This window comes from Sceloporus occidentalis, unplaced genomic scaffold, assembly GCF_023333645.1.
Source record: "Sceloporus occidentalis isolate IW3139 unplaced genomic scaffold, rSceOcc1.0.p SCAF_76, whole genome shotgun sequence".
NCBI lineage: Eukaryota > Metazoa > Chordata > Lepidosauria > Squamata > Phrynosomatidae > Sceloporus > Sceloporus occidentalis.
Window position 1 is genome coordinate 1,180,161 of NW_028317056.1, and position 70,450 is coordinate 1,250,610.

Consider the following 70,450-nt stretch of genomic DNA (forward strand, 5'->3'; position numbering starts at 1 on the left):
TGGTGATTGCCTGGGGGGGATTTTTGGTGATTGCCCCGGGGGGTGGGGGGGTAGGTTTAGTTACCTGCATCGAGTGAAAGGTTCCGCTGTTTCCGTTGATTGGCTGGATCTTCAGATTTAACTCGCTTTTAGCTAAAAAACATATAATTGCGGTAGAACGTTAGCCGGTGATTGACGCGTTCAGACCGCGTGCGTCCCGTGATCGTTTCCCCGGGTAACGAGCAGCGCTCCGACCGCCACGTTCTCACGCCGGCCGCTAATACTCGTCACATACAGCATTAAAGCATGGGGGATTTTTTTTCTGTGGAATATTCTAGATCTCCACCGCCATCGGTTACTGCATTATGCTGACTACGCGCACGGCGGGCAAAATTGCTTCGGACAAAATTTTTATTTCGTTTTTTTTGCGCATTCGTTTTAAGGCAAGTAATTTTGGAGGCCTTTTTTGATGCAGAATGACATTCGGGGGCCGTTCCTAATGGGGAAGATCCCAGACACTTTCTGGACTCACTTTTTATTATAGAATTTTTTAAAAAAAGGTTCCCACAGAGTAAGGACAGTAAAAGAGGTGCAGCAGGAGTAGTAGTAGTAGCAGGGCACTGGGCCTGGGCAGGCAGACACTGGCAGACGTTAGGCACATGCAAAACCGCTTGTATCGTTGCCTTGTAATGGCCGTGGCTACAAGTGGACGAATCATCTTAAGGGCAACCAGATGGTGGCCTCTCATAAACCGCCTTCACACCTAAACCCCAGTATGGAGGCGTTACGGTTACCACGGTGATCCATGTGACGACTCACCTTTGGTCAGGTGTCTCAAAGACAGGTGCTTTACTGATGATCCATCTGTGAAGAGGATACAGAATTAGAAGGGAGGAACGTCCGGTGACATTGGATTCTTTCATATTATTCAGAATACTAAAGGGGACGGAGGATCGTTCCGTAACGAGCTTCATTCCGGTAATTAGAGGGACCGGAGAGGCCGAGGCCTGAGCGTAAATACATTTCTCGTACCTGTAGGAAGCGGCGGTTGACCCAGAAACGTTTCTCTCTCATTTGGTGGATCTTCCCTGACATCATCGGAAGTCACAGGGTGTTATAACACGACGGGGGCTTCCGTCTCATACATCCCATTATTATACCTAACGTTATGGATTTTACCCCACCTGCCCTCTTTGGGGGCATCTCCCACCCTCTGGGACTCCAAATACTTCAATGTGAGGAAGAGCTTCAGCCGGCCTCGCTTTAAACAAATTTGAACATCGCTGTGGCCAGGGCCGGCCCAAGGCAAAATGCCGCCTGGGGCGAATTTTAAAATGCTGCCCCCCCTCCTTATCTACCCTTCCTCTCCCTCCGTCCCTGCCGCCCCCCCCCCTTGTACTTACCTTTCAGCAGTCCTGCGGCGAGTCTCCCTGTTCGGTCTCGGTGCCGGCTATGAGGAAATCTTCTCTCGGCATTACAAGCCGGCACCGAGACCGAACAGGGAGACTCGCCGCAGAGGAGAGAGAGAGGGGCGCCGAGCGGTACTGACAGCGGCGCCCCTTTCTCTTTAAAAAAAAAAAAGGGCTTGGGGCGGCAAAGTGCCCCCCTTCAAAAGTGCCGCCACTCGGCTCCATTGTCGGGCCGGCCCTGGCTGTGGCTTATAACAGATTCACGGCCGGCACCAAAAAAATCTAAAAGTATTCAAAACGCCCATTTACCTCGCCCTGTAAATAATTATTTGTGAGAAAGATACCCTGATTATTCGCTTCTGTATCCGAGGGGAGGTTTTTTTCACCTAAAAACACAAAAATTCCGGATTCAGCAGTTTTTATACGCTTAATATTAACGTTAATTCAGTCCTTGGCCTCTGCGGAGGCCTCGCTGCGTCTCTGTACACCTACAGCTTGGATTCAGGAGCCGCATGTCTATCCCATGCATGTTTAATACCCCTCACTGTATTACCCTCTACCACCTCTGCTGGGAGGCTGCTCCACTTATCTACCACCACCAAGTAAAGTAAAACTTCCTTACATCTAGAAGGAGTATTTATTTTCAACTTTTGTTTTATTCAAATTTGTAAATCTCACAAAAATAAATTAGCCCAACCTTTCTAAAAAAAAAAAAAAAAAAAAGCATTCAAAATGCGTGTAAATAGATTTCTCGTACCTGTAGGAGGCTGAGGTTGATCGTCTTCCAGTAAACGTTTTTTCACAGGTAATAGATCTTCCTCACGGTCATCGGGAGTCTCTGCCGACCACACACAGGGTATTAGAACACATAAAACGCGTCGGGTCCTCCATCTCGTACATCCCGTTATCAGACCTGGGAACGTTACGGATTTTGCCCCGGAGGCTCTGAGTAAGGCAGTCGATTGTCAGACCTCAGGGCAGTTTTTCCCACAATTGTAATAACTGCCCCATTTTCTTTATTCGGATATTTATATTATAATAAATAATCTAATAATGACTTACGCTGCATTTCCTTAAAATAGGCGATTTCTGGGAACTTTAATATTCTGCAGAGATCTAAGTAGTCTCAAAAGCTTGCAATCTAAACCAAATTCTCTACCACAAGACCTCAGTGCAGCCGAATGCGGCTAAGTCTCCCGCTGGAGAGGCGGACGGGGTAACTGTGGAGCATTGTTGCCCACCAGACCTCTGGGCATCCACCCCGCGTGCCAGATGGCCAGTCTGGACCTGCTATATACAATAAAAACAGGAACTGTGATAAATATACCTTGATCTGAGTTCCGCAGTGGGTGGCTATTCTGATTCTGTCCGTTTTGGTCACAATCTAAAAAAAGTAAGGTTTTTTTGGGGGGAAAAACGCGCTTTACAAAGATTAACCCGCATGGTCAGGGTAAGTGTGTGTAGATGCATACCAGGTTCCTGCGTGTCGGTGTCAGGCCTTCCGACTTTTTTTTTTTTTATTTTTACACCAGAACCGTCGGCACGGACCTTTGTTTTATTCAAATTGGTAAATCTCACAAAAATTTTGTATCCCAACCTACAAAAAAGTATAAATATTTTGTTATTTAACTCACGCGCACAGCAGAGGATCAAGGCGCCCACGCCAACCAACGCGAGTAACAGCAAGACGACCAACGGGACCAGTAAGTAAACGTGGCTGAGGGCCAACAACGCTTCAGGAACAAAGAGAATGAATTAAAAGCACAGAATCTTATTAAAGTGTAATTAACGAGACGAATCTACAGCACGGAGCCGAAATTTATACAATGAAACAATACAGAGACGCCTAGAACCTTCCGGCAGACGGAGTGACTAATAATACGCGGCCCTTCCTGCAAAACATGAGGTTAGGGCCCCCATGGTCCTCCTGTACGCATAATAAGATATTTCGAAACACACTAAGATACTTATAGACACTCCATTGTACAGCGCTGTGGAATATGATGGCGCTATATAAAACAATATATAATACCAACACACACTCCCCGTGGCCTTTCCTTATAATACGCAGCGAGACCCCCGGCCTCTCCTTATAATACGCAGCGGGACCCCCGGCCTTTCCTTATAATACGCAGCGAGACCCCCGGCCTTTCCTTATAATACGTATCGAGACCCCCCGGCCTTTCCTTATAATCCGTAGCGGGACCCCCGGACTTTCCTTATAATACGTAGCGAGACCCCCGGCCTTTCCTTATAATACGTAGCGAGACCCCCGGCCTTTCCTTATAATACGTATCGAGACCCCCGGCCTTTCCTTATAATACGTAGCGAGACCCCCGGCCTTTCCTTATAATACGTATCGAGACCCCCGGCCTTTCCTTATAATACATAGCGAGACCCCCGGCCTTTCCTTATAATACGTATCGAGACCCCCCCGGCCTCTCCTTATATTACGTATCGAGACCCCCGGACTTTCCTTATAATACGTAGCGAGACCCCCGGACTTTCCTTATAATACGTAGCGAGACCCCCGGACTTTCCTTATAATACGTAGCGAGACCCCCGGCCTTCCGTATGTTCTGTACACGACATGGGGGAAACCTACCTGGAAATTCCAGCTGAAAGTCCACTTCGAGAGGTTCTGCGAGAGACGCGTGGCGGACCCGGCAGGTGAAGGTGTAGTTTGCGTGTTTCTCCGTGGGTATTATGATCAATGTGCTGATCACGCTGTATGTGCCATCCGTGTTTTTTGTAGGCTCGTGTGTTACAGAATTTTCATCCATGACCTTTGACTCCATGAGCCATGTGATGGAGATGTCTGCCGGGTAAAAGCCAACGGCTGAACAGCGCAGGGTAGCCTCTTCGTCCTTCATAACATATTTCCTACTAACCGAAACCGCGGGGGAAGCTGAACAACAGAACGATAACAAGGATGAGACATCTCTGTAACTTGGAGACTTCATTTACTTGGGAGATGTCCTCTCACAGAGCTCCCCCTAATGTTACCCCCTTTACAGATCCTTCACAGATCGCTCCCTACTATAATACCCTCTAAGATCTCTGCCAGAGCTTCCCTACCATTTTACTATTTACAGATGCCCAATAGGGCTTCCCCTACACCTTCACAGATACCCCACAGAGCTCCCCCCTGGAGTTATACCCTCACAGATACCCCACAGAGCTCCCCCATCTGTGACCCCCGCCCCCCCCCCGTGTTACACGTTATCTGGCCTTACAATCTGTGCATAGTGTGCATGTCGGATGTCACTTACCTTGCACGTCTAGCGTGATCTCCTTTTGGTACCTGTTTGGGCTGTAGATGACTAAACCCCTGTAGACTCCTCTATCGGTCAGAGAAGCATCTCCTCTACTCATCGCTTCCAGATCTAAGGACAGTCCAGCTCGGGAAACGTTATACGTGTTATCGTAGCGTAAAACCTCGTTTCCCTGGAAATACCAATAAACGGCCAAGAAATAGGGGTCCGCGGGCGGTTTGTCCACGTGAAACGTGTGAGGGAGGAGGACGTCAGAGTCCTTCATGGCGAGAACATCTCGGGACGTTCCTCCTGTAGAAGGTCACAAATTCCGGTTATCTCGGATATAAAGTCTCATCACATACTAAAAGCGTTCTACGCCCTTGGAACATAATAAAAAACTATAGAAGGGATCTATGTGGCGTCACACCAAGAGGTCCTAGACCTGGAAGCCATGGATGACTCCTCAGCTGGAGAAACAGAGAAGACATCGGCTTAGATTCTATTACATGAGAAACAGTGTATCTAGAGGAGTCCATCTTAAATTCCCAACAGCAGTAAATGTTACTTAGTTACTGGATTTCTCATCGCTACCAGAATCCAATCCAAGACGTCTTCAGACAAAGACCTCAAGAGGGGCCGGAGATCTAAACCCAAGAAGTTTCTCTCGTAAGCGTGCAATAATAAGTTAATATTCCGCCAGGAGGAGGATAAACCAAAGACGCGGCTGAACTCCCCGGGTTTACGGATATCAGGGGTTAACTCACTTGTTTTGTGCCAGCAGAGGATGAGGAGCAGGAGATGGTGGATCAGAGCTGCAGAGGTCATAGATGACGCTGATCTTCCGCAGAAGTCCCACCGCTCCATTAGTTTGCTTTCGCTCTTTGATTTATATACGCAGAAGTTACATTATTACATAACAAGGGATAACGAGTCATTTGCATATTTTTCAAGGTACAAACAAGTCTCTGAGAATATTAATGAGGTGTCTTCAGCGGTTGAGTCATCTAAAAAATCAAACTGGTTTATCAGAGAATGGAGCCTCCTCCCCGTCAAAAAAATGCAACAAAGGTCATTCTCAGCTGTTGGTGACCTCAAGCCAAGTTGCGGTTTGGCAAACGTCATCATCCATTCCCCAGTGATGTCACAGGATTTATCCTCTGCATATGAACATCAGGCTGTTGCGCGTTAGGGGCCGATGGACCTGGGCACATAACGGCCGCCCCAGGGAGAATTTCATACAAAGACTGGTAATGGGGGAAATTGGTTCCTCCCCATAAAACCATGGAATCAATATATTTATGTACCGAGTGAAATATATATTTTCTGTAAACCATGGAAATGTTATAATTAAAGAGAAGTGTCATGGAAACTGTATACAGTAATATAACCCCCCCAGCACTGTATACAGTAATATAACCCCCCAGTGCTGTATACAGTAATATAACCCCCAGCGCTGTATACAGTAATATAACCCCCCCAGCGCTGTATACAGTAATATAACCCCCAGCGCTGTATACAGTAATATAACCCCCAGCGCTGTATACAGTAATATAACCCCCAGCGCTGTATACAGTAATATAACCCCCAGTGCTGTATACAGTAATATAACCCCCCAGCGCTGTATACAGTAATATAAACCCCCAGCACACACACACACTTCCATGTTCCTTTTATGTTGTCGGCGGCTCTACCCGCGTCGCGCACGCACGTCGCACACTACCGAGTATTTCATTCCCACTCTGAACACTCAGCTCGATACTTTATTACCGTCCTACAGACCACACGCGTTTCACGGCATTAATCAATGTCTGGCCACCAAAAATCACAGCACGGAGTCCACATAACATACGTGTAACCGAACACGTGCTTTAATTCAACATAATTCAATATAACCGGACTATATATTTTTTGGCTGGGCTACGGCTAGATAGCACGCGCTGCTCCAGGGGCCAGCCACGTGACCCACAGAGGGGCCGGTGGTGGATACTCTATAACCGCATGGGGCGCAGAAGACGGGGTAAATCATCGGGGCAAATGCTAGGAAGAGACTGATGATTATTTCCAATATGAAGGCCTGTGAAGCTGACCATATAGGGGGTAAAAGGGCAACTATAAGCGCCGCCAGGTGTGCAGCGGGTGGGGGTGGCTATTGTTCCGTTCAGGTGGGTTTGTTTTGGGGTTCAGCATGGTCGGCAGCGTACTCGGGGGCTCTCGCTTTAACCCTCGGCGTCTTAACGTCCGACGCGTTCGTTCTCCCGTCTCTGAGTCTTGTATTCTCTCCATTTCCGGTACACCAGGTAATGCAGAACCACCAGGGCGGCGGTAATAACACCGAGGAGGCAGTAGGGGATCAGCTTATCATACACCGTGGCTGGGGGGGAGAAGGGAAGGGGTTAATGGCTGAATAATTACATCCAAAAAGTCCAACAAAACCCCTTAAAATCCTACAAACCCTGTCTCCTTCTTCCCGGCCGTGGATGATGGGAATTGATGTCTTAAATCTGATCTCTGCTTACATGTTATATTATTTCAGCGTTCTAAATATGAACAGCCAATGGGAAGCAAGCAGGGCCAAGATTCCCTCTCCCATTGGCTCCCTCGCTGGTCGGGGGGGGTTATTCCCAATGAAATACCCTCTTCCCCCGAGGAGCGAGCCGGTCGCTGGCATTTCAGGGATTTCAGGGAGTTTTGGCTGCTTTGCATAGAACCCGGTCTGGTCTTACTGGTTTGTCCTGGTTTGGGATATTCACTAATTCATCAGCGCCGGGGGGGCAAACAGGCAATTGTCGTCTAATTGGTGGTCTCCCAATTTTGCGATGGGGCCAGACAAGAGCGTTAAGGGTAAAGGGGGTCTCCCTCTCCTCATATCTGCCCTATCGTGCCTCTCAGTATATTGTTCCACGATTGCAGTTATATTATGGAGCTGATGACCCCCAGGGGCCAGTTTTTCATATAAATCAGCCAGTCACGTGATACGGGGCCCCCAGGAGCCGAGCTGCCTTCTTCTTTCCAGATCTCCTCAACCGGCCCATTTACACGATGGAGGCTGAGCCGAGCCAGAAAAGCACCATTAATACACGGGGTATGACATCACAACCCACTGCCCCGTAGTGAAGATGGCGGCGGAGGATGGTGGGGGCTGGGGGCCATAACTCAGGCCATGTTGGAGAACTAAGCAGCTGCCAAATATTTAAATGTAACGTTCCAGGTACGTGACTCACCTGGGCAGGGGCAACCAAAGCTAAAATCAAAATCGGGGTGTGTAGGGGCGTACATCACTCCCTTTATTCTCATCACAGTGAGAGGTTTGGAAGCACAGGACAGTTGGTAGCTATAGATTTGCTAAAATTGACTTTTTGGGTGTTGCCAAAACTCTGCATAAGCCGAGGGAAGCCGATTAGCCGCATGGTTTAGAAATCTAGAGTCCCCTAGTGATGTCATCTAGTGATGTCATAACGACCAAGCTGTTCTCTTACAGGTACCGCCTCGGAAACCGAACGCAGCTATGGGTGCCCCGGACCAATAAAACTGATGTCCACATAACCCCCCCAAAATAAAATAATATTTATAAATTGCCCTCGTGTGGTGGGGTTGGTCGGAGACCACCGTGGACCTCTGATTACAGAGCTCCAGAAGCTCAGGGCCACACGTAGGGCAGTCGCCACGTTGAACACCATGAGATACTGTATCCGTGAGACGTTCCTCGGGTCCGTGGGGCCGTTACCTGTGACAGTGAGACGGGTTCCCGGCCCCCTGTATTCCGTGGACACTCCGTTCTCCATGAGGGTGATGCAGCAGACGTAGACCCCCGAGTCTTGAACCCTCAGATTCATCAGCGAGATCCCCGCATCTCCCTGGCTTTTGAAGACGTCAGAGTCCACGTAGACCTGGACCTGCCCCAGGGACATATTCTTGGGGTAAATTATTGCTTCCCTGCCGTTCTGCTCTTGTTTCACCCAAGTGAGGAAGGGTTTCAGGTGGCGCAGTCTCGCCGAAAAGGTACAATTCAATTTAACGGAGTCTCTGCGTCTCACGGTGACTTCGGAGGTTTGCCAAACCAACATGTTGGCCGAGAGAGATCCTTGGGGGGAGAGAAGAGAGAGAGAGAGGACGCCAACGACTGAGAGCGGACATTTCCGGATGACCGGTGGAGGAACTCAAGAAAAATGTCTTAAAACTTTAAAGATGGCGGAGATCCATATAAGATCTGGCAAAAAGAGACCATAAATCTAACACTAGAGGATCGGCGGCTGAGATGGAAGGAAGTTTTATTTTCAAGAGAGGGTGGTAGATAAGTGCAACAGCCTCCCAGTAGAAGTGGTAGAGGGTAATACAGTGAGGGGATTAAACATGCATGAGATAGACATACGGCTCCTGAATCTAAGACGAGACCAACGACTGATTAAGGTTTGAGTCGTTACAGCAGGAGAAACGGCGACTAGACGGGGGCCGGATGGGGGCCGATCTGCCGGCAGGTTCTGGGTTTCTGAATCAATTTGCAGTCAAGGGCAAAACACGCACACGGCCGAGGTCTAAAAGCTCTCGATGGGTATGTTCAATCCATGGGGGGGCACCGGGGGTCTATCTTACCTGTTAGCAGGTGTACCAACAGGGCAAGTAGAGCGACAGCGGCGGCTTTAGCCATCTTGATAATCCGGCAGTCTTCTCCGGGACGTAAAAGGTTCTTAAAACAAAGACCAACCGGAGAAATCTCACTTCTGCCTCGGTCACCTCAGAAGGAACCGAAAGCCCCCGATCTGCGTGAGCTCCGAGCTCATCCTATTAATCACCCAAAAAAAGGTTCCTTCTACCCCCCGACTGCACAAAACACCGGAAATAACACCATTTCTGGTCAAACATGAGCTCGAAACAACATTTTATTTACTTTCTTTTATTTGGCATTTATTTCCCCTGCTCTATTGGAAATAATTCTTTCATCGCGTAAAATCTGGTTTTACCATTATTTTTTGCTGCTGTTGTTATGGGATTAAACCTCCATAGGAAAGAATAAAATGGCAGATCTGCCGAGGTAGTAGAGGGGGCAATTAATGTTTTGTCCAAGTGGAACTGCCCCTTAATTGTCATGTGACACGAAACCCAAGCCCCGATACGCTGTTGCCATAGCCACTGAAAAATTTCCCCCCAAAATGACGGATCCCAGAGGGAGGACTTTTATCTCTAGAAACCCTGCATACGTCACGGCTAACGATGCAAGACGAGCCTCTCCTACAACAGGCCGTTTAGTAAATACGCCCATCCGGCCCGGAACCCACCGGAAGGTGGACTCCCAGCACAGCAGGTGCGGCCCATTAGTAGCCCCTGATCCTTGAGGGTTTATAAGGGCTGCTTGATTGAGGGTAAAAAGGGCAGATGAGAGGGGAAGATGACGAAGAGAAGGCGGAAGGTGAGTGCCGAGTGAGTGCCGAGTGAGTGCCGAGTGAGTGCCGAGTGAGTGCCGAGTGAGTGCCGAGTGAGTGCCGAGTGAGTGCTTCAGGTGGGACATTTAATGAAAGTTAAGATTTTAAGTCGATTCTGTCATATAAATCCAGCATGCGTTTATTTGGCTACTGAATTCCCAGGATGGCAAGTCATTTATCTGCTGAAATAAGAAATCAACTGAGAGACTGCTAGAGGCCCGACTTCAATGGGGAGGCTGAGCCTGATGGGAATTGTAGTCCTGGCTGTGAAATACCAGGACTCTGCTCTTGGGCTCCTGTAGTTGGCTATAATAATATATAATCGTTGGGTAGTTTAACTCCGAAATGTAATGGAAGGAAGTTTTACTTTATTGAGAGGGTAGGAGATAAGTGGAGCAGCCTCCCAGCAGAAGTGGTAGAGGCTACAAAGGAGGAGTGAGTGCTAGGGGTTTGTTCAATAAGTTTCCTATTTAAATGCCCCGAGATCCTCTTGCACGATAGCACTTTACATTAACAATGTGTTTGCCCCCCTTGCAGATAACCAGGAGACAGCCCCCTCCTGGCACAGAGGCGGTGAAGAAGTCTGACCAAGCGGAAGACGTCATCGTTGATGATGTAACGCGTCCTTCTACATCACAGGCCGGACCTCAAGAGGCCAATGGAGTGAGTGAGACGCCTGCGAGGTGCAGACCCAAGTCCCTGAGCCCCATAGAAGACGTCGAGCTCCTGGCCGAGTCCGGCACCGGTACAGAGGTTCTGTCCAGCAACCCACACAGGTACGAGGCGGTAGGTAAACCTGTCCTGAAAACGTATTGAGCACCTCCTGTGGGGTAAGCGGCGACGAAAATCGGGCTGATTGTAAAACCTCGAGATGCTGTTTCTTTACTGGGTCCTCATGTGACGTCGTTTAACGTATTTCCGCTTTCATAATCGTCACGGGAACCGCAGAGCAACCAGCCTTCTACAGGAGACTCGCGGTCCCAGCATGTGAGGCCAAGGTGGGCTTCCATATAGCACACGAGTCTCTCGCTGGACAATCCTGACCAACCGCAGTCTGTCCCTCAAAGGCTTAATCCCTCTGGAGGCTAAAGCTCTGTTTTCAGTGCACTTACTGTCTTATTTCATAAAGGGGACTCTATTTTTTTTTTTATTATTTCTAGTATCAGATTTAAAAACAAAAAAAGCCAAATATTTCAGTTTCCTTTCCCCCCAGTTGTAGTTTTTGCCCCATTATATGTTTTCGGGCAGCTGCATATCAGCCATTTGTTCTTGCGCTGTTATCTGAACTCTTTACGTATGGTAGACAATGCCTGTGGGAGACAATAGAATGACTGTGTCTTAATCACCCAGATGGACTCTCTGACTAATGGAAGTCTATGGAGGAACGGACTTCATTAGCATTGCTGTAAAGCTACTGAATGTTTATGTGAATATAAAATGTAAAGACACTAATGGGGTTCATTTAATACCCAAGTCCCAAGCTGCCTGGGGCAGTAACTGGCCCCACACTGACAGACCCCCTACAGGCAGAATTGCAGGGCTCCCGGTACATGCTGCTTCCTGTCCCGAGAACTACATTTCCCAACAGCCCCCGCGACACTCTGCTTAGGGGAGGCCGGTAACGGCAAGAACAAGAAAGGGGCGGGGTCTTTGTGAGGGACATGGCGGAAAGAGGAAATGAGGTTAGTGAGGGTATATTAAGCGGAGTGGTACCCGCGCCAGGGGCTTTAGGCTTATAATTGCCCCTCACACTCCGGTTCTGCCTCTGACCAGCTCTGTTTAACTCCTGGTTTGCCGTTTGCCCTTTCCTCTTCTTTACCACCTGTCTTGAAACTTAACCCATTCCTATCTAACTTCTCCTGCTGGCGTATCAAATCTGCCCCCTGCCCTGATAACTGCCCAGTCTGATTCCTAAATGTGTGGTTTTTACCACCCAGCTTTTGCCCCCTCAGGTCTTGCTGTGGCTTCAACTGTCATTTCTCTGTATTTAGTGACACCACAATGAATTTTTTTTTGGGGACAAATGGTGACTTTAAAATTTATTTATTTATTTTTTTAAATGTATCTTTGTGGCTCGGGGGGGGGGGGGGTTAGCCTCATGAAATGTAAGGAGAGCCGGCACTTATCAGTGATGCATTGGCACCTGACTGCATCTGCGCGTGTGATTGGCTGTCTGACGTGTAACATATACGATCAGTGACGCGGTACCGGACCACTTCACGCCTGGCACGCTATTGGCTGGAATAACCCCCATCGTCTCTGGTAGAAGCCAAAGTTATTTTTCCTCTGGTGTCGTAGTCCAGAAGCCAGGGGACTGTCTATCGAGATCATGTAGCATTCAGACGGGCTCCGGGGGGGGGGCAAATAGAGTATCTGCTGAGGCTGGGAATAAACAAAGCCATGTCCGCTCCGGGCTGAGGGTCTCTTGCTGTCTCACAGAATGGTAGAGCGGGGGGTCTCGCCAATATCTGCACTACTAATGTAGGTAAAAATGATGTGGACTCCGGCTTTAGCGAATAAGCACCCTGGTCTTTTGCCCGCGCCGGTCGTTCTGAGGATCTTCTGTTTCCATCCTTTAACCCGTTCTGTACTCGCAGAGTCCTGAGAGCAGCGACAGCGATGTAGCACTGGTGCGACCGCGGCACGTGAAACGCCGGCGGATACTGCCCGGCAACTTATCAGCTGCTGTGCCCGTCTACTCCAACAAGGTACCGTCGCTAACGTTACAAAAATGGGGGGGGGGGGGGGATCCTAAAAGTGCTTCAGGGGATTTTCTGTGTGCCGCGCGTTTTGGCTTAATGGTGACCTGTCGGCCGGGGGAACCGGACTAAATCCCTGGGGCTGTGTAGGGCCGGTGGGTTTGGCGGTCTGTGCTGTCGGATATGGGAGCTGATCGTCTCTCTCGCCGCAGGTGATCAGCTGTCTGAAGCTGCTTCCCAATGACACCAGCGCATTGACCCACATGGAGAAAGAGCTGCAGAGGATACAGGGCTCTGAAGGTGAGGATAACCAAACAATATGGCGCAGGGTCGCGGCGGCTCATGGAGAAACTGGTCTCCAACTTCATGGAGCGATCATAATCACACTTTCCCTTTCTCTTCTCTCTGTGCGCTGTTAAATGTCTTCCCCCAATGATCTATCTTGGGTATCTTCAGATCTGGAGAGCGAGGTAGTACCCGAGCCCCAACTCACTGCCCAAAAGTCTCCCGTCTACAGTTTTAGCGACTCTGAAGACGAAGCCAAGACTAACACAGAGCGATCCGGGTTGGAATGTCAAAGGTAATACTCTTTACGAGTGTTCTGGCTGCAGTAAAAAAAAAAAAAACCTAAAAAAACCCAGTTTCCTTATGTTTGTTTCGTAGAATTCGTGATGCGTCTCCCTCGCCGCCCCCCACACCAGAAGTCGCGGCTCACAGACGAGGTCGTGCGTATCATAAGATAAGGTACGGCCGCGACGTCTGCATCCTGTGCCGTTCTCATTAAAACGCAACAAACCCCAGCCGCGGAGGCTTGTAGGGGGGTGTTTGTGGTTCTGGTGGCACTGCTACTTTAAACTGAGATGTAGGGGTATTGCTTATTGACCCTTTATTCACAGCAGCCCTGCAAACTAACCCCGAGGGGAGTGAAATGGGGCATCTAGGAGTAGGGGGTGGCCATGAGATCCACTATGAAAATAAAGGAGGGTAAGAAGCATTAAGGTATAGGTGGGAGTCTCTCTGCTTCCTAACATTCTCTAATAAGATGATACAGGACATGCCTACAGGTCGTCGCACTTATATCCAATGTTATATATTATATAAGTATTGAGTGTTTTTAGATGTAGGCTCTTCTGTCTGTAGCCTTCAAATAATTACAGCTTCTAGTAATACTTTAGCTGGAAGGTCGGCTTGTAATAGAAGAACCCGATATCTATGCAGAGTTCCTTTACAAGCTGTGGTCCAGGTGACCATCGGAACCGATCCATCTCATGGAACCTCCATTAGGCTTCCAAGGAGACTTGGGGTACAATTGGCCAACTCCTACAATAGAAAGGTGGTGATTTTCATAGCTGTCTTTACCGAGAGCTACTAACCCGGTTGTCATGGTAACCAGCCACTCATCTGGCTGAGGAGGAATAATGAGATTGCTCAATGGGCGTTTGTTCTTTTATTTTGACTTGGTGGCTGTCGAGTGAACGATGTGAATGTTTGGTGGTCGCGCAGACTCTACTCGAGTGCGAACTCTCGCGGTAACTTTAATGGCTGCCTCTCAGGCCTGTGATGCGGAGATCATGGTTTATTTTCTTCAGGGAGGTCGATGCCCAGCTGAAGGACTTGGGAACCGTCCTGTCTCCGTCACGCAAGTCTCTGGCTGAAGAGACGGACGTGATCCTGGTAGACAGCAGCCCCGCTCCAGAGATCACCCTGAAAGTGCGCAGGAGAGGAGAAGTCTTCAGGATTAACATGCGAACGGTGAGCTGGTGGGCCGGTTCGGCTTAGAATGGTCATAAAGTAATCTATGGGAGCCGAGATTTTACCTCTTATTTCTTGTACTTGATAAACGCAGCTTAGACGGTGTGGGTGAGTTAGTGGGATTTTTATTTAATTTCCCCCTTTAACCCCTTGATGACAATTGCCGGTCCGGGCACATCACGGAAAAACATGTCGTTAACGACAAATGACGTGCCAGGACAGTCATTTGTTAAAACGGGTAAAAGGTTCTGCCTCGAGGCATTCAGCAACGCCATGATCGGAATCGGGGGGCCATGTCTGGCCCCTCCCCGGGGCGTCAACATCCGCCATACAATGTATGGCGGCGGACGCCTGTTTTAAAAGCGTTTAGGAGGCGATCAACAATCACCTCCTAAACTCAAATGGTGTCGCTGGAATGCCTCGATCAGGAGGCATCCAGCGACACCAAACACTTACCTCTTGATGGACGCGGCCGCAGCTGCCGGTGATCTTCGCCATCAGCAAGATGGCGGCGGCCCGGGGGAAAAAAATAATAAAGACGAAAAAGTTCGCTAGACTGTCTCCTGACCCTCTAGAGAACTCTGGCTCCACTTGCAGGTTGAATACAGGTACTGCATTCAACCATGCAAGTCAATGGAGCCCAGCTTTCTAATCACAGTGTGATTAGGAAAAAAAAAATTAAAAATAAAATAAAATTAATAATCATTAGAAAAAAAAATAGTAAAAAACCAGTTAAATGTAAAAATAATTTCCCTCTGATGTCACTATCAGGGGAACCTTCAAGTTGAAAAAAAATGTTTGTTTTAAAAAAGACAAAAAAAAAAATAAAATATATATATATATATATATATATATATATATATATATAAAATATATTTTTGTGAGCAAGTCCTAAAATTGGCACATTAGCTTAAAACAATTCTCGCATGGAAAGAGTTAAAATACTGGCATATTAAATGCCCATGGGGGTGTCTACTTTTAAAAAATTTATGATTTGATGGGGTAAATTGAATTGGCCGGGTTGAACAATGTCCCAATTAACACGGGGGGGGGGGGGGGGGGGGGGGAAGGATGGCCACACATCTAATTTCCAATTAGAAAAATGCACACGTACCAAATGTGGCCTTTTAGTTCCCCCCCCACAAAAAATGACAAACCCATGCATGTGGGATATCACTGTACTCAGGAGATGTTGCTGAACACATATTGGGGTGTCGTGTGACAGCGGCATATACCAGGAGCTGTAAATTCATACATAACATAGGTGTGTGTGTGGGGAAAAATACACACACAAAAATACTACTGCAAACTTTGAAAAAATGCTGGTGGTAAAATGTGTGCATGCAAAGAGTTAAAATACCCTGGGGTGTCTAGTTTTCAAAAATATATGGTTTTATTGGGCACACTGAAATGGTCTGGCTCAAAGATGTACCAAATAGGGCATGGGCAGTGGATCCCCAAATGCCAAAGTTCAACATTGAAAATGTGCATGCCCCAAATGTGGCCCTTTTGCCCCCAAACAGCCAGGCAAAATCATTCATGTGAGGTATCGCTGTACTCAGGAGATGTTGCTGAACACATATTCGGGTGTTTTATGATAGTGACATATACCAGAACCTGTTTATTCATACCTAAAGTAAAGTGTGTGAAAAAACAAATGCAAAAAAAAATGACTACCATAAAGTTTGACAAAGGCTGATGGTAGAATTAGTGCTTGGAAAGGGTTAAAATACTAGCATTTGGAATACCCTGGGCTGTCTAGTTTTCAAAAATATATGACTTGATGGGGTAAATTGCATTGGCCGGCTTCAAAGATACCTGAAATGGCACATGGGGGAAGAATTACCAGATTTGGAAAAAATGGCTTTGAAATAGCAAAACGCTACCTGTACTTATTGCCCCATAATGTGTAGAAAAAAGCAAAAAAACATTGGGTATTTCTAAACTCAGGACAAATAGTAGAATCTATTTAGCAGGTTTTTTTTATTACCTTTTATAGATGAGTAAAAGATTTTTCAACTAAAAGTTAGAAACAGTCATTTTTTCACCATATTTTATACTTTTTTTACTAGTAAATAATATGATACAATCAAAACAATGTCATCTAAAGAAAGCCCTTCTTGTCCTGAAAAAAACAATATCTAATGTGTGTGGGTTCAGTAAACGGGAAAGAAGAAAATTACAGCTAAACACGAGCAGCGCAGAAATGTTAAAACGGCCATTGTCACGAAGGGTACAAAAAGTAAAACCAGCCTTTGTCACGAAGGGTACAAAAAGTAAAATCAGCCTTTGTCACGAAGGGGTTAAAGAATTGTATATTGAGGGTCTTATGTTGCCCGCAGAATCTGTATTTTGGCATGAAGGCTTATGCATTAAATTCATTATTTAAGAGAGAGCCGCTGCAGAGGCTCGTGGAGGCGATGGCCTCTCAGCTGAAGGTCGAGCCATCTCAGATCCTCCTCCTGCTGAGAGATGAGGAACTTGATACGACCGAGACCCCTCAATCGCTCCACCTGACGGTGGCCGACATCATTGGTAAGAGAATGACGGCCGTTCCCTAAACATTCCACATCTCTGGATTGTTAGATTTAAGAAGTTTGGATGAAAGATAATGCTTTTGACCTTTTGTGTCTCCAGACTGCATGGTGCTCTCTGCTTCTGATGGGCAAGATCCTGATCAGGAGGGCAAGATCTGCCTCAAGGTTCAGGGCAAGGAGAAGGAGTCCCACCTTAGTGTCTTTGTTCAGAAGGTGAGATACTTAAACAAAGACGATTCGTGGTGGATTGAGGGATGCTTGAAGAAAAAATGTTCTACAGGGAAGTGAACTCATGAGCTTTGCCTACTTGGACCCTTAGCAATACTTTTACCCAAAGTGGGGACAGAAAATGTTTGATTCATGTAGAGTTAAAACCTTATTGGAACCATTATGGCTTTAACCAAGCTATGCAGCCGACGCTCGTAAAGCCCCTAACGCTGCACAGCAAGATTCCAGCCTTTTCTGGCCAGCAAAGTTCCCAAACCAGGGACAATGTATAGGCTAGGTAGCCTCCTTGATCTAGTAACTTTAGGCTTGCTCTAGTCTGGTTTGGTGGTCTGCGGAGCCCAGCGAGTATCTCCCGGTATTGTGCGGATTGATGGCTGTATTGTCAGGAATGTTACTGGGTGATTTTATCCTTTTGTTATTTTTTTTGTAGACTGAACCCCTGCAGTCCTTAATGGATCAGTACATGGCTGCCATGGGTCTCCCTAAGAAAACCAAGATCTCCTTCATCTTTGAAGGCCAGAAGCTGAAAGGGAAGAGCACAGCCGAGGAGCTCGAGCTAGAGACTGATGACATCATAGAGGTTTGGTTATGAGAGCATACATTGTTTCCAAAGACTCTCTTGCTGGTGGCCAGCTGGTCTGAGGACCGAGTTGGCCCCGGGCACCACCTCAGTCTCTACACGGAGCAAACGCAAAGCTGTGTGAGGAGACTTCTTCCACCGCTACGGGCCTCTTCCGCGCTTCAGAAAATCCTCAGGGCTGAACACGCTAGCCTTCTGCGCCTTCTGTTTTTGAGCTGGTGGCAGATAACGCCTCGCGTAATAACGCTCTATTTATTGACCGGTCTGGCATGGACTCTGCAGCGCTGCCGTTTTACCCACTTTCTATAAATTTATATTTTTGTTATCTGCTTTATACGTGCTGCTGTCTATAAGAGTCTAACAAACCCCCCCCCCCCCCCCACACAGACTTATTCCATAATCTGTATAATTGTGTATTAATAATAAAAAGGCTGCTAATGAGCTGTTCCAGCTCCCGTCTGGTTGCGTTTGTATGTTTGGGGGGGGGGTTTGCGGTAGCGTGCGTTCTTTTTGGTAGGTGGTAAAAGTCTGTCCTTTAGTTGAGGCTAAAAGATTACCGTCATGGCTGACGCCAAGGCCTGAGTAAGAAGCGGGGTCAGGTGTCTAATATTTTTAAAAGGCTATCGCCCCCCCCCCCCCATTGTAACTTCCCATTTCTTTATCTAAAAGGTAGCCGAGTGTCAGCCGCTGCTCCTGTGTTACTGATATGGGTATTTTTATTTGGATGTTACCCTCCCCCCCTACAGTATTTTAATATCACCCCGGACCAGTTCCCCTATTGCTAGATTCCCTCATATGTACCATGTAGACGTGTTCAGAGATAGGAGAGAATTTTTTCTTTTCTTTTCTATAAGTGCCTTTTTATTCATTGTAAAACCCCCCAAAACATATTTAGGCGGAGAGCGGCGGCGGCAGAATGTCGTCATCCTTTGGTACCAGCTTTCCGCTCAGGACGACTCCGAACGCGTCTCTGAGAACGGCGGGGATCTCCTCGTCCGTCAGCTCCCGGGTGGTCTTGACGGCGCTTCCGTCGGGTTGGATCTGGGTGGTGATGAGCCTGCGGCCCAGGTACGTCACCCTCCCGCGGGGCAGCTGCAAAGAGCAGAGGGACTTGCAGAAGAACAGGGAGCTGGGTGAGGTCTGGTGATACTCGCACATCCCCTGGAACTCCTCGAAGCGACGCTCCTGGAGGGTGAACTTATAAAGGCTTCTCCAACCATCGCCTTCCTTCGTCTCCAAGAACCACTGGTCCTGCTCCACCCGGAGCCGAAGCCGACAGCCGTCCTGCTCCTCTTCCCACCCCGACTCTAACGGGAACGGCGTCCTGATGCCCTCGCCAAACCCGACGTCGCAAAGCCACCGCCGGCCCTCCAGCTCCACCGTCAGGATCATGTGGTCGTAGGGTGGGCCGTACGCTCCGGTGGTCTTGTTTCGGACCCTGGCGGAGAGGATCCGTGGTTTGTACCCCAATACTTGAAGCACCCAGAGGAAGAGGCCGTTGTTCTCGCAGCAGAAGCCCCCGCGCCGCCGCGCCACGATCTTTTCATAGAGGAGAGCCGGGTCCAGGACGATTTTCTCCCCGCTGTGGATGCTGAGGCTCTCGAACGGGACGGAGAGGACGTGCTGGCGATGTAGTTGGCGCAAGGCGGCGACAGACGGCGCGGGGCTGGTGGCCGCAACCCCGATCCGCTCAAGATAGGCGTTTATATCCATTCCTGCAAAATAAAACTCTTAAGAATTTCCTGCTTTTGGCATAATTTTAATTTATTTTTTTCTGTAAAATTGGGTGATAAGAAAACATGGATCCAGCCAGATTAACCCACGAGAAAAATGATGGAGTCTTTGCAGACCTCAGATGTCTCTTTCTTGTTATTTGTTGGCCGCAAGAATGGCGAGTAAAAATTCTCAATAAAAAGACTTGAGTGGTAGATTTGGTGTCGTTAATGGACAGATGATTGGTGTTCAAATATTTTTATTATCGCTATTAAAGGTATGCGGTGCCCAAAATAGCTTTAGTCTTCCCTCACTGTATTACCCTCTACCACTTCTGCTGGGAGGCTGTTCCATTTATCTACCACCCTCTCAGTAAATCCTTCCGTTCCATCTCAGTCTCTGACTCTCTTGTTGTAATTTTTCTCCACCTTTGAAATAAATTCCCTCCTGTACTTTATTAGATCCCTTGATTTTTAAATGTCTCTCCCTCATCATGTCTGTCTTCTCTCCCCTTAACTCTCCCCCATCCCTTCTCTCCTTGTCTCTCTCTCCCATCCCTTCTCACTCTTCTCTCCCCGACGCTCTCTCCTATCATGCCTCTCCCTGTCTCTCTCCACCATCCTTTCTCTCCTCTCCCAGGCATATACCCTTTATGTACCACTGTGTCAGTTTTGATATTATTGGACATTTTCTCTCCCCCCACGATTGTAACAGCGCTACGGACTCTGCCGGCGATATATAAATCACCGGAATGAAATGAATTCTTCCTGGAGGATAGTTTGCAGTTAAAGGGCTTTCGGAAGTTTAATAAATAACCGCAGTCGGCCCAACAATCGCTGAAAGGGTTAAAAAGGTGCAATTAACGGGGAGGTGTATTGCTTCTGCCCTGGCGTTAAAGGGTTAACAGAGCGGCCGGCCGGCGGTTCGGGTTCACATATAATCCGCCGACAGACAGCTTTGGCCACCTACCTTCCAGCCTGAACCAGGAAGCCAGCGAGGAGCCACGTGACCCGGCTGGACTCTGTAACATGAGACGCAGGAAGGCGGGGAGAGGAACATACATACCATATACATTATTATTACATACTGTGTTATATAGCGCCACCATACGCCACAGCGCTGTATTCAATAGTTACAGCAGGAGAATCACTAGAGAGTCAGAGGCTGCGATGGAATGGTGGTAGATAAGTGGAACAGCCTCCCAGCAGAAGTGGTAGAGGGTAATACAGTGAGGGTATTAAACATGCATGGGATAGACGTACGGCTCCCGAATTTAATACGGAGAAACAATTAGATGGGGGCCCAATATGTGGAGACCCCCACCACCACCTTACCTTCTAGGAAGCTGATCCCTGCGCACACAACTATGGATTTTATCCCTTTGTGCAAAGTTCATATAATTTATCACTGAGGAGCGCGTCTGGATACAAAACCGTTCAAACTTTATTACACAGATCACGGGGAACGTTCTGAACAACAGATAAGAATAAGCAAGAAGGGTCTAGATATATGAGATAAGTGGAGCAGCCTCCCAGCAGAAGTGGTAGAGGGTAATACAGTGAGGGCATTAAACATGCATGGGATAGACATACGGCTCCTGAATCTAAGACGAGACCGACGACTGATTAAGGTTTGAGTCTTTACAGCAGGAGAAACGGGCGACTAGATGGGGGCCGGATGGGGGCCGATAGAGCCGGGAATCTCAGCCTCTTCCTGATGCGAAGAATGAGCCTGAAAAATATACTCAATGTTATATTTCTGTCCCTAAAATGTTTTAGAGGTTTTAAAAAAAAGCATTAATTACTCACCTTATATCTCAGCCGTTCGGTTGAATTTGGCGCCAACTAAAAGTGAGCTCTGTGCTGCGCGGCTGCAGAGACGGAAGCAACCATTCAAATAACAGAACAGGAGAACCCCCAGCGCTGTATACAGTAATATAACCCCCAGCGCTGTATACAGTAATATAACCCCCAGCGCTGTATACAGTAATATAACCCCCAGCGCTGTATACAGTAATATAACCCCCAGCACTGTATACAGTAATATAACCCCCCAGCGCTGTATACAGTAATATAACCCCCAGCACTGTATACAGTAATATAACCCCCAGCGCTGTATACAGTAATATAACCCCCAGCGCTGTATACAGTAATATAACCCCCCAGCGCTGTATACAGTAATATAACCCCCAGCACTGTATACAGTAATATAACCCCCAGCGCTGTATACAGTAATATAACCCCCCCAGCACTGTATACAGTAATATAACCCCCCAGCGCTGTATACAGTAATATAACCCCCAGCACTGTATACAGTAATATAACCCCCAGCGCTGTATACAGTAATAACCCCCAGCGCTGTATACAGTAATATAACCCCCAGCGCTGTATACAGTAATATAACCCCCCAGTGCTGTATACAGTAATATAACCCCCAGCGCTGTATACAGTAATATAACCCCCAGCGCTGTATACAGTAATAACCCCCAGCGCTGTATACAGTAATATAACCCCCAGCGCTGTATACAGTAATATAACCCCCCAGTGCTGTATACAGTAATATAACCCCCAGCGCTGTATACAGTAATATAACCCCCAGCACTGTATACAGTAATATAACTCCCAGCACTGTATACAGTAATATAACCCCCCAGCGCTGTATACAGTAATATAACCCCCAGCCCTGTATACAGTAATATAACCCCCCAGCACTGTATACAGTAATATAACCCCCCCAGCGCTGTATACAGTAATATAACCCCCAGCACTGTATACAGTAATATAACCCCCAGCGCTGTATACAGTAATATAACCCCCCCAGCGCTGGTTCGTTTGCTTCTCAGGTGGACTGAACTCAGCAGAGCCCAACTCACCTGAACCAATGGGCGGCCATTTCTGCATCCCTACGAACGCCAACCCCTGCATCGAAAGAGAAGACAGAGGCTCCTGTTGGCACAATGTGTGAGTTCTAGGCTATCTCGGATAGATAATGTATCGTATAATGTCGCTTCTCTATACTGGCTTTATTATATAGGATATATATGTTATCTGTTGCATGGAATGAAAGAAGTTACTCTGTATATAGAAGGCATTCCCGGCTCGGTCACAGAGCTTCCTGAAGGCCACCCCTACTGTTTGGGGTACATTTAGGTAACATACGTCCCGATGATAGCATCTATCCGTGTCCTTTATATATATACAATAATGACATGCAGGGGTCTCGCACCTCTCAGGTATCTCTGCCCCACCAGCCGCTGGGCGCCCGGATACCCCAGGTGGGCGTAGAAGTGGGCGACGCGGAAGTGGAAATTCTCGTAATAAATCCATATGTAGAAAATCAGGAAGACGGAGCAGCAAAGAGCCAGGAGCTGGGGGGAGGGCAGAATCAGAACGGGGCAAGCTAACCTGATACCCCTTAATAAAGGGCCTATGCCATAGCTCCCAAGCCTCCCTATTTAGTTTAGCCAGTCCCTTTCTGTGCCTCTTTCCCCCCCTGTGCCCCCTTTCTTCCCTCGATGCCCCTCTTCCTTTCCCTAGTACACGTCTTTCTTCCCCTGGTACCCCTATTTCCTCCCCTGTACCCCCTTTCTTCCCCTGTACTCCCTTTCTTCAACTGTACTCCTCTTTCCTCCCCTGTGCCCCCTTTCTTCCCCTGTACTCCTCTTTCCTCCCCTGTGCCCCTTTTCTTCCCCTGTGCTTCTCTTTCCTCCCCTGTGCCCTCCTTTCTTCCCCTGGTACCGCTCTTTCCTCCCCTGGTACCCCTCACACACTTACCTCCCACCTGTCCCATCCCAGACGTCCGTTCTTGGCCCCCGTCTCCGCTCTCCCCTTCCGATTGCGCATCCCGTCTTAATGTTTTTAACTCCCCACCAGCCCTCAGCATTTATAGAGCAGCCTCCATACCTCCAGCCCACCGCCGGCCCTCCTGGACCATTGTCCTGAGATAACAGCTGTGTCTGTGTGATAAGCCGTATCTTGCAGCGACACGCGTGGCCCTCTTTGTATTAGCGTCCTCATTGAGAGAGAGACTTATGTGACCGCCATTCACTCGCATGCGATGCGATACATCATTGTTAGATCAGATAGGATTATTACGCCGCCGGCTGCCGGGGGCAACAAGCGCAAAACACGGCTTGCAGAGAAAAAAAAGTCATAATAGTGATTTTTATTATCATATTATTATTACTATTATTGTTATATTTTATGTATATTATTATTGTTACTATTAATACTATTATTATATATTTTATGTATTATATTTTATTATCATTATTATTATTGTATTAATATTATTATTATACTTATATTATTATTATTTATTATTATTATTCATACAAACCCCGCAGAATGTATAAACCATACAATTTATACACCCTATCTATCCTCATAGGGATCAGTCTGGATCAGAGTTGTGGGGATGGGAATCCTCCGCCACCCAGCTGCTGCCTGGCAGCTGCCGTTATAGGGCCAGGGGGAGGGGCTGTGTACGTGACGTAATGGTGGGCAGGTCAGGGAGTCACGTGGAGGTCACATGACCTAATCAAGTCAAGATGGCAACGGAGAAACAGGAAGTGAGAGACGCAGAGACAATAAGGAGAGCCGGGTGATCGCTGAGAGACAGCTGGACAGCAGGTAGAGAGGCAGACGGGGAGAGACAAGCTGCGTCCCAGAGAGACTGCCTCACAGACTGCATTTTAGAGACAGACAATGTCGGTAAGTGACATAGAAGTGACATAGAGACAGTTTGCACCAGGCAGAGAGTCAACACCAGGGCAAAGCAAACCGCATCACGCCAAGAGACGGCTCCGCATCACGCCAAGAGACGGCTCCGCATCACGCCAAGAGACGGCTCCGCATCACGCCAAGAGACGGCTCCGCATCACGCCAAGAGACGGCTCCGCATCACGCCAAGAGACGGCTCCGCATCACGCCAAGAGACGGCTCCGCATCACGCCAAGAGACGGCTCCGCATCACGCCAAGAGACGGCTCCGCATCACGCCAAGAGACGGCTCCGCATCACGCCAAGAGACGGCTCCGCATCACGCCAAGAGACGGCTCCGCATCACGCCAAGAGACGGCTCTGATTAATAACAACCTTTCTGTGCTCCGCAGAACTACCCGTAATGAGAGAGCGTCAGAGAGGATCCTCGTCTACTTCGCAGAGATCTCATCTCAGAGACCCCACAGCTGGCAGGGAGACAGGCGTGTAAACACGCAGGAGAGCGCTGCACGCAGTCTGTCGGTGAGCTTCATATTATTATTATTATTATTATTTAGAGTGTTTTATCAGGAAAAATACTGCGAGATTTCCCAATCCAGAGATGGCTTTACATGCAGGGTGTATAGCGAACATGAATCCACCTGGACAGTGTATATATATATATATATATATGTATGTGTATAATATACCGGTATATATGTGTACACTGTATGTTTGTTTGTATGTATATATACACACACTGTGAAGGCGTCTGGGAGGGTGAGGAGCTCTGAAAGAGACTGCTCCTCCACGTGAGGGTCGGCCGGTACGGGGCCCGGTGCTGAGACTGCTGGACGCGCGGGGTGGGTGAGTGAGTGAGTGAGTGAGTGAGTGAGTGAGTGAGTGAGTGAGTGAGTGTGCAGCTCGGGTAGCGGGGGAGGGGGTTTTAGCGCCCCGGCTGTCCTGAGCGGCAGCATTTTGGTGGAAGTGGTCGGCAGAGAAGGTAGTGAGACTGAGAGTAAACTCGGAGCTTTTTGCTTCGGGGGCCGCTGTCCTCATTTTCGGGCTTTGTACGAATTGCTGAATTTGTCAAAATTTTGGTACTTTTACAATTCGTACGAATCGTGACGCGCAAGTCCGGCCCCCGCAGACCGCTGTTAACGTCTGCCGCACGACGCGCTTCCTTAGAGGGGGATCCCAGGATACAGCTCTGACGGAAGCCTGTTACCATGGAGACCAAAACGCAAGCTGGGATCCAGCGCCGCTTCTCCGGGTCACTGTGGGAAAGTAGGGGTCGCGGCACCGCCCCTCGACGCCAGTCAAATAATGGTATTGAGGGTAGATTGTCGGGGGGGGGGCCGAGGATTCATGTTTTAGGCCCCCCACACGTAATCGGCAACGAATCGGAAGAAGCCTCGACGCATATCGATCGCATAGGACAGAGAGAAAGCAGCCGAGCGATCGCTCACATATACCGGAGCGCTGTATAAAAGGCAAAGTCTGTCTATTGGATATTCTGCAGCGCTGTACAATTATTTAACACCATCCTTACTTGGATACCGTACTCCCTGCCTAACACACGCGTGTCCTGATTACATGCAACGTTACCATAGAAACACTGAGCCTTCCGGCAGATTGGCCCCATCCGGCCCCCGTCTAGTCGTTGGTCTTGTCTTAGATTCAGGAGCCGTATGTCTATCCCATGCATGTTTAATACCCTCACTGTATTACCCTCTACCACCTCTGCTGGGAGGCTGCTCCACTTATCTCCCGCCCTGACATTACATCTAAACCGTAAAGCTCATTCCTGCGCGATGTCCGGGAGGAAACGTTTCCGTGTTTATATTCCTGAGTGTCCTCAGAGTGTTTGCACGTCTTATCCGCAGATCTTAAGAAGTTGCCAAACGCGTTAGGATTTGGCTGGAAATAAATTCCATTCTCAGCGTCTTCACCCAATAGGAAGCCGCGGTTCGGGGTCATGTGACAAGATACCAGCCGGGATTTGTTTTTTTTCCAGTGATGACCTGATCCGATCGTTTAGTGTTCCTCGGTTCTTGTGACTCCGTGCGGTTAGGGAGTGTCTGTGTCTCGTGATCGCGTGATACGGCGTCGGGGCTGATTCTAATTTAGTCGAAATCAAATAAAAACTACATTTTTCCCGGGTTCCTTGGAGATGAAGGAGCGGCCATAATCGTCATCTCCCGGTTTGGGGCGTTTTTGGCTTTTTTTGCTGAGTTATGGAACTTTTGTTTTCCTTTCTATAGAGGAACGGAGGTTTAGATGGAATGACAGAAGGGTGGTAGATAAGTGGAACAGCCTCCCAGTAGAAGCGGTAGAGGCTGATACAGCGACCACGTTCTAATCGTGTTCTGTTTCTCCCCAGAGACGGCCGTTTCGATTAAGAAGGCGTCATGGCGGCGAGACACGCTCCGGATGCGGCCCCCTTCCTCACCCAAGCGGACAATACGGAGGACGAGTCTGTGAAGGAGAGTGAGAGGCGCGAGTCGAGCGAGGAGGACGAGGATGAGGGGGGAGGGGGGGAGACGCACCTGGTGACGGGGATCACGTACCGGCACTCTGTCCTCATCGTCTGCGTCCTCGTCTACATCAACCTCCTCAATTACATGGACCGATTCACCGTGGCAGGTAACGGCCCCCGCTCCCCGAGACGCGAGAAGCTGCAGCTGGGGTCTGAATCTTACAAATGTCCTTCGTGGCGGCGCATGCTCAGCAGCTGCCCGGGGGAGGGGAGTAAGGAAGCCGGGGGGCTCACAGCGTATCGTTCTTCTTGTTCTCAGGTGTACTCCCTGATATCGCCAGCGACTTCGGCATCCGGGACAGCGACTCGGGATTAGTCCAGACAGGTACCGGCCCCTCGCATCCCGGCAGATGAATAATAAATAATACATAGAAAATGACCTCTCTGGGGGGCTTCGCCTGGGTTTTTTATCCCCCAATCATCATTTTGACCGTGTCTCCCCCCAGTGTTTATCTGCAGTTACATGGTGTTGGCGCCGGTGTTCGGTTACCTGGGCGATCGGCACAACAGGAAATACATCATGTGCGTCGGCATCTCCTTCTGGTCGGTCGTCACCTTGAGCAGCTCCTTCGTCCCAAAAGAGGTAAATTCCCCGCTTTGAGCGATTTTCACCAAATTACAGGAAATGAGATTAGCCTTTTTTGTCTCCCGGCCCTGAACATGCGCGCTCTCCGCTCGCTTTGCGCGGTAAGAATGTCCGTGGAATATATTCCTATTTTTCCTCCTCTCTCCAGCACTTCTGGCTGTTCCTTCTGACCCGGGGGCTGGTGGGAGTCGGGGAGGCCAGTTACTCCACCATCGCCCCCACGCTCATCGCTGACCTCTTTGTCGCCGACCAGCGCAGCCGCATGCTCTCCTTCTTCTATTTAGCGACGCCTGTCGGCTGGTGAGTATCCTCGCTCCGCGGAGTATGCGTTTGATTATTACATCTGCCGGTGAGTAGCGCTCCAGAGTGATCTGTTTACGCACCAGTCACAACACAGGCTGTATGTTGAGCCAGACCACGACATCCGACGGGGCGGACTGTGCGTTTATTGACTCGGAGCTCATAAAATAAGTGCCGGCGCGTCGTTTCCGTGTCTCTCCTCTGTAGATTTTATGACCAATGATTGGCTGTCCTGTAGATGAACCATTTTGGGGTAATTCAGGTTTTTTGGGGGGTTTACGGGGTCTCTTACCCTTTTTCTTTTCCAGCGGCCTCGGGTACATCGCTGGATCCAAGGTGGCCGTTGCTGCTAACGATAATTGGCACTGGGCGTTGCGGGTAAGTGCGCCGGGGGCCGGCAGGAGCCGCTGGGTGCAGCCGACTCGTCTCCCTCATTAAATGAAACCGGCTTTGCCGTTTTTAGAGAGATTTTTGTAATAAAAAAAATTGTAAATACAAGAAAAGTGACAAATTAGAATATTTCAAGCCAAAAATGCGTCTTACCCCCCCCAGTGAAACGAGAGGGGGGGGGGGGCAAAACCCCGTCTATTGGGAGTGTAAGTAGTGTTAAAGATGCCGTTCCACTGACTCGGCTGCTCGTGGGTTGCAGGTAACTCCAGCAATGGGGCTCCTCGCTGTCATTCTGCTGCTGCTGGTCGTTAAAGAGCCTCCCAGGGGGGCCGTGGAGAGGAAGACGGACAGCCCGCTCCCGTACACCTCCTGGTGGGCCGATATCAAGGCTCTGCTCGGCAAGTGAGTGGTCTCGGGTCGTGACGTTGCCGTCCGTCTGTCCGTCCGCGCCGTGTAACCCCTTCTGATTATCGCCTCTCGCTCCCCAGCCGCAGCTTTGTCCTTTCCACCTTCGGCTTCACGACCGTAGCGTTCGTCACGGGGTCCCTGGCCCTCTGGGCGCCGACGTTCTTGATTCGCTCGCGGAGGGTCTTGTACAGCCACGAGCCGTGTCAGACCGCCATGTGTGACTCCGATGACAGGTACGTCCCCCGGCCCCTGCGGCCCTCGCTTCCCAGCCCCACGGCACGTATTTACAGCGTAATAATACTATGTTCCAAGTTCACCGTTCTGTGTGTCTTTTTTCCCCGCCCCCTTCCAGTATGATTTTTGGGGTGATCACCTGTGTGACCGGTCTCTTGGGGGTCGGAGCCGGCGTGGAGATCAGCAGGCGTTACCGGAAAGTGAATCCTCGAGCCGACCCGTTAGTCTGCGCCGCCGGCCTCCTCTGCTCGTCGCCCTTCCTGTTCCTGTCCGTTGTCTTTGCCGACAAAAGCCTCATTGCCACCTACGTGAGTGGGGTGTGAAGGGGGGTCCTCGTGAGGTCACGGTGGGGCTAAACCCGAGATCTATGCCGATATCATCACTTTTGGGTTCGGTTCCGTATAACCTTCGGGAAATGTTTACAGAATATGTCCCGTGGCTACAGGATCCAGTCTCGGTGTAACTGCTGCACGTGTTGAAGGGTTTTGGGGGATTTTTGCTGTTTAAACAACCTCTGCCCCCCCCCCCCCCAGTCTGCGCCGGGGGTGGGGGGCTGTTGTTGCTTTAATGCGTCTGTTTATCTCTCCCCAGGTTTTTATCTTCATCGGTGAGACTCTGCTGTCCTTGAACTGGGCGATAGTGGCCGACATATTGCTGGTAATGCATCTGGTGGGATTAGTGGGCTGCGGAGCTGGCGCTTTATCATCCTCTTACGTTATCAGTCGTTTAGTTGATTGCATATGAGTGATGGGGGGAGTATGTGGTCTGTGCCCCCCCCGAAGTGGTTAGCCCACAGAGCTTATAACCTGAATCATAGCAGGAATAGAAAAAGTTGTCACGTAAGCTTTCAGGACCTTGGAAGGCTCTTGTTCGTGGGATTTCACCTTGTTGGTAGCTTCCCGGTCCCGTCGGTTGTAAATTTGCGTGAGCGCGGCCGCCGTGTCCTCACCGATCTGCCATCTTCTTCTTCAGTACGTGGTCATCCCTACGAGGCGTTCCACGGCCGAGGCGCTGCAGATCGTGATGTCGCATCTACTGGGCGATGCCGGAAGTCCGTACCTCATCGGGGTGGTAAGCGCCCGCTATACGTTTATCGGTCGGGGGGGGGGGGGTGTAGGGGTTATATACTAATTCATCCTAAATTATTTCATATGAGTCGCAGCTTTCTGTGAAATCATTGGCTTTACCTCTTTATATCGCAGTTCTGTCCCTTTTTTGTCTCCCGCCGCGTTTCTCTCGCCCGTAGATCTCTGACCAGGTCCGCAAAGGGAAGCCGGATTCCTTCCTGCTGCAGTTCCGCAGTTTGGGGTACGCGTTGATGCTCTGCGCGTTTGTCGGGGTGATCGGCGGCGGCTTCTTCCTGGCGACGGCCCTCTTCATAGAGAAAGATCGCAGGAAGGCTCAGCTTTACTCTCAAGGTGAGCCCCCCAGTCCGGCGCTCGTATAACCGGGACCCCCCTGGGGTCTGGACACTACTTAACTTGGGTTTTCTATGGATTAAAATACTTCGGCCCCTGCTGCTTGTTTGTTTAACCAGCGCTTGCTTTCGCTCAGGTGTGCTGGCGGTGGAGAGCAGCGATGAAGATCGGATCGTTGTCCCCAAGCGCGGACGGTCGACTAAGGTCCCGGTCTCCAGCGTCCTGATCTAAGCGGCTGCAGAAAGGGTCACCGAGGGGGCCGCGCGGCGGTGAAAGGATTGTTTTAGGCACGGAGTGGCCCCCGGCGGACAGGTCCTTGCCGCTGTGCGATCACAAACTGATTTTAAGCATGTCGCCTCCTGGTGCTGAAGAGACTTTAAACTCGTTGAAGTGTAAATATTTTGTGATTTGAAGACCGTCTCTCCCCCCCGAAGTATCTCCCCGGGACTGAGTCCCGTAATACGATAACCCGGCCCCCGCTGGGACGGTTTTGTTTTTATGATGTGCCCTGCGGTCAGTTCTGGCCAAAGCCCCCCCAACGCCGGAAAGACGCCCTCCCCCCACGATGTATCTCTCTGGCAGCCTAATACCATTCAGTATGACTTGGTTCTCGGTGTTAAACTCTCAGCCCCCCGGCGCTGTTACCGCTGTGTTATTAAAGCCGCGCGTAACATTTTAAGTCATGGCAGCGGTTCAAGCAAACTTGAGTCCGGACCCCGTCTGGGAGTCGTTATAACAGCCCCTCCCCCCTCCCTCCCTTAAATCGTCCGCTCTCATTAGTCTTTGCTTTATCTCGGCGGCGGATCCGACCCGGACAAGCAATACAAATCCGGAGTTTATTCTGATAAATCCCCGCGCCTGTGTCCCGTCCCGCAATGATACGCGCCCCCCCCCCCCCCCGAGGATGGCCGGCAGAAGGGGGGGGGGGGGTTATAAACTATAAGGGTTACAGGAAATACAAAAATTGAGGTTTTTTTGCACCATACACTACACCTGCTTTATGTTTATTAAAAAGGGAACTGCTCACGACTCCTCGGCACATTGAGGGTTAAAGCTGCCTCTCCGCTGCGTAGGTTACATAGAGGTTGTGTTAATGTACGGCTTAGTAATAAAATAACCCCCCCCTCTTTTTTTTTTATTATTAATGTAAACGTGCGATTTAATGTTAAACGCGGCAGCCCGGCGGAGTGGAATGCGCGGCGCGTCCCGCTCCTGATCTCCGTAACGCGCCGTCGGCGGCCGCTCAGAAGTATTATTATTATTATTATTATTATTATTTTGATGTAAAGTTCCTAGACTCGGATGGTATTGAATTCTTCTATTTCTACTTAATTTGTGGATTCTCTTAATATATTGGATGAGAGGCTTCTTGTGTGAGCCGTTCTTGCGGATCGGAGACTCAGACGGCTTTCTCATTAACTATTAAAGCGGCGGCCATGTTTCTTTATTATTTTATTAAAGGGTGTCCCTGGTCCCCTTTCTAGAGAAGAACGCATATTAAAGTACTCTGTGAGTACAATGTGATGGGGCATTTACTACATATAACATCAATGTAAGGAATATTTACTGTACGGAGTGGGTGGTTGATAGGTGGAACAGCCTCCCAGCAGATGTGGTAGGCTAATAACAGTGAGGGAATTCATACATGGGCCCCATTACTGTGCAGGTGTAGACATGCATTTAGCGTGTTTATCTTACAGATGCTACATTCCCGTATATATATATATTTATATGTATATTATCAGTGTGAGGATACTTGCGTCGGGGGAAGGGCTTTACCGTGGCCTTGTATGTGATCAGCAAACAGTAAAGGGCTCACGGACCAGCATCGGACAGATTATACACCCCGTGGTGCTGTCACAGGCAGCTGATGGGGTTAACAACCTAAAAAAACACCCTCTGATGTCATCCCTTACGACAAAAAGAGTTCCTTTTAGTTTCGTTTTCCCCGTTGCTGCTTTTCGTTTCCCCGCCATGGAGTCCGCCGGTCTGAGAGACGAGCTGAACTGCCCCATCTGCCTGGACGTGTACATCGATCCCGTAATGCTGACCTGCGGACATAACTTCTGCCGGGGCTGTATCAGGACTGTGCTGGATTCCCAGGAGAGATGTGGGCTTTATAGCTGCCCCGAGTCAGGACGGAGTACCCGGAGCGGCCGGCTCTGCAGAGGAACCGAACGCTTGGTAACATCGCGGAACGTTTCCTCTTCGCACGACCGGGTCAGGAAGAGGCGACGGTCTTCTGTACTTACTGCGTTCTCGCTTCTGTGCCTGCCTCCAAAACCTGCCTGCAGTGCGAGACCTCTCTCTGCGACATCCGCCTCGACATACACAATAAGTCTGTGGAACACGTCTTGGTGGAACCCACCGCTTCCTTGAAGGACATGAAATGTTCTGTCCACAAAGAGGTTCTGAAATATTATTGTGCTGAAGATTCTACCCCCATTTGTGCGTCTTGTAGTCTGGCCAAAGAGCACAGGGGGCACGTGGTGGAACCCCTGAACGAGACCGTTTCAAAGAGGAAGGATAAACTGAGACTTGTCCTGGAGAAGCTGACCTCCAAGAGAGAGAAGACCGAGAACGAATGTCAGAGTCTGCAGGGACGTCAGAAAAAAACTCCAACAAAAGTCAACTCGTCTAACTCAACGGGTCTCCGACCTGTTCGAAGACCTCAGAAAGCAACTTAAAGACCTTGCGAGGAAGGTCCATGGTGAGATCTCCATGCGGGAAAAGGAGGGTTCACTCCAAATCTTTGACTTATTACAGAATCTAGAGGCAAACAAGGAGGAGCTGGTCAAGAAGATCCAGCACATCGAGGAGCTTTGCAGATCTTCCGACCCATTTACTGTCTTACAAGGATGGAAACTCTACAGCGCCGACTACCTCAAGGCTGAAGAAGAAGATAATGAAGATCAGGAGAGCGTCCATCAAAACATATGTGCTGCCGGTGACCTGGATGAAGGTCTTCTCTCTGCGACCATACACACCACTTTAGTTGATATCGTCACCAAGACGAAGAGAGGGCCTTGTGTGGCCGAGGTCTCAGACGTATCGGGCAAAGTGGCAGGAGGTGACAAACTTATCTCTGTTTCATCAGGACAACAATACTGGGAGGTGGAGGCCAGCGAGACCGGAATTTGGAGAATTGGGTTGACCTATCCCAATCTAGATAATGAGGATGACCAGTCCAACCTCGGTGATGACAAGAAGTCCTGGTGTTTGTACATGTTTGATAAGGATTACTCGGTGATACACAATTCAAAGCAAAAACCTTTGCACCCCGACTCTCCTGTAACGAGATTGGGGATGTACCTGGATTACGAGGCCGGCCGGCTCTCCTTCTATCAAATCTATGACCCTATCAGACACTTACACACCTTCATGGCCACGTTCACCAAGCCGCTTCATGCTGCCTTCCGGGTCCAGGTGGGTGGATGGTTAAGAATTAGGAGCCAGATGACTCTGATTTAGAATGGTGTAGGAGTTTATGATTTTTTTTTCACCTTTATTCAAGCAGGGATTCCAGCTGAGATATCATTAAATAAAAGAACAGGAAAATTCGTACATTGCTACATGATGGAGAGCTGTGGGCAGGCACTGGTACCAAATGGAGAGCTGTAGGCAGGCGCTGCTACACGATGGAGAGCTACATGGTTATCCTAAAGGAAGCGCAATCCTTTAAGCCACTGTCCCCAAAGAGTTTCCCCTCCTCAGGTGTTTTTCTCTCCTGAGTGCTGAAGAATGACACTTCGGTAGCTGTCACCATGTCCAGCTCTGAGGCCCATTGGACTATCCAGCTTTTCTGATATAATTAATATCAAATAAATTGCATTCTAATTGAATGGTTATTTGTCTCTGTTGTACTTTTTTATTCTGTTAACTAAACATAGCTGTTACCATTTGTAATAAAAATGATGAATGCATGGAGCCCGACCAGCGTGTTCTCTAAAGAGCTGCAGGATTGGCTTCCTTAGGCCCCTTTGTTGGGCATTCCATAAAATGAGTCAGGTATTTTACCCCAAAGTTCTTAAATAGCCCCAATGTACCTCTTAGGACATACCAGTAAGTCCTTAAAAGCTGTGCCACGACACCCCTTAAGACGTACCGGAACATCTTGACTTTGTTGCAGCGACAGGGACATCTTTCTGCCGCTACATGGGAGATGAGATCTATCGACAGCCTGGATTCTCCTTGTCGGCAGAAGCCAGCATCGCTGTGTGTAACGGCGCTCTGCGCGGGGGCCGGTGCACCATTATATACCCTTCCGGTAGTTTCAATGCAGACCCCCACTGGAAGGTCACTAGAGCACAAGAGTGACCCAGTCAGTGTGGAAAAACAATGTGATCGGCATCGATAGAACTATAAAAAATTATAAATAAAATAAACAAAATATTGGAACCCAAGTGATGTCATTGTGACATCACTGGTATTAAAAATGTATAATAGGGGTCCCCAAAGGCTTCAGTGAATGTGATTTTTGTATTAGAAGGGAAAGTTATTTTGGTTCGTTTGAGCGTCCGGATCTCGTTTCCGAAGCAGGGAACGGCAGCAGCCAAGTCCTCTCGCGTTACTCTATACGGAGAATGTCAGAGGGCAGATCTTAGCGGCCAGCGAGTTAAAATATTTTGGATCCGACACACAGATAACCAATCGCATTTCTTTTGATGTATCAGATAATTTATTTTTTTAACGTTTTAAATATAGTTTTTTATCAAGAGACGTTAATTATCAACCCCACGAGAAAAATAAAAGCTCGGGAGAGCAAATGGTTGGGGGGTAACTCCCGCCCAGTCCTGGGACGAGATATCATCTTACGAGGGATGTCACTGGAGTAACGGAATACGTCTCAGCGAGAGTGCTGCGCTCTGTAGCAGTCAGCGTTAGACGGAGAGCGAAGGACGAGTTCCCGATGGCTTCAGCCGAGCTGCAAGATGAGTTAAACTGCTCCATCTGCCTCAGCGTTTACGCCGACCCCGTAACCCTGAGCTGCGGACATAATTTCTGCCGACTGTGCATCCGGAAGGTTCTTTTCACCCAGGAAGGCTCTGGAGTTTACACGTGTCCCGAATGCAGAGCCGAATTCCGTGAGCGTCCCGTTCTACACCGAAACATGAAGCTGTGCAGCATAGCAGAGCGGTTTTTATCCACGCACCCTCAACAGGAGGTCTCCGGAATCTTCTGTACATACTGCGTACATGCGCCGGTACCCGCTGCCAAAACATGCCTGCACTGTGAGGCTTCGCTCTGTGCCACCCACCTCAATGTCCACAGCAAGTCATTCGAACACGTCTTAACCGAACCCACGTCTTGCACGGACAACGCGAAGTGCCCCGTCCACAGAGAGGTTCTGAAGTATTACTGCACTCAGGACGTCGCCTGTATATGCGTGTCCTGCTGCGTGTTCGGGGAGCACCGGGGACACCAGGTGGAGCTGGTCACCGAAGCCTTCGAGAAGAAGAAGGAGAACCTCAGAAAAGTTCTGGAGAAACTAACATCAAACCAAGAAGAAACTGAGAAAAAAGTCCAGGGTCTTCAAGAACGGAGGAGAGAAGTTCAAGAAAAAGCAGAAGGCGTCGCAGAACGAGTCACCAAACTCTTTAAGGACGTCCGGGAACAACTGGAGGTTCTGGAGAGACGAGTCCTCGGTGACGTCTCCCGAGAGGAAGAGAAGATTTCTCTGCAGATCTCAGATCTAATCCAGCAGCTGGAAAAAAGGAAGGAAGAGCTGTCCAGGAAAATCCGTCATATCGAGGAGCTGTGCAACATCACGGACCCGCTAACGCTTTTACAAGGTTGGCCGTCCAACAGAACCCACGGTGAAGCTGCCATGGTGGGTGAAGATCGAAAGGCCTATGGCGAAAAGGTTCCAATTGTCGGTGATTTGGATGAAGTTCTCATCTCGATGACTCTTCACACAGCCTTAGCTGAGATTGTGACGGGTATGAGGAGAAGGTCTCCTGTGCCGGAGGCGTCTGACCTTTTACTGGATGGAAACACGGCTGCTAATAGCGTTGTTGTCTCTGGTGATCTGAAAACAGCCTCCTGGTCGGAGGTGAACCAGAACCGGCCAAAGACGCCCAAGAGGTTCATAACGTTTTGCCAGGTTCTAAGTAGTAGAACGTTCTCCTCTGGTCAACATTACTGGGAAGTGGAGACCAGCCAGTTGGGTAACTGGAGAGTAGGTGTAGCGTATCCCAGTATGGAACGAAAAGGAGACAATTCCTGCATTGGATACAACAGCAAATCCTGGTGTCTACGCATATGTAAGAGAGATTACTCGGTGATACATCACTCCAAAGAGGAGATGCTCACTACCGAGTCCCCGCTGCAGAGATTGGGGGTATACCTGGATTACGAGGCCGGCCGGTTGTCCTTTTACCAGCTCTGTGACCCCATCAGACACTTATACACCTTCACGGCCACATTCACCGAGCCGCTTCACGCTGCGTTTATTGTATGGAGGAATGGATGGGTGAGGATTAGGAGCTAGCAATCTATAGAATAGGGTCCCATCACATCCAGTTACTGTCATTTGTAAGGCCTTGCTTGACTATGTAGGAGATTTGTAATGTATGTCGTCTAGGTGGATAAATCTCAATATGGTTGTTTTATGGGGGGGGGATTAACAAAATAACAAACAAAAAGTGGCATTGGGTAATAAATATAAAATGAACATGATGCTGATTGTAGCGTGTGTTATAACTCGGACAGATGCAGAAGTAAGAAGGGCACCTATTTTTATACTTAATTATTTAATTATAATTTTTTCTCCTCTCCTTTCTCCCTTTACTCTCCCCTTTCTCTCTCATCTCTTCTCCGTCATTTCACACCTCTCCTTTCTCTCCTTTCACTTGGCGGTCTCTTTTTTCTTGCTCTTCATCCATCTCTTTTCTTTTTGTATTTTGTTCTTTTCTTTATTCTCTCTCCTCTTACTTTTTTCTTCTCTTGTCTTTATTTTCTCTCTTTATCTTTCTTCTTGTATTTCCACACAACAGCCTCCCAGCAGAGGTGGTAGAGGGTAATACAGTTGAGGGGATTTAAACACACTTAGGATGGGCATACGGCTCCTGAATCTAAGACATAGAATTTGATGGCAGATAAGAACCATTCCGCCCCATCTATTCTGCCCATTTTTCCTGATGTAAAAAATACTCATATTCATGAATAATCCAGATGGATCCATGAAGAACTTCTGAACTTCTCTTTCCATCTGCATGGTTCTGGCCTTTTGGAGGACAGGGTCACGGCGCGCCCCACAGGGACAAGAAACGGGGAAACAGAAGTGGTTGGTGGAGAGAGCGTGAGAGAGAGTAAGAGCAAGTGAAAAAAACCTAAAAAAATGGAAATGAAAATTTCCTTTTCATTTCTTTGCAGGGGCCCTTCTCATTTTTTTTGTACGCTCATACAAATTAATAAAATTTGCAAATTTCAAAGTTCGAAAGCACAACTCTAGTTTCTATTAATTTCTCAACTAATATTGACTTAATATTATTTTTTTGTAAAATAATATTGTAATTGCTAACTTCCAATCCCCTGTTCCTATCAGACGGACTGGTCGAGAAAGTCTGCTACGGCATCTGCGGGGAACCACAGGGGCTTCCATTTTAGATTTTTTTTTTTCTAACCTCAGTTTAAGGTCAGCTGTGGCGCGACCTCTGACATTATAGTCAATCACACTAATTGATGACCACAGGAGACCAAACGCTCTCCTACGGCGACATCCCAAATCAAGTCTCCATTTGTAAATCCAGCACAGCCGCCTTCCTCGTTGGTTCCTCTACCAGACACAGCCTGGATTTACGGCGTCTCTGCCCCCCCAGCTGACCCAACTTTTTGGTTCCTTCCGTCTACATCAGGGGGGATTAAAGTCCCCATATTGGAAACCTCACCTTTCAGTGACATCTTAGTCATTTCTTTAGTCATGGTCGAGACCCTCTGCAAGTCCTAAAGCCGTCTCTGGGTTCTCCTAAGCTCCAGCCATTTGTAACCCATCACTCCAAACCTACTGTTTTCCATCATTTTCATACATGCAACGGCGTGAGGGGCAATTACTGTTACCCTGTTACGCCGAAAAGCACTAGTGTGTGAAATAAAGCTGATTCTCTGGCCATATATTATAATCTAAACGGCAGAAAAACGGGAAGACTCGGCCGGGCCCGAAATGGGGCAGATCTGCCAGCAGATGTTCCTATGTCTGGAGTAGGCTTTGGGTAGATGGGACGTCCGTGGGAGGTTTTGGCCTCAGGGTCTTCCTGACAAGCAGACGAAGTAAGTTTCAGTTTCGTTTTCCTGTTGATGCAATCCGTAATGGCAGCTTCAGATCTGCAAGACGAGCTCAGCTGCTCCATCTGCCTGAATATTTATACGGATCCGGTAACGCTGCCCTGCGGACATAACTTCTGCAGGGTCTGTCTCGAGAACGTTCTGGATTCCCAGGAGAGATCTGGAGTTTTTAGCTGCCCCGAATGCAGAGCAGAGTATCTGGAGCGTCCGGCTCTGCAGAACAACAGAAAACTCAGAAATATCGCGGAGCGTTTCCATGTTATGTGCCCAGAACCGGAGGGTTCTGAGAGGCTCTGTTCTAACGTCACTTCTGGGAAACGCGTCTCGATTGCACCCACCTATCCGGACAGAAAATGTTTAATCCATGATAAGATCCTGGAGTATTATTGCCTAAAGGATGCCGTCTGTGTCTGTGTGTCTTGCTGCCTGATCGGAGAGCATAGAGGACATCAGGTGGAGACGTCTGATATGGCCGCTGAGAAGAAAAAGGAGGAACTGAGAGTTTTTTTGGAAAAACTGAAGTCCGAGGGAGAAGGAAGTGAGAAAAATGTTCAAAGTTTGGAAGTTCGCAGGAAGGAAATACAAGAAAATGCAGACGGCGTAAAGGACCGAGTCACTGCCCTGATCTTGGACATCAAGGAGCAGGTGGAAACCCTAGAGAGTCGAGTCTTGAGTGAGATCTCCCGGCACAAAGAGATGGCTTTTACCCAGATCTCAGATCTCATCCTGCAGCTGCAGCTCGGGAACGAGGAACTGTCCAAGAAAATGCGTCAGACGGAGGAGCTGCTAAACTCAGAAAACCCATTAGATGTCTTAGAACGACAACAACCCAACTCAACGATCTGTGACCACGAGGCGGCAGATGGTTCCTCCAATGGACGTACAGATAAAGTAGCTTCTGCACCAAAACACATTGACGAGATTTTGATTTCCATCATATTGGAAAGAGGTCTTCACAACCTGGCTGATAATCTGCCTATTTTAAGGGCGAGGAGAGGGTTTTCGGTGGAAGAAGCGTCAGACATTTTGTTGGATGTAGACACGGCAGTCACTGATGTAGCGGTGTCAGATAACCTGAAGATACTCACCACCTGCAGGAGACATTGGCATGGCCAGGAGGAATCCGACAAGTACCCAATGAGCCAGGTTCTAAGTAATAAGAGCTTTTCATCTGGACAGCATTACTGGGAACTAGAGACGAGCGAATGGGGCAACTGGAGAATTGGTGTGGCTTACATTGGTGACAAAATGCAAGGGCTTTATTATCGAATCGGTTCAAATAATAAGTCGTGGTGCCTGTGGAAGTGGAATAGGTTTTCTTCCTTAAGACACAATGCAGAACAAAAATACGTTCATCTGGACCCCTTCACGCACAGGTATGGGATATTCCTGGATTACGAGGCCGGTCAGCTCTCCTTTTACCAGCTTTGTGACCCCATCAGACACTTATACACCTTCACGACCAAATTCACCGAACCTCTTTACGCAGCATTCCATGTTTATATGGATGGCTGGCTCCGAATCTGTAGCTAGCAATAGAGGTCGGCTGGCCAAGGGGGCATGGGGGCAAATGTCTCCAGGACTGAGCATGCTTCTCCAAACAAGATTGGCCAAAGTCATGTAACGCAACCCAGTGGTAGCAACGCAGCAGCCCTGAAGACATGCTCAAGGTGCGAGGTGAGGGATTGTGTAGGTGAGTGTTCTGTGTGTTAGAGTGATTGAGTGTGTGTCTGTGGGTTTGAATGTAGAGTTTTCTGGTAGATCAGATCCATCCGGCCCCGGTCTAGTCGCCCGTTTCTCCTGCTGTAACGACTCAAACCTTAATCAGTCGTTGGTCTCGTCTTAGTTTCAGGAGCCGTATGTCTATCCCACGCATGTTTAATCCCCTCACTGTGTCCCCAATGTTATTTTCTGTCTCTGGATTGTTACGTCCCTGGTGCGTTACTTTATATTTATCAACATTAAACTGCGGCGGCTGTGCTCTCCGCCATTCATCTAATTAACTCAATTCCCTTGCAGTTTTCTCTTGTTCCACCAGGAATTTCACCCTGAAGATCTTTGTATCACCTGTCTGTGTGTTAGAGTAAGTGTGTGCTAGAGTAAGTGTGTGTTTTAGTCTGTGTGTAACTATATGCGTGTTATGTGGAGGGGCGAACTTGGATTTATATGCCTCTGGGTCCGAAAGTAAGAAACAACCCCCCCCCCCAAGAGGTCAGAGAAGATACCAGAGCCACCGACTGTGCTCTTCTAAACATTAGACACTAATGGTGACATCATCAAATGCCAAAAATGGCAAATTTCTGTAAATAACCCTTTTCTGGAATATAAATTGATTGATTGAGTATTGATATTGACTATTAAATTATCCCGTGAATAAGATTTCTCTAAAACATCTATGAAAACTGTTTTTTTTTATGGTTTCATACTAAAATCTCTTTTCGTAAAATCAAAACTTTTGCTTTCATGCAATTCTATAATTTTGGTGTTTTTTTTAACGGAATTGATATATATCTGTGAAATACACATTTTTAATCCATATACGATATGTATGCAGATAGATATAATATACCGATAAAAAAAATTCTGCTTAAAAAATAAAAAATATAATTGTTGGGAAAAATATGCACGTATTTTTTTTTTGTGGTGATATTTGCCAGATTTAATGAAATTACTTCTATGTGAGAAAATATAAATCTACTCTAGTTATTAAAATCCAGACCGTTGTGGTCGGAGCAGTATGTTAAATAAATTCTGCTGGAAAATCATTGCACCAGCCCTGACGAGAAATGATAAAGGTAAATGGCGTTCCTCCCCAGCAGGAGATTTTTAGGGAGCATTAATATATATCTACTACAGCACCACAACCTCCACATTCTTTTGTTGCTATTTTTTATGCATTAAAATATATTAATAGGTCCGGTTTATTCTTGTTACAATCTTTAAGTTATTTTTGGTCCTTTTGCGTGACTGACGGACATGTAGATACCACGTCCTGCCACTAGGAGGCAGACAAGATCCACGCATCTCAAAAAAAGTTGTGAGCAACAGACAAAAATAAATAAATAAAAACAACACAGACAAATATAAGGTTACGCACTTGGCGAAAATAGTAATTATAAGGGATCTGCTTAGTAAAACAGGGGATTGCGTAAAATAAAGAATTATTATTCATACGCTGGATGGGTGCCGCTGCCTGCGCGTCTTTATGAAAGTCAGCTCCGTGTGATCATGGATGGACCTAATATTCTGGTTTATTTATTATGTAGACGGTCGAGGGCTGGAAACGCCTCTCTTTATTTTTGGGTACAGTTTTTTTATTTATTTGTAGGGGTATAATATGCTTTTAATGGGTCTTTATATGCTCATCAACAGTGTGTATCCTAAACCCTACAGCTGTTGATGTAGAAAAAAAAAAACCAAAAAAGTAGAAAATGGAGCAAAAAACAAAAAACAAAACTTGAAGTCTGGGTTAGGGCGTGAAGTTTATAAACATTAACTACACTTTAGAGTAATTCTCAAAGCAATAAATAAATGTAACTTCACAACAATGGTTGCTATGTGTGCCGCTCCAAACACTCCGCCGAAAGAGAATTCCACCAAGATATTTACAACGGCTTCTCACGGCACCTTATGTCAATCAGCAAAGATCCTAAAGAAAACCTTTTCTGTTTGGTATAGACAAAAAATGTCATGTTTTAAAATGAGATACGGGGGTCTGAGCAGAAGCCGACTGCCTATGCACCTTCAAGTGCCCCCCCAAGTGACAGAAGAGTTTCTCCAACGCAATATTCTGGATTGGGATACATGAATCACATAAAACTCTAGAGGTGTGCGTGTTACATGGCTCTGCGCCCTACGTGACATTATAACGTGACCACACGCGCACCCCGTTGTTACAGCTCATTTGCATACGGGGGTCGTGCAGAATCTATTGCCAGTTATTTCCTTTTCAGGATTCCGCAGGTTAAGAGAAAAACATTTGTTTATCTGTACAAGGTGGACTCTGCCCTTCACACAGCATTCTATAAGTGTAAAAATGTAACCGCCGCGACATAAAATACATTTCATCTCTCGAATGCGGAAGAAGAAGGAGGAACTCGACTTCTTCTTGGGGTTCTGCCTGTCCAGATCGACAAAGACAGGACCAGGAGACAAAGACGTTGGGGTTGTTTTTTAGGACACTATCGGGACACCGTTTGGCCCAAAATGGTTTTCTGTTCTTACTGCGTCCAAACTGAGGTGATCGCCCTTAAAACGTGTCTACACTGCGAGGCTTCCTTGTGTGAGGAGCATCTGAAGATACACAGTAAGTCCACCGACCATGTCCTAATCGAACCCACCACCTCCGTACAGGACTGGAAATGCTCTACCCACCACAAACTCATTGAGTTTTACTGTAACAAGGATGGAGCTTATATCTGCGTGTCTTGCTGTATCATTGGAGACCACAGGGGTCATGCAATGGACCCCCTAAAAGACGCTCTTGAGAAGAGGACGGCGGCGCTTAAAGAGATGGTGGACAATCTGAACTCCGTCGGCGAAGAATCTGAGAAAAGGCTTGAAAATCTGCAAAGAAAAAAGAGAGAAGTCCAGGAAAAAGCAGCCGGTGTTACAGAGAGAGTCGCTGCCCTGTTCAGCGCCATCAGAGAACGTCTGGATGAGCTGGAGAAACAAGCCTTCGGTGAGATCTCCAGACAGGAGGAACTGTCAACGCTTCTGGTCACCGACTGGACCAGGCAGCTCGAAATAAGGAGAGAAGAGCTGTCCAAGAAGACGAACCTCATCGAGGAGCTGAGGAACATCAAAGATCCGTTAGCAGCCCTGAAGAAAAGCTTTAACGTGGAGGAGAAACCCACCGGGTCCCGGAAGAACAGTAGAAGAGATAGAGAAGCCAACTTGGCTTGCTGTCTGAACGAGGCTCCAGTCTCGCTCGTCTTACACCTGGGCCTTCAGAGCCTCGCCGGCCAGCTTCTCCCGCTGAAGGCCGAGCAGCAGTTTCCTGAGCTGAAGCCCTCAGACGTTTTCCTGGACGTGAAGACAGCTCACAAAAAAATAATCGTGTCCAGCGATCTGAAGTCCGCCACTTATTCCGCCGTATCTCAAAAGTATCCAGACGGACCAGAGAGGTTTAAAGCGCGCCAGGTGCTCAACACGTCGGCGTTTACGTCGGGGAGGCATTACTACGAAGTCGACGTCAGCGAGGCGTCGAGTTGGATCGTCGGGGTCGCTTACCAAAGCATAGAAAGAAAAGGCGCCGGAAACAAATCCTTTATCGGATACAACGACAAGTCGTGGGGTCTATTCTTCCAGAATTATCTCGGAATCTCTCACAACAACATCCAGCAAGCCGTGGTCTCGGGGTCTCCGGTGCGGACCGTCGGGGTCTTCCTGGATTACGAGGCGGGTCAGCTCTCCTTCTATCAGCTGGGAGAGCAGATGCTGCATTTACACACATTCACTGCCACCTTCACCGAGCCCCTCTACACGGCGTTCTACATATTTGACAACAGCCGCATACGTATCAGACATTAACCCCTTAATGACAAAGCCCGTACATGTATGGGCTCAAAATGCATTGTTTTCAATGGGTTTAGGGACCGCCCATTGTCCTTAAGGGGTTAAAAAAAATAAGGGTTTGGATCGATCACATTTTTTATACAACCAAGTACACATCAAGGAATTCAAGGTTAGTCTCACAGAAGATAATGCGAATGATGAAGAAATTAACTGAGTTTTGATCCTAAAATGCATAACCTTACATTTATATGCGTTGAAGCCTATCAGCCAGATACCTGTTTAGTTTCACAGTTTGCTCCTGAATCTAAGACGACACCAAGAACTGATTAAGGTTTGAGTCTTTACAACATGAAAAAGGGGCAGACTAGACAGGGGCCGGATGGGGCCGATCTGCTGGCAGATTCTACGTTTCTATTGCCATTAATTACTAAAGTAAAAAGAAACGGACACATACATTAGATGGAAACTCGCTGGCGTAATAATTACTTATTTGTTCTTTATATGTTCTGACTTTGTTCGGTTACCTGCCGAGTGTCACCTTCTCAAAAACTTTAGCAAAGTATATCTTTTACTTCCTGGTGCATAAAACAATTAGACTCCCGCATGACTACCGAAACTCCCAACACGTCACGTTAATATCGGCCCTTTGCGATTTACCTGGGATTAGATTTATTTAATCTACACATTTTCCTCATTTATGTTATTATTTTGTGGAATTATTTTAATTTATACTATTATATACTGTATTTTATAAACCGCTCCCCCCCCTGACCTCCTGTAACCAAAGACCACCAATTGTGGGTTAATCCCATTGTACATCACTGCAGAACACGATGGTGCCATATAAATAAAAATTAATAACAACAACACCACAGATATGATCGGATTTAGTAAATTAAATATGGTGACATATCTGGTACGAAAAAGAAACGCGCCAAATTTATTTTGTCTGAATATAAATATAATTATTATTTAATCACAGTAAGTATTCCGAATGTTCTTTTTAATGACTGGGGTGTCTTCTAATCATATATATCATGTATGGAAAGCACGTTTTATTAAACATATATACAGTATATATTGCTTATGAAATCTAATTATTTTTTATACGTCCGACAGAATCTGAGTGAGTGTGTGTGTGTGTGTATGAATGCGTATGTATAAGGGTGTGTGTGTGTGTATGAATGCGTATGTATAAGGGTGTGTGTGTGTGTATGAATGCGTATGTATAAGGGTGTGTGAGTGAGTATGAATGTGCGTTGGGCAAAGATACTTGGCACGCAACCCATCAGCTGCACAGCAAAACTAAATAACAATAAGGCACAATAGTGATATCCCTACAAACGATGTGGATTATTTTGTCGGAAATGCAATCAAACGTCGAAATTTGAAGACTGCGTGAAAAATATTATATAGCGCAATATTGGAAAGTTTCAATAATTGGTGCCATTCTAGACTGCATTCACATACACACTCATGTATTGGGACACCTGACCGTTACACCAACAGGGACTTTGATGACATCACATTCTAAATACATTATTATGAAGTTGTTCCCCCCTTTGCAGATATAACGGCTTCCACCTATAGGATTTCCACAGGATTTGGGGGAGTTTCTGCGGGATTTTTTGCCCGTTCATCCAGTAGAGCGTTTGTGAGGTCCGGCGCTGATGTTGGATGAGACGCCCGGCTCGCGATCTCCGTTCCGGTTCATCCCAAAGCCGCGTGATGGGGTTGAGGTCGGGGCTTGAGGTCAGGGCTCGGTACGGTGTGCGGAAGAGGACCAAGACATTTCGGACAATGCTTTTAGGGGAAACTCCTCCATTCCAGCGTGTCTGTGCCCCGGCGCACAAAGCAGGATGCTAGGAGAGTATTGCTGCCATCAAGTGGTGTAACATCATCAAACAAACCATGTGCCCCGGCCCTGCTCGGCCCCAGTAATACACATTTATTTTGGGATGGATACGTGTCTTTTCTTCACGTCTGTCATAAGATACGTTTACCCACCAATATCTCCATAAAAAAACAGATGACACTTGGAGGTTTTGATCATAATCCTTATAATAATAATAATTCCAAATATCAGAAAGGAGACGCACGAAGCTCTTTACTGTTCACAGGCATTTACGGGAAGCGCATTAATAGCCGGGACGCATGATACCCGGCAGCAGAAGGGTTAAGTCAAACAAGGCCGCAGACAAAATAAATATACAACCTGTATAAAAATGCCCTCGCTTCCTACGGAGAACGGCAGGAGTTGAGTTACCGTGAGGTAAGCGACAGCCGGTGAGCACAACCCATCCAGCCATACGGTTTAATGGTAACCCAAAGTACCCTGTGCCTCGCTGCCTTTAACCCTGTGGGTACAGGTGGCGTGTTTATTCAGAGCATGCTGCCCTATTTTGCCTCTACATGGGGTAAAAAATATAAGGAGTTCAGACTTTTACACTGGGATTGGGAAAAGGGGCACACACGGGGGGGGGGGGGTTGATAACGTGTATTAATAACCCCAACAGGGCAGTTTTTAAAGGGCTAGCCTTTCATGGCACAGGAGGACCAACTGCCTAAACCGGCAAGTAACGCAGGAGGGACCAGAACACAAATGGCTTAGTTAAGGAGCCGGACAGATACCTGGTTACTTACCGTTCCAGCTGCCGGAACCGGACACTGCACTCCCCCGGCAGTGATTTTCCCATGAGGGGGGGGATATATAGATTTGGTATAATATGAATATAAATATGGGGCAGGGGCTCTTTGTATGATCAACCATAGGGCACGGCCGCATACATGGTTTCATGTCATAGTTACCCAAGGCGACTGTGAAGAAGGGAAGCCAGAGGGCGCAGCAGCGGATAAAGATCTCTCTCTAAGTATATACAAGAAAAACAAACCTATTTACAAAGAAATCCCCCCCCCCCCGGCCCGTTTTACGAGGACGTTAACCTTGGGTTTACAATGTGGGGGTGACTGCTATAGAAAAAGCGGGGGGACTGTCCACAAGCGGCTCAGCTGTATTCACAGGGGTGGCCGCAGCCGGCAGGGCAATGAGAGTTAGACTGCATCCAGTTCATGATGTGCTGGAGGTGTCCTCCGTGACCGCAGCCCTGGCACCAGACAAACAGCCCCTTCACCACGTGGTGGCATACGGCGCACATGCTGGCACACTGCCGGCACCTGCGCGAGAAGAAAGTACACCACGATAAACAAACTGTATCAACGAAAACAAGTTAATGCGACAAAAATCTCTGCTGCCGAGCCCTTTCCCCCGACACAGGGGCTGCTACGCTGCGTAACACAAGACGATGTTCCAACCCACGGTGTGCTCAGGGCCCGTCGTGCTTTACGAAAGCCCAGGCAGTTGGTGCGTATAGATACCACCTATATGTCCCCTGCCTCCCCCCCCAGCAGCCCTCACCGGTCACAGATCCAGCCCTTGTTATTCATGGGTCTTTTGCAGTTGCTGCAGTTGATGTGTAGAGAGGTGGACGCCTGGTTCAGGCAGTTGATGGCGCTGCAGGTACTCAGCTTGATCACTTGGTTGGAAACGTTCCACAGCTTGAAACGCTGGAGAAGGTCGATGTACGACGTGAACCAATGCTCCTGAGGAGAAGAGACACACATATCGCTTTATCTCAACGGTCGCGCTGGAAGAGATGGAAAGTTCTTTGGTATTTAAAGGGTATCAGCATCTCCATGGAGATACGGCACCAACGCCTGAGGCCAAGATGTCTCCTGATATAAACGGGACACACAAGCTTATACACTTATATCATGTGAGCCCAGAAAGTCACATTTATAACACAGCAGATTCTATCCACTAAACTACGGCATTTTAATCCACAAAAGCGGCGCACAAAATTCAGAAAGAATGTCGCTTTTGCTGCCAAACTCTCCCCCAGCACAACATAAAATGATCTAGAAGTTGTCCGCTGCCCCTGCGGTTACCTGCGTTTGCTCATCAATCTCTTTTCGGATCCGGTCCCCAAGTACGATGAGGACGGAAGCGGCCATCTGGACGTTTCCCTGCTCGGCGTAGAAGTGCAGCATGTCGCGCACGGTGCGGTTGAAGAAGTCGGGGGATAGTCTGTTCTCATACAAGGCATGCGAGATGGAGATGAGAGAGAAAGACTCCACTGGGGTCAGCGACACGGTCTCCGCTTCGTTGCCGCTCACGTGGGGGGAATCAGCCTTGTCCTGTAGGTGGTCCAGAGCCGAAGGATTGTCTGTGATCTCGTGGCGCAGGTGGAAGCCTTCTTGAGGAAGAACGTATTCCTGTTCCTCCGCTGGAGGAGGAAGATTACAATTTCACTAAACATAAAGTGGTTGCTTCTAACTACCGGCAAGCGCTTACGCTGAAAGCAGTAAAAGCCAAAGGGCCGGTTAATTTCTCCCATACAGCACAGGGTTTGCCCTGACAGCTTCCAGTACATTAACCGTCACTTCCAACAACGTGACAACGCCAAGGAATTGGAGGCAAAACGCTGAGAAGACCCTCTACCACGGGACTCACTGTGCGGGTGCTCGGGGTCGATCATATAAAACTCATCTTCGTCTCCCTCCACGTCTCCCAGCAGGTAGTCAGCAGGGACGTCGCTGCCTTCTGTCTCCTCGTTATCTGCCCAGAGACGGAGATAGTTAGAACATAAGAAAGGGAAAGCATCAGAGGGAATTTGTACTTAAAATACTAAATATCTACGTTTCAAAAGGTCAGTGAGATGTAATATAAACGTCTCTTTTGTATTATGTGCAACAAAGAACCAAAAACACAGTGAATTTAAAAGAAGCTACAGCAAGGCCAGTTATATTCCCAAACATCGCATGCGCTGGCACGCCAACCAGACCTTTCCGAGAGCGGCGATATACAGATCACTCGGTACCCGCGATCACCAGGAGCTGCGGCATACCCTGGATCCTGACTGCCGCGCTTTTACCTTCATTGTTCATCACTGCGGGATCCATCAGGATGCTGTCTGCGCGGCTGTCTCCTTTGCTGTGTTCGAGGCGAGCCTCGCTGCCCATGCCGGACGGCATCTCTTTAATGTTGAAGCTGTAACACGGGATGGACAGGGTTAAAAGGAACATCACACTCATTCGGGCAATAAAGGGAGTGATGAACGGGCACTCGCCTGTTGAGTAGCGGCAGAGCTGCGCCCCCTTTTCCCATACTGTGATTCAGATTGGTGGCAGGCACGGTACCGGGGCAGCTGTAGATGATCCCAAGCATGGTCCATGTTTGGGCCACCTGGAAAGGAGAGAAGAAACTGCCCGATGAAACCAATCTGTCCCAAAAAAACGCATCACCTTCTTCCAAACCTCTTCAGCTATACGTCCCCAACTCAAAACAACTGGCCGGAGACCACCCAAAAGTAGTAACCTATCCTCCTATTGGAACATGTCATGCTTTCTCCTGTGATATTCAATAATCCCCCCCCCCCCGTGACTCACCTGCCACCTGTTCAGCTCCCGAGCCACTTTGGCATTATGGTCACAGAGCTCTGCCAAAGGTCGGCCTGCCAGAGCATACCTCTCAGCCGTGGCCACGAACCAACCCATGTCATCCCCGCTTGCCTCGAAAACGCTGAGCCAGCTGGAGATGTTTTCAAACTGCTCGGCCGGGTCCGGCTTCCTGAGGAAAAAGATGGGGTGCCGGCGATCGTAGGGCTTGCGGTTGGAGTCGTGCGTAGAAGACGACGAAGAGATGAGGCTCTCTTTGGCTGCAAAAGCCAGATCGCCGAACAGGCCGTAGCAAAGGCCTTCGGGATTGGCGCGGTCGATGGGCCTCCTGGCGTCTCGGAAGATATGTTGGTAAAGAGTGCTGTCTTTGGAGCCGGAGAGCAGGATGTACGGGTCGTGGAGGTGACGCCATACTATGCCCGTGGTGACGTCCTTATGTTCCTCAAAAGTGGCAAAGGGGATAAATGGCCGACGCACGTCCCACACGTAGATGTTGTGATCCACCATCATAGAGCAGGTCCCGATGTGGTACTTTCGCTCAGGGCGCCATTTCACCCGGGCGACTGAGGCAATTGTCTGAACGCAGTGGATTTCTTTAGCGCGATTCGTACTCATATCCCAGACTTTCACCATCTTATCCCGGCCACCGGTGGCCAACCACCCTCTGCAGGAGCGGAGACAAAATACGTCAGAAACAAAGCAATAAGATCAGCAATACTTGTCGTGGGACATGATTTTTTTTTTTTTTTTTTACCTTTCCTCGGGATGCCAGTCGCAACAAAAGACGGGCCCGTTGTGGGCTGTGAACATGCGCTCGCATCTGTCCGGCCTCCGAATGTCCCAGAGCTGAACATTTCCATTCTCAAACGTAGCCGCAAAAGTAAAGTAGTCCCGGATGCTGAACTGCACGTCTCTGACGCTCTCCGACTGACCTGGGAAGCAGAGATGTTTATTACGATAATGTGCAGACCATCTAACCCATCATCACGTGTTAAATGATATATAGAGTGATGGGAGTGATAAAGGGCCATTGGAACACAGGAGTGATGGGAGTGATAAAGGACCATTGGAACCCAGGAGTGATGGGAGTGATAAAGGGCCATTGGAACCCAGGAGTGATGGGAGTGATAAAGGGCCATTGGAACCCAGGAGTGATGGGAGTGATAAAGGGCCATTGGAACACAGGAGTGATGGGAGTGATAAAGGGCCTCTGAATGCCTATGAAGAGATTCCATTAAAAATCAGCCGTTTCCAGCTACAATAGTCAGTTATAACATTAACCCCGTCTGCGCTGGATTTCTCATCCATTTCATTTTAATAACTTTTTCTTTCACAAACAAGGACATTTCTAAGTGACCCCAAACTTTTGAACAGTAGTGACCCGATAGTTGTCCTCTTGCATAAATATTCTGTGATCAGAAGTTATAACCTACACGCTCAGTGAGTGATAGCTGATAATTAAACTCCAAACCCGATCCCTAGCTGCTACATGTTTTCCATCTGCCACACATCACCGGTCCACCGGGAACATTAAACTTTTAGCAAGATTGTGTACAAGGACCCGCTAATTATAAAAATGTCTACAAACCTCCTTAAAGGGTTCAACCAAACAAAATATTCTAAAAAATGAGCACCTCAAAGTAAAAAGAACACTGATCAGAGGTTATTACTGTGATCAGCAAGGGATGCAAATGGTTACTTTTAATATGTAAATTCCTTTATTTACAATGAATAAATTGTACGATTGAAACACTGCCTGTCACTCTCTGTTTCTCAGGAAAACATTGTCACTTTGTCATGTGAGCGTTGCCGATCGCTGTGATTGGTTAAGTCACAGAGATCAGCTGACCCCAAAGCCGATGATCAGATCCAGCCACTCAGGAAACACCGACCACCTTAACTTCATGAAGCGTTAACTCGTCATAAGGTCGCGAAGGGGTTAACCATACAACATTTATACTTCTAATACTATCTCAAATCACCTGAGAAGGTGCTGACCGAGTCCTTTTTGCGCAGGTCGAAGCATTTCATGTAACCATCCTGTGAGCCGCTGAGCAGCATGTAGACCTCGGTGGGGTGGAAACAGACCTTATTCACAGTTCTCTTGTGCTCCGTAAAGAGCTGGTCCTGTTTGTTTCTGGATGGCTTGCCCAAGTTCCATGTCACAACCACGCCATTGGTGGCAGCCGTGGCAAGGAGATTCTCATCCACCTGGTGCCACACCACATCGGCGCAGCTGAAGTTGAGCGAAGGCTTCCGGCCAACCCTCAGATTCAACTTTTCCGCGAAGTGATCCTCCTCCATGGAGTAAATCTTAAAGATGTTGCGTCCGGCGACCACCACCTGCGCCGCGTCTCGGCATACGCTGATGGCATTGGCGGGGGCGTCCAGGTGGCAGAACATTGTCCGGCCTGTAAGGGTGTTGCCCCCCAGGGCCGTGGTAACTCTGGCCATTTTCTCCATGGTGAGTCCCCGGCCACTGGACCCCTTCCAGACTCCGCTGAGGGCCTCCACAAGAGCGGTTCTGCGGACTATTTATTGAAAAAGAAGAACAGCATGCTGGTGAATCGTTCTATCCGCAAAGCCAACGCTCGCCCAGTCCTGTAACAGCCGTCGGAGTGACCGATAAACGAATGCCGACGGGAAACACACACCGGATCCCGACAGGTAACAGATCCTACGACAAAAAAAAGACAATCCTAAGGGTTATTTGTTGTCGTCTTTTTAATGGCAAATCATGCAAGATATGCAGTTTGAATAAATTTGATCTCAGTAACCCAAATACCCTTCAAATAGACACGTCACGTCGTACTCCTGTATGAATAACACTCAATTTAACCCTCACCCTCTGTAACACCTGCTGACACTCCTGCCAAGCTTGCGCGTGGTTTTATGCACTCATTGTTTCTATTGCCCTGTTGTAAGTGAATTATTATTAGTCAGAAGTGTAGCAAAGGTCTAAACAACCATGAATGACATTTATATATAACTTAACCGTGATTATATACTTTGAGTCATACAGTCTACCAAACTACCCCACAGCTGTGCGTGCCAAACGCCTGCACTGAGACGGGATAACGGTTCTCCAAGTCACCGGGTATTGTGCGGTCCCACAGCACTTAGGTTATTATATTTATATGATTATTTTATTATTAAATTATTATTTCATTTTATTATATTTCATTTATTATAAATGCACCAGAGAATATCTATTCTAACCGGCTGCTGAATATATTGAGGCAAATTGCAAAATAACAGAGAGTTACATGCATGAGATGAAACCGGACGGATGGACAGATGGACGGACTGACTCCTTGCTTGGTACACTCATAACAGAAACAGCCAGCCAGCCTCCTGGTCGGATACACTCATAATACAGGCAGGCAGGCAGAGATAGACAGACAGGCAGGCAGGCAGAGATAGACAGACAGGCAGGCAGGCAGAGATAGACAGACAGGCAGGCAGGCAGAGATAGACAGACAGGCAGGCAGGCAGGCAGAGATAGACAGACAGGCAGGCAGGCAGGCAGAGATAGACAGACAGGCAGGCAGGCAGGCAGGCAGAGGCAGGCACCCTCCTGGTCTGACACACAGAGACAGGCAGCTACACCCTGAGATGTGAATATCGAGGGGTATTCCAATAGTCTTGGGCATAAGGACGGGTATCCGGGGTACATTCCCTCCCTGCCCTAATTTACCCCTGAAGGACACCCTTAGAGGCAGTAGTGTTTGCTCCCAGTCCAGACTCACCTCTCCCGCGAGTAGGGCACCCCGGTTCTAAGTACAAACCGGAAACTCGCTGAGAATAGTGCGAATCCAAATAGTCCGTCATTCAATCTCTTCCGGGCGCAGCATCCTTCCCGTGCGTAAGCGTTCCGCAGTTCCATGGTTCCGGGCAGATAGTGGAAGGGATGGTATTCTAGGACAGACACTGCAATACCCTGGGAGCTGTATATTAACTAATATTATATAATATCGCATATTACCACAAAAATGTAAATATATATAATTAATAATAATATAATACTGTGTATTTCTGGTCACGTGACACGGTTTTGTTATATTTCATGTTAAAAGGTAATGACTATGAGACTATGTCATACCTTCCAAGTGTCCCTCTGTAGAGGGTCAGTCCCTGTTTGGAACTCAAATTTGCTAACTGTGCAAAATGTACCAGCACCAGTCCACTAGGTGGCGGCAGAGTACAGCCAATAAATGCTTTGGCGCCTCTGCCCCCCAACATTATAAGGGGTTTCAGGGCAGTTGGGGCTCGGCTCGTACCTCACGAGATTCTCAGAGCCAACTAATGGGCCATTCCGTCACCGGTACAGCACAATGTAGTAGCCCGAGAATAAATGGAGTCTTTGGTCAAAGTCATTGGCCCAACATAGAAAAAACTTCAACTAAATACTCCATTCCATGCAAACCCAGAAGCTGCCGGCAGATCGGCCCCATCCGGCCCCCGTCTAGTCGCCCGTTTCTCCTGCTGTAAAGACTCAAACCTTAATCAGTCGTTGGCCTCGTCTTAGATTCAGGAGCCGTATGTCTATGCCATGCATGTTTAATCCCCTCGCTGTATTACCCTCTACCACTTCTGCTGGGAGGCTGTTCCATTTATTCACCACCCTCTCTGTGATACAGCACTGCAGGGTATCTATGCAATTCATAGCTAAAGGTTTTATTTTACTTAGTTCTTTATTTTGTTTACATGCATAAAATTTTAAAATATGCATTAAAATAACTGTCATTTTTGCATCATATTTCATGGTAACTAAAAATGGGGTTATGAGTTGGATCCTCCAAGAAAATGTCTTCGATTCTTTCGTTTTATCCAAATGTATATAAAATGTACCAAAGATCCACATATGACGTCACTAATATCATCGGTGATGTAAATCTGAAACCGTACATTAGTTGTCACCATAAATTCTGGAATGGGACGGATATCTAATTCCCTTTCTTTTTGGTACGGTTCTGCCAGAAGTAAAGATGGCTGCGCCGGGCGTCAGACGCTTCGTGACGTTGCCCGTTTCTATTGGCCGACACTGATTTATTGCCGGAATTGCCCATATTAGGAGAAGGAGGTGCCGGCTCATCGCCCGGCACGCGACCTGTCACGCGCTGTCGGCGAGCAGCGGTGCGCGCGCCACCCGGAAATGCCGGGGAGGAAGCCGCTCAGATGCTGTTGTAATTCAGAGCTGTGCGCGCTCCCGCTGGTTTTGTGCGTCACCATGACGTCAGAGGTCTTATTCTTTTCATGGCAGGGTCAGATGGTGTGCTGCAGGGGCTGGGGGAGGAGGAAGGGGCTTCTGTCCCAGCCCCAAGCTAGGTACCCCACCCCCACCCAGCAGGGATGGAGGTTTAGATTTATAGATAGATATAGGGATAGAGTTTATTTACGGGGACTATAAAGGTTGCAGACAGTATGTGAATATTTTCTCCCCTTTTGCCTCCTGCAGGGCCATTGATTATAAGACCCTAAACCGCCCCGCGGTAATTATCGGGTTATTTACCCAGAAAATTGTGAGATCGAGTAACTCAGCGTCCGATTAAAAGGAATCTGATCCCAGAACGCGTCTCGCCTGGCCGTCGGGAAGTCTCCATGCGCTGCGGGGTTCAGTCCTTGGCTGCGCTACAAGGTCACGATCTCCTGGCAAATAACAAGGACTGGGCTTTGCCTGCGTGCGTCGGGGGGGGGGGTATGAATTTTGTGTGTGGGGGTACTGCTTTATTGGGGTAACAGTCTAGAACTCACCCCGGCACTTCACTGGTTAAAATAAACAGGCTTTATACCTAAACAGTGATTCCGGGAGATCGGGGCCGAGGGCTCGCGTTGAAAGGGAATATAATGGAACCGAGTCTTTAGAAAACGACACTATTGCCTCCGTTGCCGCGGTATAATTGAGGTGCCGACACGGGGTAAGAATATTAACACGGCCCTGAGGGGCCGGGCATCGAATCGCCCCGGATTAATGTTATAAATGATTAAGCGGTGGAATAATACACGGCTGGACGGTCAGACCCTCGCCCGGTCCTCTGGTGACCGACCGACCTCTCTAGGGGTAATTACTGACACCCCCCCCCCCCCGGGGTACCCAGCGGATATTACAGGGCACTGTGGAGCAGACTGAGCGTTTTATACCGATATTAGCCGACGTCGCCTGGAATAGTTATTATACCTGGAGGTTTATTACTTCAGAGCGGCGCAAGTTCTAGAATCGCAGAAAATTCTCTTCTAAAAGGAAAATATTTACTGCGTTTCAGGTAAAAACAGAAAAACGAAAGGAGAGAAGGGCAGGAAAATGTTGGGGGGGGTGGAGTTGAAGGAAAGAAAGGAGATGACATCATTCCTTATTAGAGTTGTGATCATTATACTGGGGTATGTAGGTCGGGGGTCTCTTCTAGGACCAGACGTTGCCTCCTGAGAACCAAGCGGGTGATGGCGAATGCTGCTTAGTCGACATACCACCCTGTACCAAGAAGGTGACATCAAAATTAGCAGTTCTGGAGCCAACTGAAACATCACTATTCTTACGCAATTCATCATTAACCCTTTGTATCCTGTTGATTAAGTGTAGATGTTCCCTTAGATCAGTGGTTATGGGGGTCCCGGTTTGGAAGGATAGCGGGGGGTCGTGTGTCCGGCTGCGGAGGGCTCACCTATAAGGGGCCGGTGACTGTAAAAAAAAAATCATCTGGTAGTTACGTTGCGGATCGCTTTAAGTGGTTATTTCTGCAGAAGACCGAAATGTAATAATTACAGAGTCGTTTGTGGGAAGCCTGACGAGCCAAACCCATTAGCGGTGCCCTCCAGGAGTCTGCCGCGTGTGTAGTTAATACGCCGCTGGATTATAATGTCATAAGGGCTTAGGAAGGAAACCTTTGACAGCTACAAGGAAAACGCAGCAATTCCACGAGAGGTTACCGGTGGAGACCGTCCAGTAAAGATCGGAGGTCCGTGCATCTGCAGAACATCTACCCCAAAGTTAGACAAACTGCAACCTTTACTCAGAGACCCCCCCTCAATGCGTCGGTTTGTTTCTAGTATCAGATTAAAAATAAATGTTATAAATATTTTGCGGTTTTCTTTTTTACGCCAGTTGTAGTTTTTGCCCCCATAATATAAAGTTTTCAGGCAGCTGCATATCAGCCGTTTGTATGATTCTCGCTCTGTTATCTGATCCCCGATCTACTAAACACCACGACTCCTTATCATACTGCCTGTGGGGAACTATAGAATGACTCAGTCTTAATCACACATCTGAGCTCTCTGACTAATGGAAGTCTATGGAGGAACGGACTTCATTAGCATCGCCATAAAGCGTCAGCTCAGTGTGGTGTTTGAGCCAGGAAAGTCACCCAAAAAATCACATGACTGACAGCGACGGCGGCTCCAAGTCTGCAGATAAAGGGAGTTTATTGGAACAAAATGGGATAAAAGCAGGTTTTTGTCACCAACCGATATTACTGTATACAGCGCTGGGGGGTTATATTACTGTATACAGCGCTGGGGGGTTATATTATTGTATACAGCGCTGGGGGGTTATATTACTGTATACAGCGCTGGGGGTTATATTACTGTATACAGCACTGGGGGTTATATTACTGTATACAGCGCTGGGGGGTTATATTACTGTATACAGCGCTGGGGGGTTATATTACTGTATACAGCGCTGGGGGTTATATTACTGTATACAGCGCGGGGGGTTATATTACTGTATACAGCGCTGGGGTTATATTACTGTATACAGCACTGGGGTTATATTACTGTATACAGCGCTGGGGGGTTATATTACTGTATACAGCACTGGGGGTTATATTACTGTATACAGCGCTGGGGGGTTATATTACTGTATACAGCGCTGGGGGATTATATTACTGTATACAGCACTGGGGGGTTATATTACTGTATACAGCGCTGGGGGGTTATATTACTGTATACAGCGCTGGGGGGTTATATTACTGTATACAGCGCTGGGGGGTATATGTTTTTCCCCTTTAGGCACCCATCGATCTCTATATTCATGGTTTGCCAGTTGTCTCCATTTAGTCAGGAGAGCCCAGGTCGCTGCGCATGCACAGTAAGCAGGAGGCCAGAAATATAGCGCGTTGTTACGGGAACACAATGTCGGCAGCTTTGTTACGTTGATACATTGTTATCGTGTATAACATAAACAGCTTTGTTTGATGCCGTGGCCTGCGTGGATTTTTCTATACATTCAGCACATTGTGTTGATTTGCTGTCGGTCTCCGGCCCGGCTGTTAAGTGTATCCGGCGTGTTCAGCGAAGCCGTTCAAACTCCCTTCCCGTGAATGTTTTATGACGCGGATTAAAAGCCGAGGGGATTGTTTCCAACGTGTGCCGCGGATCGCCGCGAAGGAAGGACGCGTCTGTGTCATACTAGTGATGGGAAGTTCGGATCATTAAAGTGAATCGGATCATTTCGATTCGTTCACTGAAATGATCCGATTCATGATCCGGATCTTCGGATCACTCAGTGTGCCTGCACGGAGTTACTGTTTTCCAGTAACTCCATGCAGGCACACTAACGATTGGCCCCGCCCCTTTCATTATGAATCCTCCCCCCTGCCTCCAGTGATGTCAATGAAGGCAGAGAGTCGTTCAAAGATTCGGATCTTACAGGGATCCGAATCTTACAGTGATCCGGATCACTGTAAGATCCGGATCACTGTAAGATCCGGATCATTGTAAGATCCGGATCATTGTAAGATCCGGATCTTTGAACGACTCTCTGCCTTCATTGGCATTCTAATCATTCAGAGAATGTCACCATACTGTTATAAATAATACATTCATAATCACTGCCCCCAGGATTTACATTCCCCTTTACCTGCAACTGCACCTTAAGTTAACTTTATTAAATTAATTAAATTAACCCTCACCATTAAATTAACCCTAAACACCCCATCAACCATGTCTGCCCCTAAAATTAACCCTTAACACCCCATCAACCATGACTGCCCCTAAAATTAACCCTTAACACCCCATTAACCATAACTGCCCCCAAATTAACCCTAAACACCTCATTAAGCATAAATGCCCCTAAATTAACACTAAAGACCCCATTAAGCATAACTGCCCCCAAATTAACCCTAAACACCTCATTAAGCATAACTGCCCCTAAATTAACACTAAAGACCCCATTAAGCATAACTACCCCCAAATTAACCCTAAACACCTCATTAAGCATAACTGCCCCTAAATTAACACTAAAGACCCATTAAGCATAACTGCCCCCAAATTAACCCTAAACACCTCATTAAGCATAACTGCCCCTAAATTAACACTAAAGACCCCATTAAGCATAACTGCCCCTAAATTATCCCTAAACACCCCATTAAGCATAACTGCCCCCAAATTAACACTAAAGACCCCATCAACCATACCAATTTATTAGGTAATTTATCTGGAGTACATGCAATTAATTTAGGGGCAGTTATGGTTAATGGGGTCTTTAGGGTTAATTTCAGGGGCCGTTATGGTTAATGGGATCTTTACGGTTAATTTCAGGGGCAGTTATGGTTGATGGGGTATAAGGGTTAATTTTATGCTGATGACTGAGGGTTAATTTAATTAATTTAATAAAGTTAACTGTAGGTGCAGTTATAGGTAAAGGGGGGGCAAACTCAGGGGAATCTAAATCCTGGGGGCAGTGTGAACATTATTAATGTATTTATTTATAAAAGTATGGTATCAGTGATATTCTCTATGCCGCCCTTAGTCACAATGAGAAGGCTGAGGTTCTTATCTCACAGATGTTTAATGCACATATCAGGTTCCAACTAAGACAGTTACATCAACACCGTAGAACTAAATAAAAATAAATAAGAAAGACAAATCATCAGACATACAGTCAATTACATCAAAAAACACATGACTGGAAACTCATAATTAGACACAAATACACCTACATACCACTTTTGCCTGCTTGTGAACTAAGAGAGGGGTTTGTATCTTGAATTTTCTTAATCAGATGGCTTATGATTCTGAAAGATAACTTTATGACTTCTGATGACAAGACCATTCAATCCTTTATGTAAGTGATTTGTAACAATGCATTATGGGAATAAAATACATTGACAATTATGCTCACAAGCGCCATCTAATGGACACAGAAAACTTTGTGGCTGCAAACACATTCTCTGAATGATTCGAATCTCTGTAAGATTCGGATCCTTGTAAGATCCGGATCCCTGTAAGATTCGAATCATTCGACTCTTCGGATCATTCGACTCTTCGGATCATTCGACTCTTTGAACGACTCTCTGACTCTAAGAGTCATCGTTCCTGTGTGAATTAATGAGCTGTAACCTGACCCCAGAGTCTGTCTGAGTGCTCTGCAGATGACTCACAGCTCTAGGATCAGGTTACAGCTGCATGATTCACAGACTGAACCGTTACAAACTAATCGTTCAGTCTAGTGAACCGACTCATCCGGATCACTAAAAAGAACCGGATCAAATGAACGATTCGTTCATGATCCGGACATCACTATGTCATACGTGATGTTTATTTAATGTCACGCGGAGGAACGGCGCTCAGATTCAAGCTGTTTCATGGGGCACACGCGACGCACCGCTAACCCGCCGGGGCCGGTCCTCCGCGTCTCGGTGTTACTGTATATTAGCGTTATTGTTATTAACGGGATGTTATGTACACATTTTATTTACCGCCGCCGCTCGCTTCCTCCCCCGAGAGCCCCCCTGCTAATTTCTAAAAATAGATAGACACCCCCCCCCCCAACCCTCTCTCTCCATCCAGGGAACTGTGAAAAATATCCCATTGCCAGGCAACAGCCGTTACTGGGGGAGACAGCCATTGCTAGGCGACGGCGGTTGCCTAGGCGACAGCGGGGGCCTGACTCATCCGCAGTGCAGTCCGACTGAGTGTGTATCTACGGGTGGAATAAAGAATGATGTCCACAGGTGGCTCTTTCTCTTAAAGGCATTTTCCACCCGTGGTTTTGTTCTATATGATTATTATTTGTTACCTATATATTATATATCCATCTATATCTATCTATTATGTATCAATTATCTATCTATACATTATCAACCTGTCTATTTATTTAACTATTATCTATGTATATATTATCTGTCTGTCATTCTATCATCTAATATATATCTATTTTCTAACATATTTATCTATCATATATATCATCTATCTATATATTCTTTATCTATTATCTATATATCATTTATCTATTATCTATTTATATATCATTTATCTATTATCTATTTATTATTTATCTATTATCTATCTATATATCATTTATCTATTATCTATTTATTATTTATCTATTATCTATTTATATATCATTTATCTATTAGCTATCTATCTCCTTTCCATTAGACCCCCTAAAGTTTGTAGGATCGCACTGTCCCTTTAAGGGCTGAGGACGCCATGCTCTTATACCGCGTGTTAGGACGCCATGCTCTTATACCGCGTGTTAGGACGCCATGCTCTTATACCGCGTGTTAGGACGCCATGCTCTTATACCGCGTGTTAGGACGCCATGCTCTTATACCGCGTGTTAGGACGCCATGCTCTTATACTGTTACTGTAGCGACGCAGATAACATTATCCCCGGGTTTCGGTCACCCCCAGGCTGCAACATTCAAAATGCTGCCCTGTTTCTATTGGATGTCGTTCTTCACCGTGAGTTTGACCTGATTGGTCACCGCGCTCCTCGTACTCGACGCCAAACTGCGGAAGCTACTGGGGGGCAATTCCACTTGCTTTCTATGTTTATCGTTTTTATACCCAATAAAAGCCCCGGTTTTCCCCAATAGAGGAGTCCAGCGATGGCGGCCGTCGACCTGGTTAAAATATAGACTGGTCTGCCATAAAGTGATCCGCAGCATGTGGTGTACAATCAAAGGCGGAGCCTAAAGATCACATGATCACCTACAATGGAGCGCTGCGGGAAACATCATGTAACACAATGTAGCAGCCGAACCGTTATAACCGCGCTCTGTATATTCATAGAAAACCCAATCAATGCGGCAAACCGGATTAGCGATGCCTCAGCTCCGCCATCACCACTGCTGGCGCCATATTAAAGCACCAAAGGTGCGCTCCTACTGGAGAAAAGTTCCAAACCAACGGCAACCCCGATGCTCTGGGCCGTTTCTTGAAATACTTCCTGTTAATTTGGTTTCAATTTAGGTAAAAAACGTCCCTTCAGCCAGAAACAATGCGGGCGGTTTATCCAGAGGGCTGCGCGGAGGTGCGGGTGGAATGCAGCGGCGCAGGAATTAGGACTCCGGGAAGCAGATTAAAGGTGAACCACGAGATTATTCTCCCCGTGCTGGGTACTCGTGCCATTCTCTGCCCATCTTTTGGCCGAATTCCCTCGCTGTATTAGCCTCTACCACCTCTGATGGGCGGCCGTTCCACTCATCTACCACCCTTTCAGTCTCAACTGCTTGGTGCAAAGGCATACGGGTTTGAGGTTCCGTTGCAATATCTCCCCGTACGCCACTCGATGTACCTGCAAAACGTTTACACTCGAGCGAGACGCGTTTCACACGCTTTGGTACAAAAGAACGGGGGGAGAGAGATATCACTCGTCAGGATCAGCAGTGTTACAGAGCACCAACATATAGCGCAGCGAGGTACAAACGGGACAACGTGCAATAAAAATAAAAAAAACACATTGCCTGCAAAAATATCAAAAATCTGCAAAAAAAAGGATTTTATTCCTGCAAAAAATGTGAGCATCAAGCATGGGGCTGCGGCGCTCGCTCGTCGGATTCGTGCCGGGGGAGGGGGGGGATCTTTTTGGGGGGGCCGATAAATAGAAAAATATATTCTTTTTTTTTCTTAGCTCCGAGCCGCTTCGAATTGATATTGATTCATCACGCAATGCATAAGCGCTCCGCGCATGCACCGCAACAACAACAACAATAGGGAGGAGAGCGGCGCATGCATAACGAGAGCGGGTAAGGAGGGAGGGATGCCGTGTGAGTTTGTTTCTATTTTAGGAAAAGCCCCCCCCCCACAACCCCCCTTCCATCGCCTTCCACCAAAGAAACCTGATGAGACTCTTAAATAATCGAGCAGGGGGAGAGAGGCGCAGGCGGACGCGCTCGCTCGCAGCATCCTGCTGTTAAAAGGTGTCTCTGGGGCAGGAAAAACAGATGCTGCCGGGGTCCCGACAGCCTATCAGAGGCTGCGACGGGACCGCCGGGCGGCAGGGGACAAAAAAAACGGTTTCTGGGATAATAAAAAGGCTTTTAAGGAAAAAAAAAAAAGAATAAAGTCTATCAGTATAGATGGCCTTCTTCCTGCCCTTAACCCTTCACTGTTTCACCCCTCAGGCACTACAGGAGTTACTGAACCCCAATATCGTACTAATAATAATATTAATTATTAATCGAATGATATTGAATTAAAAAAAACAAGGTTTAAAAAAAAAAAAAAATTATGATTTTAAAGATTTTATGAAATTTTAAGAACGGCGTGAAATATCTTTGAAATAATCGCAGCTGGTGGGTTTAACCGTTCCAGTAAAAAGTCACCGGCAAATTATAGCGGGGCGACCTATGACATGAGATCGTTATATTTGTTATAATTTTACCTTTAATTCTAACCTATTTTTTGGCAATACTTAAAAAAAAAAAAAAAAAAAAAAAAAAAAAGTAATGTGTGTCGATAAAAAAATAAAAAGATTAAATTCTTAAAAAATTCCTAAAAAAAATCCTTTAAAAATTGTTTACTATATGATTTACCTGTCGATAATCTCATGTTTTTAACCATTATTTACATTTACAGGAAGGATACGATGTATCCGGGGGAACGGAGATATAAACTAGTACTGAGTATCACTGGGGTTATTTTTGAGGGTCATATTCATTAAATTACATTGTTTGGGGAGGATTTTATAAATCCGGTTACTATGGGAACTATTTTAAATATATTTAAAGCAGAAAAAAAGTTTATTTTTTATAAATATAATTGGACTTTAGAGGGTTTCTGGGGACTGGCCGTGAAGCCGACCCGGTCCTCCATGTCTTACGCATACCTGGGAACTCTCAGGACACACCCACCGCCCTGCCCACTTCCTGCCCATTCACCACCCACTAAAGGTTGCCTATGGCTGCCCCTTCAGAAAGCCGCTCCCCCAGAAGAGGAGGAGCTCAAGGTAGCGTATCGCAGGTAAGTTCCTACGGCAGTGTACACTGAAACTCCTCCCCTAACTGCCCCAATAACTGCTCCCTGTAACTCCTCCCTAACTGCTCTTAGCCCTTCCCCCCAACTGCTCCAATACCTCCTCCTTTAACTTCTTTGATAGCTCCTCCCCTAACTGCTCCATTAACTCCACCCCTGTCGCTGAGAGGTATTTAAATGATTGCATCACTTTAATATTTGCCCAGATCTAGCAGGTGCGCCTGCCGAACCCTTCCTCGAGGACCCCGGCCCCTGAGGTGGGATCTTCGGGGGGCAGGAAGGCTTTGAATTATACATATAATATTTTTTATTAATATAAATTAATAAACGTTCCAGGATGCCTGGAGCTGGGGGCCGGACTGATGGGGGAGGAGTCCTGGCAGTTTAAGGCCAGGGCAACCAAATGACATGCATGCGTCCGTCAGCAGTGTCAGTTAGTATGTGGCCCTATCGGCCCCTGGTGCGGGAGGATCAGTGTAAGAACACGATGCCAGAATCTAACACTAGAGGGTCAGAGGATGAGATGGAAAAGAAGGATGTTTTACTTTACTGAGAGGGTGGTAGATAAGTGGAACAGCCTCCCAGCAGAAGCGGTAGAGGGTAATACAGTGAGGGGAGTTAAACATGCATGGGATAGACGTACGGCTCCTGAATCTAAGACGAGACCAACGACTGATTAAGGTTCGAGACGAGGTGAGCAGAGTGGATCATTTTCTCTTTTTAACCCTTTTTGGGCAACTTATTTCCCATCTGCCCCCTTGGTCGGGGGGGGGGGGGGGGGGGTGCTCCACGCCTTTTAAAGCCCCTTAAGATGAAAGCAGGAGAATGAAGAAGTGACTGATCGGGGGTCCGGACGTGCCAGGAACTCATCTCGGGCTTATTCCCGAATTGTCCAAAACAGGTCCAGGATTTCCACCATCACATGCCCATGCGGTCCAACCGCCATCCCTGCTTCCCCACGGCCAGTCCTGTCGCTACCATCCGGCTGAGAGCCACCCCCAGCCAAGCGACATGATTTCCAGCCCTTATTGAAATAGATCTTTTCAACCCAAGAACTGAATTTTAATTATAATAATATATATTTTTTTAATCAGCTTTTAATTGTATGTAAAGCGGGTCAGGGGGTTCCTTAGCATGAATAGATTAGATTGTAAGCTCTTCGGCACAGGGTCCCCTATCTGACTGCGTATTGACAGCATCCTTCCAAACGGACCCCGTGTGCTACAACAAACACAACCCAACGCGACAATGTATCACGCGTCCCTATGCTGCACAGTTTAACCCCTTCTCGTCCAAGGGAAAAGCATTTGCGAGCGACAGTCATGTGACGGGTACCTTAAACCCACAAACAATTCCTGTATTGCAGGGGAGGAGGGAACGGAGACAGGCGAGAGGGAGGAGGTGGAGCGGGCAGGGAGAGAGGGAGAGCGAGAGGGAGGGAGGAGGCTTGTCCGGAGTCATGAATTATTGATAATGATGCTGAGGGCCCTTTAACCGGGGATACATTGTGACACGGAGTGTGTGTGCGGAATAGCGAGCGAGACGGTGCGTGTGTCACCGAGGGTGGGGGATCCTCCGAAAGCAGCCGCCTCTCCCCGCGCTGCCGCTGCCGCTGGGGAACGGATACCTTGTGGCTTCTCCCTTGTAGAATGTGACGGCGCGGGCTTCTCCACGTAGGCTCCTTGTTTATTTATTTGTTTATTATTTATTTTTGTTTTCCTCCATTTTTCTCTCCTTCGCACCTGCGAGTGACATCAGCTGCCCCCTCCCCGCCGCTGCCGCCGACTGCCACACCGTCCGTCGCCGGGGTGAATCTGGGGGGGCATCGGGCAGCCCCTGTGGATGTGGGGCGTTCTGGGATATGAGATGCTGCCGTGACCTATTTTGGCTGGCGGTGGTTATTTTTTTAGGGCGGATTTATACGGCGATCCTCGCCCCGGTTGGGGTAATCGAGGAGGTGAACTTTGCCATCTAACCGGCGCCGTCCTTCGTCACCCCCAGAGGCGGAATGGCATGAGCCCCGGAGCCTGACGGAAAGGTAGGAGACCTGCGGGACTGTCCGGCTACGGGGTGCTGAACTGTATATTATAACAGGGACCCCCTCCTAATACACAGAGACCCCCAGACACCCGGCATACAGGCCTCTCACCCCCTCCTAATACACAGACACCGGGACACAGACCCCCTTCTAATACACAGAGACCCCCAGACCCCCGGCACACGGGCCTCTCATCCCCTCCTAATACACAGAGACCCCCAGACAACCGGCACACGGGCCTCTTACCCCTCCTAATACACAGACCCCGGGACACGGACCTCTCACCCCTCCTAATACACAGACACCGGGACACTGACCTCTCACCCCTCCTAATACACAGACACCGGGACACGGACCCCTCACCCCTCCTAATACACAGACACCGGGACACTGACCTCTCACCCCTCCTAATACACAGACGCTGGGACACGGACCCCTCCTAATACACAGACACCGGGACACGGACCCCCTCCTTATACACAGACACCGGGACACGGACCTCTCACCCCTCCTAATACAACAGACACCGGGACACGGACCCCCTCCTTATACACAGACACCGGGACACGGACCTCTCACCCCTCCTAATACACAGACCCCGGGACACGCACCTCTCACCCCCTCCTAATACACAGACACCGGGACATGGACCTCTCACCCCTCCTAATACACAGACACCGGGACACGGACCTCTCACCCCTCCTAATACACAGACACCGAGACACGCTCCTCTCACCCCTCCTAATACACAGACACCGGGACACGGACCGCTCACCCCTCCTAATACACAGACACCGGGACACGCGCCTCTCACCCCCTCCTAATACACAGACACCGGGACACGGACCCCTCACCCCTCCTAATACACAGACACCGGGACATGCACCCCCTCCTAATACACAGACACCGGGACCTCTCACCCCCTCCTAATACACAGACACCGGGACACGGACCTCTCACCCCCTCCTAATACACAGACACCGGGACACGCGCCTCTCACCCCTCCTAATACACAGACACCGGGACACGCGCCTCTCACCCCTCCTAATACACAGACACCGGGACATGGACCTCTCACCCCTCCTAATACACAGACACCGGGACATGCACCCCCTCCTAATACACAGACACCGGGACACGGACCCCCTCCTTATACACAGACACTGGGACACGGACCTCTCACCCCTCCTAATACACAGACACCGGGACACGGACCCCTCACCCCTCCTAATACACAGACACCGGGACATGCACCCCCTCCTAATACACAGACACCGGGACACGGACCCCCTCCTTATACACAGACACTGGGACACGGACCTCTCACCCCTCCTAATACACAGACACCGGGACACGGACCTCTCACCCCTCCTAATACACAGACACCGGGACACGGACCCCTCACCCCTCCTAATACACAGACACCGGGACATGCACCCCCTCCTAATACACAGACACCGGGACACGGACCCCCTCCTTATACACAGACACTGGGACACGGACCTCTCACCCCTCCTAATACACAGACACCGGGACACGGACCTCTCACCCCTCCTAATACACAGACACCGGGACACGGACCCCTCACCCCTCCTAATACACTTACACCGGGACACGGACCCCCTCCTTATACACAGACACCGGGACACGGACCCCCTCCTAATACACAGACACTGGGACACGGACCTCTCACCCCTCCTAATACACAGACACTGGGACACGGACCTCTCACCCCTCCTAATACACAGACACCGGGACATGCAACCCTTCCTAATACACAGACACCGGGACACGGACCCCTCACCCCTCCTAATACACAGACACCGGGACATGGACCTCTCACCCCTCCTAATACACAGACACCGGCACATGCACCCCCTCCTAATACACAGACACTACATTTGTGCCTCTTAACTTCTCCTTGTCCTCATCACATATATCTTCATTCATTCTTTCATGTATAAGGGTGATAGGTGTTGAGCTTCTCTGCTGTTTTCTGTTTAGATGCCATGAAGCTGTTTTTTTCCGGCACCATTTGTATTTGTATAAGTAATTCGAGTGTCACTTGGCCCATAGTCAACCTCCTCCGATGTTGGCCTTCTAGCCAGTGCCGAACCACCTGAGCGCCCAGGAATGATTGGTGAACCCGGCAGGGGTCGGATCCCCCGGGAGAGTCCCAAATAACCTCTTTCCTGGGGCATCATCTGCTTCACGAAGCAACCTGTCAGACTCTTGGTATAAATCGTATGAGTTACGAGCCGTCTCTGCCGAGAACGTCCTCCAGATCCCGGGTCCTTCTATTAAGTCTATGCGATGAGTGATAAGGGGGCCGATCGCCTTAGTGCATTGGTGACTTGTTACTCCATATGAAACGGGGGAGAATCAGTAGCTTTTTCTCTCTTAATAAGTGTCGCCCGTAGAGTTATCTCCACCGGTGGAGACACTCAACGACGGGATACGCTTTTCACAAATCCTCAGGCTCTGATTTGGTTCATGTTTCTCAAAATATAGTTGGGCCGCGACCCGAAGGGCTTCACTAAAGGGAGGCCATGGTTCCTGCGTTTGTTTATTAAACTCTTGGTACTTGATGATAAAAGTGGCCAATAATTAAAATAAAGGGTCGATGTGGAGAAAACTGAAGGCGAGCCAAGCCAAAGAGTCCGGCCCTTCTAGCCGCAGGGCTGCCCTTTGGCAGGAGATAGCAGGGCTCCTGCCCCGGACCCCGCACCTAGGAGGCCCCTGAAGTGCTGCTGCTTACCGCTCTCCCTCACGCTCGTGGTCTTTCAGGCGATGAGTGAGGAGGAGAGCGGAGATATGATGTCATCACAGTGTTCTTCTCGGACCTGCAGAGGCCACAAACGTGCGGGAGAGCGGGAGCCTCGCTTTCTTTTTCCTAAAATTCTTCTTCCCCCAAAATCAAGCTTTGTTTAGGGTCTCCGTCGGTTATTGGCATCGCCTCTCGGGACCATTTAGACAAACCTTTGGGGTTCACCTAAGGGGTGAAAAGGCTGACATGGCCTCTGAGAAACAAAGAACCCAGTACTACCCACAACGAGGGATTGTGTAGCCCTCCCGCATCTCACTGCACATCGGACGTTGTGACCTAATTGCCCCCCAAGGCCCGTGAGTGTGAAATATTTTGTAGTCAATCATAATAACTCCAAGAATCTGTTGTGTTGGCGAAATGTCCATGTTGGTGGAGCGCCAGCGTCACCGCCTGTATCATTTTTATCTCCACGATTAAAGTTTGGCTCTGGATACCGGGGGGAGGAATAAAACGTTCTCTATAGACCCTCTCCCTGCTCCTCCCGGGGGGTCCTGCCACGGCAGCCCAGCACCCGGTTATCAGATCTTACACTGGGTTGGAATGGCCGCCATGACCTCATCTTCCCTTTCATTCATGGGCTGTCTCCACGCAGCCCTCCGCAGGAAGCGGATCATTACCGTGAAGTCTACGGCTGTCACAACTTCCTCATTTAAAACGAGTAATTACGCAGCGGGCTCCCCGGGTTTAGTTTGCGGTCTCTCTGGGGAGGAGAAGAAGGAAGGAACGGCTTCACCAGATCCATCTGATATGGAATCAATTTTAACGATTTGTAATTATCGGTATCTGGGAGGTGGATTTTTAACTAGAAACACTCCATTACTACGCAGCTACAGCCCTAGGAGACAAACCTCGGAGGTCTCCTTCTACCCTATTGGTGGCAACTGTATGCAACTGAGATCTGATTGGTGGCACCTGCATGCAGCTGAGCTCTGATTGGTGGCACCCGCATGCAGCAGAGCTCTGATTGGTGGCACCCGCATGCAGCAGAGCTCTGATTGGTGGCACCTGCATGCAGCTGAGCTCTGATTGGTGGCACCTGCATGCAGCTGAGCTCTGATTGGTGGCACCCGCATGCAGCTGAGCAACATCAATGAATCACACCAACATGGTTTAGTTCGCATGATGGGCCTTGTAGTCAGTAGTCTTTTGGAAGGACGGAGATCATGGAATTTATAAGTGAATTAACATAAATGAATTCTGGAGCAAAGTTCTAAATCTGGATCAATCAGCAGGAACATTCCCGTGGTTCCCATGGCGATTGCTCCACATTTGGGCCATTGCCCCACAATCTCTGTTAATAAATAAGGGCTCTAATTTTCAACTTCCTCCCAATATTGATCTAGATTCCTTCAGAATCAGTAAAAAAAAAATGGCTGGGAAAACAGACGAACTTCATGTCATTAATGCACCTTTACAACGTCATTCTTTTCTTTGCTAAAAGCCACATTAACGGGATTCCACGGAGGAGAAACGAGTTCATTTATTTAAACCATAAACGCGGCTAATTCCGACTTTTGCCAAATACAAGTTAAAAGAATCCGAGTTATGGGGAAAAAAAAAATCTGTTCAATATTCCATTAAAAATTCATCCGCACAGAGAGCCTTAAAGTCATCGGTGTTTGGTGAATGGGCCAATTAATGGGTAACCTTTAACCCGTCCACCAATAACAGCTAAAAGGTATCGACTAGCATTTAAACCGAATTTACAGAATGGAAAAATATATTTTATCTATAAAGTAAGAGATGGGGGAAGAATTTAACAGTGGCACCACTCACTTCCTGTTCCGTCTTATACTAGTTTCCATTCCAGGAAGTGCTCTTAACGTAAACCATGTCCTGCTTTAAATTCTACAGTATTTTTTAAACAAAAAAATGGGTGTTTTCTACTGAAATAAACATATAGCCGCAGCCAATCACACGCATGCTAGTAAGACATAAGTGTCAGCATAAAATAGGTGGGATTGGCTGCTGCTACTTTCATGTGATTGGCTGC

The 70,450-nt window shown here is 48.0% G+C and overlaps 7 protein-coding genes and 1 pseudogene across 7 annotated transcripts; 6 read left to right on the forward strand and 2 right to left on the reverse strand.

Annotated features, from left to right (window-relative positions):
• The first annotated feature begins 10,028 nt into the window (after window positions 1-10,028).
• On the forward strand, window positions 10,029-17,870 carry LOC149285692 (NFATC2-interacting protein-like). Its single transcript, XM_089494793.1, has 10 exons — window positions 10,029-10,049; window positions 10,600-10,848; window positions 12,660-12,770; window positions 12,974-13,061; window positions 13,218-13,326; window positions 13,425-13,505; window positions 14,351-14,513; window positions 16,904-17,048; window positions 17,151-17,263; window positions 17,709-17,870. The coding sequence occupies exons 1-10, from the start codon at window positions 10,029-10,031 to the stop codon at window positions 17,868-17,870; spliced, it is 1,242 nt and encodes a 413-aa protein (XP_089350919.1).
• An 879-nt stretch (window positions 17,871-18,749) lies between these two features.
• Window positions 18,750-19,571, reverse strand: LOC149285693 (arylamine N-acetyltransferase 2-like). Its single transcript, XM_089494794.1, has one exon. The coding sequence runs from the start codon at window positions 19,569-19,571 to the stop codon at window positions 18,750-18,752; it is 822 nt and encodes a 273-aa protein (XP_089350920.1).
• A 7,110-nt stretch (window positions 19,572-26,681) lies between these two features.
• LOC149285694 (protein spinster homolog 1-like) lies at window positions 26,682-30,376 on the forward strand. The gene is made up of 12 exons (XM_089494928.1): window positions 26,682-26,916; window positions 27,069-27,134; window positions 27,256-27,392; window positions 27,544-27,695; window positions 28,004-28,073; window positions 28,345-28,487; window positions 28,574-28,726; window positions 28,846-29,035; window positions 29,319-29,384; window positions 29,700-29,798; window positions 29,974-30,145; window positions 30,282-30,376. Exons 1-12 carry the CDS (start codon window positions 26,682-26,684, stop codon window positions 30,374-30,376), a joined length of 1,578 nt encoding a protein of 525 aa, XP_089351054.1.
• A 1,743-nt stretch (window positions 30,377-32,119) lies between these two features.
• LOC149285695 (E3 ubiquitin-protein ligase TRIM17-like) lies at window positions 32,120-33,616 on the forward strand (annotated as a pseudogene).
• Window positions 33,617-35,054: 1,438 nt separating this feature from the next.
• LOC149285696 (E3 ubiquitin/ISG15 ligase TRIM25-like) lies at window positions 35,055-36,635 on the forward strand. The gene has a single exon (XM_089494795.1). The coding sequence runs from the start codon at window positions 35,055-35,057 to the stop codon at window positions 36,633-36,635; it is 1,581 nt and encodes a 526-aa protein (XP_089350921.1).
• A 1,817-nt stretch (window positions 36,636-38,452) lies between these two features.
• On the forward strand, window positions 38,453-39,961 carry LOC149285697 (E3 ubiquitin-protein ligase TRIM21-like). Its single transcript, XM_089494797.1, has one exon. It carries the CDS (start codon window positions 38,453-38,455, stop codon window positions 39,959-39,961), a length of 1,509 nt encoding a protein of 502 aa, XP_089350923.1.
• A 2,673-nt stretch (window positions 39,962-42,634) lies between these two features.
• LOC149285698 (E3 ubiquitin-protein ligase TRIM16-like) lies at window positions 42,635-43,960 on the forward strand. The gene has a single exon (XM_089494798.1). The coding sequence runs from the start codon at window positions 42,635-42,637 to the stop codon at window positions 43,958-43,960; it is 1,326 nt and encodes a 441-aa protein (XP_089350924.1).
• Window positions 43,961-46,950: 2,990 nt separating this feature from the next.
• On the reverse strand, window positions 46,951-51,862 carry LOC149285699 (GATOR2 complex protein WDR24). The gene is made up of 9 exons (XM_089495045.1): window positions 51,382-51,862; window positions 50,154-50,331; window positions 49,391-50,063; window positions 49,072-49,187; window positions 48,877-48,992; window positions 48,456-48,560; window positions 47,891-48,228; window positions 47,361-47,545; window positions 46,951-47,119 (listed from the first exon to the last, which is right to left on the reverse strand). The coding sequence occupies exons 1-9, from the start codon at window positions 51,860-51,862 to the stop codon at window positions 46,951-46,953; spliced, it is 2,361 nt and encodes a 786-aa protein (XP_089351171.1).
• Window positions 51,863-70,450: the final 18,588 nt, after the last annotated feature.

Bases quoted from the DNA above. Each gene is read 5' to 3' on its own strand.
- LOC149285693 (XM_089494794.1), bottom strand. From the start codon at position 19,571: ATGGATATAAACGCCTATCTTGAGCGGATCGGGGTTGCGGCCACCAGC.
- LOC149285697 (XM_089494797.1), top strand. From the start codon at position 38,453: ATGGCAGCTTCAGATCTGCAAGACGAGCTCAGCTGCTCCATCTGCCTG.
- LOC149285694 (XM_089494928.1), top strand. From the start codon at position 26,682: ATGGCGGCGAGACACGCTCCGGATGCGGCCCCCTTCCTCACCCAAGCG. The intron at 26,917-27,068 runs GTAACGGCCCCC...TCTTGTTCTCAG, and splicing joins GGACCGATTCACCGTGGCAG to GTGTACTCCCTGATATCGCC. The intron at 27,135-27,255 runs GTACCGGCCCCT...GTCTCCCCCCAG, and splicing joins CTCGGGATTAGTCCAGACAG to TGTTTATCTGCAGTTACATG.
- LOC149285692 (XM_089494793.1), top strand. From the start codon at position 10,029: ATGACGAAGAGAAGGCGGAAG. The intron at 14,514-16,903 runs GTGAGCTGGTGG...TCATTATTTAAG, and splicing joins TCAGGATTAACATGCGAACG to AGAGAGCCGCTGCAGAGGCT. The intron at 17,049-17,150 runs GTAAGAGAATGA...TTGTGTCTCCAG, and splicing joins GACGGTGGCCGACATCATTG to ACTGCATGGTGCTCTCTGCT.
- LOC149285699 (XM_089495045.1), bottom strand. From the start codon at position 51,862: ATGGAGAAAATGGCCAGAGTTACCACGGCCCTGGGGGGCAACACCCTT. The intron at 49,188-49,390 runs GTGAGTCACGGG...TCTCCTTTCCAG, and splicing joins GGGAGCTGAACAGGTGGCAG to GTGGCCCAAACATGGACCAT. The intron at 48,229-48,455 runs GTGAGTCCCGTG...TTCCTCCTCCAG, and splicing joins CGACCCCGAGCACCCGCACA to CGGAGGAACAGGAATACGTT.
- LOC149285696 (XM_089494795.1), top strand. From the start codon at position 35,055: ATGGCTTCAGCCGAGCTGCAAGATGAGTTAAACTGCTCCATCTGCCTC.
- LOC149285698 (XM_089494798.1), top strand. From the start codon at position 42,635: ATGGTTTTCTGTTCTTACTGCGTCCAAACTGAGGTGATCGCCCTTAAA.